Raw genomic sequence first — 72,089 nt, 5'->3', positions numbered from 1 at the left:
TGCTATGGCTCAAAACACTAGAGTGCTTGCCTTGAGCAAAAATACTCAGGGACAATGCCCAAGCCCAGAGTTCAAGCCACATCACCAAAAAAATTAATAAATAAAAATTGTAAAAAGCATGAGAAATGCTACAAAAGCAATTAAAGTAGAAAACAAGATAGTTGTGAGGTTGAAGTTAATGCTTACCAAGCATAGAAGTGGATAAATCTAACAGATCTTTTGCTCTTTCCTCTAACTAGAATAGGTCACAGTAAAATGTCTGTTGGGGAGAAGATGTGGGGCTACAATTTAAAGGCATCTTGCAAAACTACAGCAGGGGGATTCATCACATTTATATTATGTTTCTAGATTTTTTTTGCTATGATTTTTAGACTTGTTTTCCTTGTCCTTATAATGGTATTCCTATTCTTTTGTTTTGTTTTGTTTTGCCAGTCTTGGGGCTTAAACTCAGGGCCTGAACACTGTCCCTGAGCTTCTGTTGCTCAAGGCTAACACTCTACCACTTGTGCCACAGCACCACTTCCATCTTTTTCTGTTTATGTGGTGCTGAGGAATCAAACGCAGGGCTTCAAGCATGCTAGGCAAGCACTCTACCACTAAGCCACATTCCCAGGCCCATGGTGTTCTTATTCTTAATCCCCTTTCAGAGTGAAAGTTCCAGGTAAATACATTTTATATGGGTAATACTACTACTAATAATACCAATAGCAATACTAACAGAAGTCTCTAAGTAGTGATTAAAACGATAGTATCAGATATACAAACAGATACGCAAGCACCAACTATAGCAAGGATAAAGACAAATGAGAGGGAAAGACAAAACAATAATAAAGAAAATTAAATATTGATTTTTAGAATAATCAATTTTCAAGTTTTAGTTTCAGGCCTTAATGTATTGCTATTCTTGTTCAGATTAAAGAGAAAGGATTGCTTGCTGTCGTCATTCTAGTGTGTTCTTCCTTACCACACTAATGGTACTAAGGGTACTTTCTTACCATACTAATGGTCCAGGGGAAAGTGAGAGACAATTAATGGTCTAAGGAAAGAAAAGTAAGTTTATTTTTATCACAAAACTACATAGTTTTGTAAGAGCAACATTTAATCCTGGATTTGAGATGAGGCAGTAAAGGAAATAGAGATTTCTACCCCCCTGCTCCCTGGTTCTGCTCATCCCAGACCTGACCACACATGCCCTTGTGGGAAGAAAGTACCTTGGGAAGAAGACAAGATAGGAAGAAAGGGGGATGAAAAGGGGATGTGCAGCGTAAGTCAGCATGTGGAAGGCGGTTACTCTGAGCTGTTCCGTGTTTCTTTCATTTTCCATCTACCCTGAGCTCTATCTAAAGAGACATTTTGAATTTCTCGGTCCAGGAGAAGTCATCACTTCTGAAACTTTTCACCTTAAAAGGGGTTTAACAATAAGAATGCCAGTATAAGGGAAGGATAACAAAATCTAAAAAATATAGCAAACAAATATCTAGAAACATAACAAAGACATGAGGTGACACTGAGTTTTCTGCCTAAAAACATTGTTAATACTTCCTTATTCAATGGGGCTATTTTCTACAGAGATAATCTATTTCCATTTTAGCATACCTCAGGGTTGTGCTGGTTCAGCTCCCCTTATAAAGAGCTATAGCTGAGAAGAGCGAGAGTGAGCAAGCGAGTGAGCGAGAGAGAGCACCCAAAAGCAGAAAAGACAGAGCTTACTTCATTGATATGTAATGTATGCCTAACAAGAACAATCACTTGGATTTCTACCAATCGAAATGTATAGCTATAAAAATACTATTAAAATCAGGTAATAAACAGTCCCTTTATGCCCAGATTTTTCTCATGCCCATTTTCAGTCACTTTCTTCTATTTCCCCCTGTTGAAATCCTGAGTCTTTCATAGGTTCATCTTTGTCGAATTCCTATAGTCTCTAATCAAACACAAAGTGGCTTTTTCATCCAGCTTCTTTCACTAAGGAAAATTCTTTTGACTTCCATGTACACCATTGCATGGATCCCTACTTCATTCCTTATGATTGCTGTGTGCTATTCTAGTCTATGAATATACCACCACTTGTTTATCCATACAACAAGTCAATGGGTATTTGAGTTGTTTGCAGTTCCTAGCTATTATGAATAAAGATGTCTTTATATGGGTTCATATTTTTAACAAAATATAGTTTTATTACTGTGTGTTGTATTGTGTCACTTTTTTCTACTGTAAGTAAAGGTTTTTGTTCACAATATATTATAGGAGGTGTTGGTGTATATCAATGTTTTTCTTTTTTATGTGAACCTTATATCTTATTGTCTTGCTGAATCCTTTTATAGAGTTAATTTTTATCATTAATGTCCTAGGTTATTGTTAGGTTTTCTGCACATTTGGATTATTTGTTTCTCACTTTCATATGATTTGCCTCAGTTTTCTAGTCTCTTGCCAGTCACTAACATTTCCAGAGACTGGAAATGGAGGGAGTGAGCCTTCTGCCTTGCTCCTGGACTACAGAAGTGTCTAGGATTTCCACTTATTAAGATGCTGCCTTAAAGGCTGCAGTAGTATAGTGGGGATAGGTTATTGGGGGTGGAGGTAGCACATACTTTAACATATATGAAGCCCTAAGTTCAATCCCCACTACACCCACAAAAACACATAAACCTTGTAAACATAAGAACAATGAACACACACTGATTACAGGTTATGTAGGAAAAGGTAGTATTTCAGCCTTTAAATTCCTTTGAGGCTGAATGTGGTGGTTCATGCTTGTAATTCCAGCTACTTGGGAGGCAGAGGTAGGAGCATTGCAGTCAGAGGCCAATCAGGATGAAAGTAGGAGACCTTATCTGAGGAACAACAAAAAAAATGGACTTGGGGCTGAGGTAGGACATAGCTCAAGCAATAGAAAATAGACTTAACTAGTGTGAGGAGCTGAATTCAATCCCCCAGGACTGTTGCTATACCTGAAAACAACAACAACAACAACAACAACAAAAACCCTTTGCTTTGAAATGAAAGCTTTTCTCCCCCACCATTTCTGTTTATTTCTTACTTATTGTCTCTTTTGCTTAAGTAAGTTTGAGAGATGGTGTTTTTTTTTTTTCTCAAATTTTTATTATCAAACTGACGTACAGAGAGGTTACAGTATCATACGTTGGGCATTGGATACATTTCTTGTACTGTTTGTTGCCTTGTCCCTCATGAGAGATGGTGTTTTGATCATGCTTTGTTTGTGACATTTGGTTTCTTACACATTGTCAGCAAGTTTGTCAGAACCAGAATCCCCAGTGATCTTAAGTCACTAACCAAGTCTATAGGAAAGCTTTCTACAGACATAGATGCACAGATATGCAGATGTACATGCATACACTCCTGTGCACATAAGTATATGTATGCAGACAGAACAAGTGTTTGTAATTCCAGTCCCTCCTCTTTGCTCTGTGCCTTGAAGAATTCCTGGAGTTTTCATCATACATGGTAATGAGAGGGCCTTCATGCTATTTGGTGGCTTGCTTGCTAGTTAGTGACTTCTCTGGAGCAAGAGTTTGAGCCCCCAGGGGCAAAAGACGGAACCTTCTTGCCTACATCCTTTGCCCAATAGAACACAGGATAAGCATTTTGTGTGTCCTGAAATTGCTCTGTGATTTTATTCACTGCAATGGAAACCTTGGCATTGAATATTACCTTTCTCTAAAACCATGTCAAGATCTTTTGGTTTCCCTCTTTCTAACCACATACAGCACAAACCATCAACCTACCTTCTTTTTATTCTGCCAAGGGCAACTCTCTAGGACACTCCAAATAGCTAAGAGAAAACCTGAGACTATTTTACAATAAATTGCCCCCTGTCCTCCTCCACACATCAGTACATCCTCATTTGATAAATATGGCTTCTTTCCCATGGTTAACCTACAAAGAGACTAGAGTAAGATTCAGTTCTCCCCTCCAGTTATCCAGTCTGAGGTGAAAACCTAATATCTTGTAGTGTTCATCTTGGTCATTTCCCATTGCCTGACCCTTTGGGGCACATGGGGAGAGAGAAGCTTCTTTTCAGAAAGGCTATTATTTCTCAAAAATTTTGTTGAGTTATTTCAAGATGGATCTCACTATGTTGCCCGAACTGATCTCAAAACTCCCTGAGCTCAAGCGATCTTCTTGAGTGGCAGGGACTTTCAGCATGTACCACTCAGCCTATAAGACACTTGAAAAAGAGAATATTCCTTCTGGTCTTTTTCTCTTGCTATCCTGCCAGCCAGCAGCAACAGGGCCTCATCTCCACTTGGCAGAAATAGTCTGTGAGGTCATCCTTTCAGTACTGGCTTATTCCTTCAGCATTTACGCTCTCTGGCGGTGACGCAATGTTTACAAAGCCCAGTAGCAAGTGAAGATCACTGTGTCAGAGAACGAAACGCTTGTCCGTAGCAAGCTCAGTGTGAACATGTCTTTGAGAATAGAGATGGTGGGGGTACCTGTCGGGAGTGGGAGTGGAGGGAGACTGTCCAACTCTTGGCAGGACATCTAGTCCTGACAGGAGGAGAATGACCCTCATGTACATTCTAGCCCAGCCTGTTGCTTAGAGGAGAAAATGGAACTGTTTTGTTCACAGGCCAGGGTGAGTAATTTCCCCAGGCAGCCAATACATATGTGTAAGGCAAGCGCAATGACATCCGTGCAAACGGTAATGTTACTCCTCAGAGCCACAGGGAAACCTGTACAATGAAAATGAATCTTTTTCCTAGAGCAGGAGAAAGCAAAATGAGAGGTTGGTTTGCTTGTTTTCTCTCTCTTCCTTTCTGTTTCTTTCCCTCCCTCCCTCTCTTTCTCCCTCCCTTTCTCCCTTCCTTTGTCCCTTCCTTTTTTTTTGTTAGTTGTGGGGCTTGAACTCAGGGCCTGTGTGCTGTTGCTGAGCTCTTACTCAAGGCTAACACTCTACCACTTTGAGCAACAGCACCACTTCCAGTTTTCTAGTGGTTAATTGGAGAAAAGAGTCTCAGGGATTTTCCTGCTTGGGCTGGCTTCAAACCACAATCTTCAGATCTCAGCCTCCTGAGGAGCTAGCATTACAGGCGTGAGCCAATGGAGCCCAGCTACAACTTGCTTTCTGATGCGGAGTTTAAGGCACCTGGGAAGGATAGTCATAAACAGTTGCGTGGAGTCCTTCAACTCCCAGATGATGGTTGTCAGCAAAATATTGTCATTGTTTCTAAGTACAGTGAGATCATAAGTTTCATTCTTCCTAGAACTTGTGTGCTCATATATGAGACAGCACTCTTTATTTTGTCTAGGATCATTAAAGTTTCTTTTTTTGTCTCTCACTGACTGGAGGGAGAAATAACTCAGAGCCTTATCAATTTCAAATCAGTTGAGTCTGATTATTGACACTGTCTCTATAGTGGCAATTTATTTAATGAATTCTTGGCGCTTAGATGCCTCTGCATCTGTTTCCTGGGAGGTCGTAAATGATGGAATCTCATGACAGAAGGGGCAAACCTGGAGTCCTCTCACTTCTTTAGTTTCTAGAGAACTTAGTTGTTATTTGCTCTCTTGTCATGTAAGTACAAATATTGGTAGCTTAATTGTCTTCCTAGAGGGTATTTCCAGAGGCTGAGCATTTTTCCTGAAGTGGACCAGAAAACAAACAAAGCAAGAGTGACAGTGTGAACATCCAGTCAAATGGCAGTCCAATAAAATTTAGCTTTTTTTGTTTTTAATGATAATTGAACTGGAAAGGTCAGGATGCCACATGGATAAAAACAATGCTAGCCTGTGGATCAGAGACTAGAAATAGACTAGGAGCCCCCAGGCATCATGGGTTTCATTCACAGGAAACCAATGATCTTGCCAAATCCATCATCTCCTACATATGGAAGTAAGAACTTAAAAATAGAAGTAAATTGTCATTTAGATTGCGAATTGCAGATTCTAGACTCACAACCTCTCTCCAAACACTTCACATTTGTGTTTAACTAGATGAGGGAGGGGAGGACATGCAAAACTACATTCTGATGACTCCAAAGTCAATGACTTATACTAACAAAATGAAATGGGTTATCTAAAGAAATCATTCTTTTACTGGAATCCTTAAGTGGATAAAATGTGAACAATTCTGATGTGTTTCAGTTGGACTAGTCTGTATTTAATGACTTCCTGATGTCTGGACCAAATGATGCATCTCAATAAATTCTCCATCAGCTCTATAGTTACACTAACATGCCAGCCACACACGCAGACATGCCTACTCAATCCTTCCTTGCTCTTCTCTGCTTTATGTTTGTTCTGATGAAAGCATTCCTGAGAAATGAAAGAAAAGCTTCAGTGAATTACTGGATTAGTTTACATATTTGCTGAAATAAAGCTTAGCAGGGGCTTAAAAAGTGAAGGGAATAAAATGACGGTAGCCCCTGAATACTCTTCAGAAAGAACACAAAGTAATACATTAATGAAGACATTAGAGGTGAATATGTTTAGGTACTTTTAGGCTCCTATCAAGGTAGGTAGCATCTAAATCTTCAAAAGCCTGACCAGAGCCATCTGGGTTGATGTGAGCTAGTGGGATATTTATCACATAGTTGATGACTTGTAAACACAGCTTGTCATGCCATGTGTTCAGCAATTATTGGCAATTATATTTGCGAACCATCTCACAATTAAAGATGGAGTCTTGCCTGAATTGCCATTTGTAAGCAGTAGTTGCTTTCTCCCTCCGTTGGCATGATCACATTCCCTGGAGAAGACCAAATGCTTTCAGGAGCCAGTAGATAAACAATCTGTGTATAACCCAACTGAATTACAGAAGAGTGATGTCTCTAACTCTGGGACAATTCCAAGCTGTTCTTTCTGGGTAAAGACAAAGGAACCATATCTGCAGATGCCTATATCCAAGTGCACAAATGGGGACAATTTTGATGTAGAAACAACCATCTATTCCTGTAGAACATAAGGAGGCTGGAAGCAACAAGCAAGCCTTAACAAAGCTCTGTCAGGATCTGAGCCCTAAGCTGAGTGTTTCACATATAGTGACTTATTTAATCCTCTTACACAGTCTATAAGGGAAATAGTATTATCTTCATTTGAAAGGATCTTGAAGCTCCAAAAAAAGGTAAATAATATATTCACATTCCCTACTCTAAGTGGCTAGAACTTGTATCCATACCTTGGATTGTAGATTCTATGTTTATTCCTTTTCAATATATTTCTTCCTGTGATGAGAGGCAATCAAAGAAAATTTAAACATGAAAAAATGATGAGCATTGGTGGCTCATAACTGTAATCCTAATTACTCAGGAGGCTGAGATCTGAGGATTATGAGTCATAGTCAACGTGGGCAGAAAAGTTCACGAGACCCAATGTCCAATTAACCAGAAAAACCTGGAAGTGGAGCTGTGACTCTAGTGGTAGAATGCCAGACTGAGCAGAAGAGCCAAATGAGACCTTGAGACCCAGTACCAGCACACACACACACACATACACACACACACACACACACACACACACACACACACAAAGATGGGACTATAACCTCAATAGTAGTGAGAGTAAAATGATTCTGGAACAATCAAAAGTAGTTCATATATAGAGAAAAGAAATATAATGTGGGTTGAAGACAACATGTCAAGAATAGTGAATTAAGTTCTTATGTCCTATATACATACACATTCTTCATCTAGATGGATGATGCCTCTTGGGGTCAGGATCTACAAATTATGAGTGACTACTTTTTTTTAACCTCTCCTACTACAAATGTTCAACTGTGTTTCTATAGGTCCATTAGTTCTACCTCTGGGAATACTGTACTGAGAGTGAGAAAGATGTCTTTCTTAACTTGAAAATGTGATTTTAGAAATGGCTGGTAGGGCCATACCACTCCTAGGCATCTATCCTGAACAACAGGTCTCAGGATATCAAAAAGACATCTCCACATCCATGTTTATCACTGCACAATTCATAATAGCCAAAATATGGAAACAACCCAGATGCCCCTCTACAGATGAATGGATCCAAAAAATGTGGTACCTATACACAATGGAATACTACATAGTGATTAGAAATGATTAAATATTGTTATTCGCAGGGAAATGGTCAGAACTTGAACAAATAACGTTGAGCGAGACAAGCCTAGAACACAGAGAACAAAGGGGCATGGTCTCCTTGATATATAACTGTTAAGGTGGCGGGGGAGGGGACAGTAGAGACCAGGTCTGTGAAACAAAAAACTTCTTGTCAAATGGTATTTCCACAGGTTTGGGTCAGCGACCTTACATTATGTATCTAAAACCAAACAACTACTAAACATAAAAAGGTCTAGAATAGACCTATCAGTGGATCACAATAGCTCAACAGCTATACGATCATATAAGAGAAGGATAAGCAAAAACAACTCCAGGAGAAGGACACAGAAAGACTCTATTGTTGACGTTACATTTAAAGTTCTAGGTGAATTTCCTTTGGCATATGCCACGTGGTTACTGTATATGATTTTGGTACACTGGGTATTGTATATATGCCTACCTGATCTAGGGAAGGGAAAGAAAAATGAGAGTGTAAGATATCACAAGATATGTGCCTTATTATGTAACTGTACCTCTTTTGCACAACACCTTGTCAACAAAATTTAATTAATAAAATAAAAAAAGAAATGGCTGGTAGGTATGAACAGGCTTTGACTGAAAAGTGGCTGGTCAGGACAAACCTTGGTTTGAGGCCTGCTTTCAGGTGTTTGCTAGATATGCTCTATTATGCTTTATTTTGCTTGTTACTTCAGAGAGAAGTACAAAACTGGGAAGCAGTGTGATTAACACATCAAATTTCTTGTAGGTCTTGTCAATCTTGAGACAAGTACACCAAGCATAAATGCAGACAACTAACTTTAGTAATTAAACTATGAACCCATTCCTGGCCCTAAGCAGGGCCAGAATTGGATTCCAGTTAGGAATAGGAATCCAGTTTCTACTAATGTAAAGAATCTTCAGACCGCTTGAGTGAAAAGTTTCTTGTCAATGACAGGTCATAATGTGGATGTTTGGGTAGAGAACAGGAGAGATCAGGAAACATACCTTATTGTACCTGATACCAGCAGCTTGGCTTTTTTCACTCGACATCTGCTATTCCCATGAACCAGATTGAAATAATACAGAGTACATGCACACAAACATACACATACATACACACAGTCAAAATGTGTGCCGAAGTCAGTTGAAAACTATTGTTGTCATAAGTTACTATATTAATACTTTATGACCTTGATATGCAATTCCAGATCAGTGAAATTTACCTATACATGTAGACATACAAATATGCTCTTGCTTTTTATAGTTACTATATTAGTTCTTCCATATAGTTGTAAAGGCTGGTAATCCAAAATGATGAATAACTATTAAAATAACTAAAAATCATGAACTACTATTTTGAATAGAGGGGTCATTGTGTGTGTGTGTGTGTGTGTGTGTGTGTGTGTGTGTGTGATGAGCACGTGCACATGCACTCATGAGTCTTCTGTTTTCTCACATGGTTGGAAATCCTCCTTTGTCAGAGTTTTAATCCCATTGGTGACAGCTCATCCTATGACTCGATCAATTCCACATGCCCTAGTTCCTAATACTGCATCTTGGAAACTAGGATTTTAATAAATGAATTGGTTGGACTAGGATAAAAGCATTCAAATCACTGCAATTACTAATAATTGAAATCCAGAAATAACTTACTGTCTGAAATATTAGATCAATGTTTACAACCAACATATCTTAAAGTCCTTATAAATGGGCTGGGAATATGGCCTAGTGGCAAGAGTGCTTGCCTCGTATACATGAAGCCCTAGGTTCGATTCCCAAGCACCACATATATAGAAAACGGCCTGAAGTAGCGCTGTGGCTCAAGTGGCAGAGTACTAGCCTTGAGCAAAAAGAGGCCAGGGGCAGTGCTCAGGCCCTGAGTCCAAAGCCCAGAACTGGCAAAAAAAAAGAAAAAAAGAAAGAAAATCCTTATAAATGTGTATAGGTGGTTATCTTTGATCTAGAAAATAGCTAGTCTTTTACAAATGAAAGATGCAACTGGAGGAATGTAAAGGCATGGTTGACAAAGAATCTGTCACTGAATGGTAAAGGTCTTTTTTTTTTTTTTGGCCAGTCCTGGGCCTTGGACTCAGGGCCTGAGCACTGTCCCTGGCTTCTTCCCGCTCAAGGCTAGCACTCTGCCACTTGAGCCACAGCGCCGCTTCTGGCCGTTTTCTGTATATGTGGTGCTGGGGAATCGAACCTAGGGCCTCGTGTATCCGAGGCAGGCACTCTTGCCACTAGGCTATATCCCCAGCCCCTGGTAAAGGTCTTTTTTATTTTTATTTTTTGTCAGTTATGGGGTTTGAACTGAGGACCTGAGTGCTGTCCCTGAGCCTCTTTGTGCTCAAGACTAGCACTCTACCACTTGAGCCACAGAGCTACTTCCAGATTTTGACTAGTTAATTGGAGATAAGAATCTCAGGGACTTTTCTGCCCAGGCTGGCTTCAAACTATGATCCTCAGATCTTAACCTCCAGAATAGCTAGGATTACAGCCATGTGCTACTCGCACCCAGTGGTAGAGGTGTGGTAGAGGTCTTATATTTTCTTTCATTCTCTCCCTGAATTGAATCAAGATACCATTGCTGACTTGGCTATGTGATGTTGATGACTGCTTAGCTGTTCCACACTGCCAGAAATACACCTATAAAATATTTCATCACACTATTCTTTTCTGTCTTTGATATAGAATGAAAAAATGATGTCATATCTGTTGTTTCTGACTCTTGGGTTTGACTCACAAAAGAAATAATGAAGTCCATAGTTTTGGATAAGGTTCATGCTCGGAATATACCTTTTGTTTTTCCACTGTCTTTCTAAAAAAATCCTGTGTAATTTTCAGTTGATAAGACAGCTTTGTGGATACCAGCTAACCCTTCTAACTCTTGAGGCTAAATTCTGGCAATCTGCAGAGTTGTTTGATACCAAGCGTTTTTGTTCCAAAGCAGCAGACTTGACATGTCAACTTTGACTGACCTTTGTCCCTGATTCCAGCCCCCAGACCTGCTGTTCTGCGAATCACATTCAACCTTCATTAACAAGGACTTGAAAATCGCATCCTCAGCAGTCAGACAGTTCCTGGGCCTGGAACATGAGGTCCAGTCTCCAGAGCAGTACCCCAGAGTGAAGAATGGATTCCACACTTCTCCTATCAACCAGGCTGGAGGAGAGCAAGCAGGCTGTGCAGAAACAAGCATCAGTGGGCCTGGGAGCTTGTCCAAAAAGTTATTAGGTGGCTAGCTCCTCCTCCTCCTCCTCTTCCTCCTCCTCCTCCTCCTCCTCCTCCTCCTCCTCCTCCTCCTCCTCCTCCTCCTCCTCCTCCTCCTCCTCCTCCTCTTCCTCCTCCTCCTCCTCCTCCTCCTCCTCTCCCTCCTCCCCCTCCTCCCCCTCCTCCCCCTCCTCCTCCCCCTTCTTTCTTTGCCTTAGGAAGAGACTCAAAGCCCCTGTAGGACAGAAGAGTAAACACAGGAAGAGAAGCTTATGTCTAGTTAGTGTGGAGATGTAGAGAAGCTATTGAACTGAGGGTTACTAACAATTTTCTTTAAATTTGTTTTAAAGGAATTTTAAGCAGAAAAATTTGGGTACTTGCCATTGTTATTCTTTGAAGTATGGCATTTCTTATTGTTATCATCACTAGCTTATTTTTATAGCCTAACTCATTTTAAAAAATCTTCAAGTGAAAAATAGAACTGAAAACTCCAGTAAGAGAATGCCGGAGGGAGAAGCTGGACAAGACAAGAGCCTGTAGACATCCATCTAGGGTTTCATGGCTCTGTGAACCCACAGAAGGGAGGGAGGCAGGAAGGGAGGAAGGAGGAAAGGGAAGGAGGGAGGGAGGGAGGGAAAGGACATGGAGGGAGGGAGGGAAAGGACATGGAGGGAGGCAGGGAAAAACACCTAAGTTCAGACAGAGATGGTTTCAGTGTGAGTTGCTGAGTTACACTAAAACCATTATTCTCAGAGGTCAACAGGTCATTTCTGATTCTTTCTAGATTTAGGATCTTTCCAGAGCCAAGTTTTTCAAACTGATTTTTGAGTGTCCAAGTCCATGTTTGTGTTCTGGAGCCCTCTGTAGACTGTGAGTTTCCCAGATGAGAGCATGCTGCTTACACCTCCATGGGAGCCCCTCACCACCTTAGGACTTTGTGCCACTCTCCAACCATGGCAGAAGGTAAGGAAAGGCAGGTCTTCTTCCTACATGGCTTCGCAATCACCACATTTCATCTTTGACACTTCAGGATGGTAGAATTGATACTCGGAAAAGGCCAAACCATGAAAAGCCAAGATCCTGCCCAGATGCTGTGGCTCAGCATCATGGATGGTCCTAACTGTTCACCCAATAAACGAAAGCTACAGCAACACCCTCTCCTTAAGCACCACCAAGTATCTGAGATGACAAGGAGGAGGATTATGTGAACCTAAATCTTAAAGCTTCTGTTCCTGGTATGGATAGAGTAGATGTCAGCCACACAATACCTGAGGAGGGCGAGAAAGGTACAAGCAACCCAGAGCATATCTAGTGCTTCACTCTGTCCTTGAGCTTCACTGATGATTATGTAAGGGAATCTTGCTAAGTTTCTGAAGAAATCTACGGAAAATACCAGCAATGACCTACCTACTCAGGACTCAGATTGGCTAAGAAACTTGGAATCACCTTGTTCACTCATGTCCCTCTTTTTGTTGTTGTTGTTGTTTTCACTTTATTTTTTTGCTCTTATTTATTGTCAGAGTGATGTACAAAGAGGTTACAGTTTCATATGTTAGGCATTGTATACATTTCTTGTACTATTTGTTAACGAACTGCAGTAGTCTACTAGAGCTTCTCTAACTACCTTTGTTCTTTGGCTGAACAGTGATTGTCTTCTAGCTCTCATTAGCAAATATTCCTCCTCTCTGCAGGCCTCTAGTACACCCCCCTTCTTTATAAGGTGACTCATATTAGATTAGTATTTTTTATTTAAAATTGATTATCTCTGTAAAAATACTATTTCTAATGAGGTGACATTTTGAGGTACTGAAGATTCCAATTCTAATGGATTACAATATAACTCATGTCCCTCTTTAGAGGACACCCTGGAGGCCCATAGGTAGACTGTGGCATGCTCAAGGTCACATAGTACTTGGTGGCTAGCCACCAGGACACTCTCATTTGGGGAGAATGCTGAAGGATTCTTAGGACTTCTCTTGAAAACAAGATTCATAATGGAACTGCAGCTCCTAAATATCATTTGCTAGATAATCACAGAACAGTCATTGTCCTAAGCATGTATATTATCTAAAGGCATTCCTGAGATTAACCATACACACACACTCTCCGCCCGCCCCCCCCCCCCCCCATGGTGATATACACATTAAGAGCCTGTTTTCAATCTTGGATATGTTAGGAGTGGTTGGAGATGACAGATTGAGAAGCCAATTTGAGGAAGTGTTAAAGAGGTTCATTCTGTTCTTCACTTTTACTTGTTCTATTATTCTGTATTCAGATATACAGTGCTAGAGTACATTTTGTACCTGCCACTGTGAAAGGTATTGAAACACATGAAAGATTATCCCTAATAACATGTACATATGTTCTCTATGTCTGAGACTTTGATGAGGTAACAGCCAGCACCAAACCCAATGTCCATGAAAGCAGGCACAGATCAGAGTATGATGAAACACTAGGACTAGGTAATCAGAGCTCAAAGTAAGTGAGATTCCTAGTGACTGAAGAGGGAAGAGGAGGTCAGGTGCTGAGCAAGAAAGCTCAGGGACAGTGGCTAGGCTGAGTTCAAGCCGAGACCAAACACAAAAAAACGAAGAGGGTACAGAAGGAGTCCTGGGAGGGATGAAAATGTCAGACTGGGAAGTTTCTACCTTCACAGAGGATGAGACAGAAATGACTTCTGTTCTTACATAGCCATAAGATTTGGAAGATGGCAAAATTGAAAGGTCAGATAGCTATTGCTCTTTTCTTCAGGCAAACAATGTTGGGACTCCCAGGCAGGACAGGAGATCTTTGTAAGGAGATCTTGCTGTCCTATCTCTCTTCCCCAGTGGGAAGAATCAAGCTATTTGCATTGAGAGTAGTGTCCTGCCTCTCATTACCTTAGGCCAAGCAGCAATTAATGCAGAACTGTCACATACAGCACTCCATTCCTCAGAGAATGATGGAAGAAAGTAATTCTCTACTTGTAATGGCACTGGGGTTAAAAACTTCATGAAGATTTATGGAAAGTGTAAAAATTCTGCTACAACTATTAAATGACAAAATCCAAAACTTGAGAATGAGTGGCAGGGGAGAATGGTGAAATTATAAATCTGCCAAATGTTTGAGTCAACATCATATTGGAAAGCAAATTGAAAACATCTGACTGAAAAAAAGCACTGTTGCAAACTTGACCTGACAAGCTCTGGGTTAAGGTGGTAGAGTATGAAATACTGAGAATCACTGAATTTGGTAGTTCTATCTTTATGCCAAAATTCTCCCCGCCCAGAAAGGACTGCAGTTGAAAAAGAATTTTAGTAGACTATATGGGTTAGTGAAATAAGAGTTACATATAAACTAAATTAAAAATAAAAATTAAATTAAATGTAAAAGCTGTATATAATCATTTGGATAATGCTATTTTTTTTTTTTTTTTTTTGCCAGTCCTGGGCTTTGGACTCAGGGCCTGAGCACTGTCCCTGGCTTGTTTTTGCTCAAGGCTAGCATTCTGCCACTTGAGCCACAGCGCCCCTTCTGGCCATTTTCTGTATATGTGGTGCTGGGGAATTGAACCTAGGACCTCCTGTATATGAGGCGAGCACTCTTGCCACCAGGCCATATCCCCAGCCCTGGATAATGCTTTTTAAAAGCACAGAACTGCTTATACACTTCTAAATACACAGTCATTTAAGTTACTATAATATATATTCATGTATGTTTTGCCCCACAGATTTTCCATCTTGCTAAAATTTCTCCATTTGGAAGTAGTAGTCAAAGGTGTCAGTGAAAGCTGGCTTGGGAACATGAACATTATTTTCGGAGGACAGGGAGTTTATCCACGTGAGGCTTGGGGAGTTAGGAGCAGTTAACACTCTTCTACTCTGCTTTCTTTTAGTTGTCTCGGGTCACTAGTTCCACAGTGTTTAGTGTTTATAGCTTCTTTCTTTTCCTTCCTTCCTTACTTCCCTCCTTCCCTCCCTCCTTCCCTTCTTCCTTCCTTCCCTAATTTTCCCCATTCAAAAATTTCTCCAAAGCAGAGACCTGACCAACCCATTTTTTCTCCAACAATTTATGGACAGTGCTTCACTTGAAACCAAGAGAGATGACAAAACTGTGCATAGGAGTTATGTTCATGATAGTCCTTTCACTCTACGTGTGACTTTCCCAGTGGGGTATTTTCTAAAACGCTAAACCACATACTGCCTCGTGTCCTCCTCCACCTCTGCTCATCCTGTTCATTGTCACAGGAAAACTTGTACTACGATCTTTGAGAATTCCACTCACACTTTAAAGTCAGATCACACATGTTTCCATTAGGAAGTCTTCCTGGAAACCACCAGCTGTAATTTCTCCCTTTTCTACTTTACTTGTTCTCTATATTAGTGTCTATCTAGCTGCCACCTAGGTATTTTGTAAGGGAAAAATTATTCTTCTTATTCAGCATTGCAAACCCAGGGCTTTGTGTAAAGTATAGGCAAAAAGAACTGCTGAATGAATGTGTAACATTTCCACCTTCCTTAAGCACAGGATCAGTGAAATCACAGAAAAATAATGTAAATATGGTGTCTTGGTGAATAGGCAAACATAAATTCTCTAACCATCTATCTTTTAGAAACTTGTTTTATATGATGCCCACAAAATTCTAGTCTCTAAGTAACTGAAATTTTATGTAAGATCTAAGTTCAAAAGAAACACATATTGTCTTTGGGAGAAAACTGCGCAATTCTGCACTAAATTGCCATTATACACAGGGTCACGGTGTGCTACTGTTCATTTATTTCAATGGTGCCACAATGCTATAGAAGTGCTCCATTCCGGAACTTATCAAATGATATTAAACCAGAATCTGCTTCTGAATTTATTTATTATGTATTTAGAATGGATACATGTACTCAAGAATATTACCAAACAATAGCTTTTGCAAGAAAATACCAGACAGAGACTTGGGTTGGGAGGGGAGTCTCGGCCTAAAGTGAGGCAACAGTGTGCCACATTCAGCAGTTATATTTCAGGGAGGGGGTTGGCAAAATCATCTTCTTTGTATTATCTATTTTTCATTAATCAGCATAGATGAACAACATTTCCAAGCTGTAAGTATGACAGGCAATATTAGCACTCTCAAGCCAGAGGTCGATCCCTTCTAGACATTCAAGGAGAAGCAAGATTGCCAGAACATGACCCACTTAGTCCTAATTCTCTTTTCCTTTTCCTCCTTCATGCAGATCCTGTTACTCCTTACTTCCAAGTGTCAATCCGAGAAGCACTCTTACCTTTGAAGGGATATTTGTACTTACAAGCTAACTACTAAATTTTTAACTTTATAATATTTTTATAAAAACAATATTCTCCTGAAGGATTCTGGATTTTAGGTACCCTGTAAAATGGCCTGGCAAAGAAAAGACACCTTTGTAATCCACAAGGCAATGTCAGAATGACACCGTCAGTTGTCTAGAGTTGATATACTAAGTGGGAGAGTTATGGTAGGGATCTTATGTTTCCCCAAAGCCCATAGGCTCATGGCCTCATTCCCAGCCTGTTGTGCTACTGGAAGGTGGTAGATACTTTGAAAGGAAGTGCAGAAAGCAGGGAGCTAGGTCATTTAGAAGGTGGGGAATGCCTTTTAGGGAATATTGGGACTATGACAACAAAAATAATTCCTCCTCCTTCTCCTTCTCTTCCCTCCTCCTTCACTTCTCCTTTGCTTCTCCAGCTTCTTCCTTTCTTATCTATCTTTCCCCCCTCTTTCTCCTCCCTCTCTCCCTTTCCTTCCTTTTCTCCCCCTTCCTTCTCCTTTCCTCTCTCTCCCTCTCTCCTTTTCTTTCCCTCCTTCCTTCCCTGCCTCTCTCTCTCTGTTCAGCCACCACAAAGTAAACAGCCTGCATTACCACATGATCCCCAATGACATTCTACCTCACTCAAAGAAACATGACAATTGACCATGAACTAAAACCCAGAAGCCAAAATAAACCTTTTCCTCCTTCACCTCCTAAATTGATGTTCTCTGATATTTTTCTCACCATGATTGACCACCAACTGGCACAGGGGTTTATTTAGTTCATCTTTCCAGAGTAGCACACATTTTGAAACAGACCCTGAGGTTAAGAAAAGCCACTTCCCGGGGCTTGTCGGAAGAGTGCTGCTTATAGTAACCACATTGTGTAAGGGCATGCAGAATGGAGGCGAGGTGGGAATAATGGTCTAGCTTGCCACTGCTGGAATGTTGCCTAGGGCTGTGTCATCCTAGGGTTCTAGGCTTGTTCTGCCTGCTTCACTCAAATAGATTCTCTGAGGGGCCAGCAAAGCTACAGCTCTTATGCAGGTTTTCCTCCCAGTTTGGGCAGACCTGCTAAGTTGCTTCAATCAATTGCCACCTAAACTGGTTCAGCTTTAAAAAAAAAAAAAAAAAAAAAAAAGCATTCCAATTAGCATGCAAAAAGCATAGTGTACAAATTCCAAATAGATCAATTAACTAGCTGCACGATGAAGAAATAATTTACCATGAGTCTCATTATTTTTTGTCATTCATAAGTAAGGAAAAATCCTTTTTTCCATAAAAGATGACTTTTCTGTTAAAACATGAAATGGTATGATTACAATATTGCATTCCAAAGATACTTTGGGGGCTTATGCATTTTTCTTCCCCCAAAAGTACCTTCAAGAGTTTCTCTAATTACTTTCTTATTTATTATCAAAGATTAAATGCTAATACTTTTTTTTTTTGGTCAGCTGTGGGGCTTGGATTTGGCCTGGGCACTGTCCCTAAGCTCTGCAGCTCAAAGCTAGTGCCCTCCCAGTTGAGCCACAGTGCCACTTCCAGTTTTCTGAGTGGTTAATTAGAGATAAAAGTCTCACAGACTTTTTTGCCCAGGCTGGCTTTGAACCTCAGTCCTCAGATCTCAGCCTCCTGAGTAGCTAGGATTACAGGCATGAGCCAGGCAATGCTAATACATTTTGAGAATGAAAAATGAGAATAAAACCTCTGCTTTAATGCTCTGCCTTTAATGGGTCATTTGTTCTATTATTTCAATAGTTTATTCCAGAATGGTTACATATAAAAATAGTATATAAAATATTTTTTTATTAATGCCCTTATTTTCAATTCTCTATGGTAAATGGAGAATAAGGCCCCCTCTCTACATTCCCAATCTTTCCTATAAATGTGCTCACAGATTGATTGTCAGAGACCTATTTGCACCTGGAGTGTGATCATTCATCCCCTTTGCTAGTTTTTGTTGTTGTTGTTGTTTGTTTTTTGCCAGTCCTGGGGCTTGAACTCAGGGCCTGGACACTGTCCCTGAGCTTCTGTTGCTCAAGGCTAGCACTCTACCACTTGAACCACAGCGCCACTTCCGGCTTTTCCTTTTTATGTGGTACCCAGGGCTTCATGCATGATAGGCAAGCACTCTACCACTAAGCCACATTCCCAGCCCCCTTTGCTATTAACAAAATAAATAGTTCCTCAATCCCAGCAGGAAAAAAAAAACACCCTAGGTAACTAGATGATTCAAGGTAGAATCTAACTCTTTTTGCTCTGCAATGAAACCTTTTTTCTCTCTGGTGACTGACTTTCTCTGTTACTTTGTCAGATTTCCTAACTAAAAAGGGAGTTTTCTTACCCTTAAAGCATTTGACTGCTTGACTGCCATGTAATATGTAGAAGAATGAAGATACACTGTCCTTCCTTTTCTAAAGGTATAATGGTAACAAGATCTTCAGGCTCTGCAGATGCTATCAAACGACATATAAATGATGTGTATCCCCAAACACCTTGTATACAAGGCTTATCCCCAATGCATCCCTATAAGGCATCTTTCAAATTAGGCACAGGATGAGATGAACAACAATGAATAATAATGAAATAGAGCACTCTGTGACAATACAGTGTAATACAAGTTATGTGAATGCGAGTTCTTTCTTGAAACAATCAAGACATTTTTTAATATTGTCAGACCACAGTCGATTATGGGTAACTGAAAATGAAAAATCAAAAAACCAAAAAGAAGGGACTACTGTCTTAATCTTCTGTCCATTTGGTTTGCTGCAGTGTTTTCTGCATAAATTGGAAAAATCCTTTTCTTTAGATTGCACTTTAGTGGAAATTTTAAGCACATGACAGTTTTAATGTTAAAGGACTCCAGTCTGTTATTTAACAGATTCATTGGAAACATCTCCCATTGCTTCTATGTTTGGAAAGTTCCTACATCTTGAGTGTTCATATGACTTATTTATTTTTATTATTTTCTAATGCTTTAAGTATTATTACTATCATCTAGTTTTTATTATCTTCTAATTTTGATTCAGTTTTCTCTAGCTTTAAGTTATTTTATATGTCTAAGGAGGAAGTCTAGTGCTGTATCATCAATGGAGCATACAAAACTCACATTTCTCCATTGAATAGTGGTACTTTCAGCGCATATCAAGTTCATCTACACAAGAATCAGTCTTCTGAGATGACATTCCTTCTTCCTCTTTTGAAATTCCACAGCATCATGTTTTTGTTGCTGTTGTTGTTGTTGGTTGGTTGGGATTTGGGGGTTTTTGTTTTGTTTGTATTTCTTGAATTTTGTCTTGTTCCTTGTATGAGACTGTAACCTTTTCCCACAGTATGGGCAATATGAACCTTTGGAATTCCTTTATCTTCATCCTGATAATCAGATTTTAACTCACAGTAAAATCTGCTCTACCTATCAGTGGGTTCTGTAGCCACAGATTCAACTAGTAGGGATGAAAAATATTAGGAGGAAAAGAACTACATCTATATCAAACATGTATAGACGTTTTAATTTTATTATTCCCTAAGTAAGGCAGTATAAAAACTATTTGCATAGAATTTACATTATATTAAGTATTATAAATTATCTATAGATGACTTAAGCTGTACAAGGAAATGCATATAGGTCAAATATAGAAATTATCCCCTTTTATATAGGGGACTTAGACATCTACTGGTGCTATTATTTGAGTGGGGTCTTAGAACCAGTTCCTTACAGATATCAAGAGACCATTGCATGGTTTTCTTCAGGTGGATTGCTTTTTGTGTGTGTGCTGGTCCTGGGGCTTGAACTCAAGGCCTGGGTGCTGTCCCTTCGCTTCTTTTGCTCACAGGAAGCACTCTACCACTTGAGCCACTGCTCCAGCTCTCTTTTGTACGTGTATTGGATTAATTAGAGATAAGAGTCTCAAAGATGTTTCTGCCCAGGATGGCTTCAAACTGTGATCCTTATCAGCCTCCTGAGTAGATAGGGGCTTGAGCCACAAGTAACCAGCTCTACCAGTGGATTTTAACTGTGTATGCTAACATACATGGCAAGAGGCAGGGAACGACAGATACAGTTGAAATGATTTCACTAAAAGCAGATTCAGAGTTTTAATTCAGATCCCAAACTGATCTACAGAATAGCCTCTGGTGGTGACTGTGGAAGTACTAGCTTCTGAAGAGGGCTGCTCTGACCAGGTTGTCCTGAATGGGTCCCATGAGAACCCATGGCCCTGTGCCCTTCCACCCCTCCTGATTACACTTAACTCAATTGCCTTAACTCAGCCTTCCCATTTGAGAATTTTTGCATCTATGTTCATCAGGGAAATCGGTCTGTAGTCCTCTTTCCGTGATGAGTCCCTGCCTGGTTTTGGAATGAGGGTTATACTGGCTTCATAGAATGTGTCTGGTAGTGAACGTTCTTTTTCAATTTCATTGAAAAGTTTGACGAATATTGGTGTGGGTTCTGTTTTGAAGGCCTTGTAGAATTCTGCTGTGAATCCATCTGGACCTGGGCTTTTCTTGGATGGGAGATCATGTATCACCGTTTCTATTTCAATACTGGATATGGGTCTGTTTAGAAGGTTTAAGTCTTCATGGTTGAGTTTGGGGATATGAATTTTTTCTAGGAAATTATCCATCTCTTCCAAGTTCCCGAATTTGTTGGCATAAAGGTTTGCACAATAGTCCCTTATTGTGTTCTGAAGTTTGGTTGTTTCTGTGGTGATGTTACCAGTTTCATCTCTTATCTTGTTTATTTGAGTGTGCTGCCTTCGTTTTTTGGTCAGGTTTGCCAGGGGTCTGTCTATCTTGTTGATTTTTTCAAAGAACCAACTCTTTGTTTGGTTGATTCTTTATATGTTTTTTTTTTCATCTCTAATTGATTTAATTCTGATTTGATTTTAATTATTTGCTTCTGTCTATTGACTTGGTGTTTGGCTTGTTGTTCTCTTTCAAGGAAATTAAGGTGCTTCCTTAAATTACTGAGTTGCTGTTTCTCCAGTTTGTTGGTGTATGCACTCAGAGATATAAATTTTCCTCTGAGTACTGCCTTTGCTGTGTCCCAAAGGAGCTGGTACTTAGTGTCCTCATCTTGGTTGAATTCCATAACAGTTGAATTTCCATTTTAATTTCTTCAATGACCCACTGATGGTTCAGCAGTGTGTTCTTTAGTCTCCATGAATTGCAGGATTTTCTGTGGTGGCTGTTTGAGTTGAGCTCTAATTTTATTTCATTGTGGTCTGAGAGAATGCAGGGAATGGTTTTGATACTTCTGAATTTGTACAGATTTTCTTTGTGCCCCAGCCTTCCCATTTGAATCTGAGTGGTAGTCACAGGTAGGGACTGAGAATCATGAGGAAGCTCAATGCAACCCTCAATGTCCTCAAAATCACAGTAACTGCTTTACAAAACAGAAATACCACACTAAGTATAGCCAGATGGAGATAGTTTCATTTCAGATCCATTCAATTTCATATTGGAGCAACAGAAGTACAATGAGAAGCTTGCAGCCCCAGCCTTGGGATGACAGTCAGGACATCATTCCTTATGCAGCTTTCATGAGCCATTAGCTATTGAGTCTTAGTGGAGCATATTCTCTGTAGAAGCTGATATGACCATGTATTATCTCAGGCGGGCTTTTTTTTTTTTCACCCTTTCTGGCTAAAAGTGTCTTGAACTCTTAATATTGGAATCAAGTTCCTTCAGCTTTTATCAACATCGGTATAGGATGAAGCTTCACAGCCTCATTTTCCTGCTTAAGAAATCTGGTAGATCTTCTAAGTACCAAAGAAGATAATCCCCAACAGGGCAGCTCAGGTAATGCTGCGCTTCTTCTCAGTTTCAGAGACAAGTGCACACTGATGTCCTGCTCACTAAGGTCACAGAGAGTGAGCCTGGGTTAAATAAGTGTAGTGCACTCTAGGTGCCGTTTTCTCTTAGAGGATGGAATATTATCAGATTACCTTGAAAAGGCTTGCAAAGAATACACTGGAGTTTGAAGAAAGTGCCATGATTTAAGAGAGTTAAGATACTGGTCGGTCTGTGTTTGAAACAAACTCTACCATGTCGAGAGATAGATGATTTGTTTGTTTGTTTGTTTTTGCCAGTCCTGGGGCTTGGACTCAGAGCCTGAGCACTGTCCCTGGCTTCTTTTTGCTCAAGGCTAGCACTCTGCCACTTGAGCCACAGCACCACTTCTGTCCATTTTCTGTATATGTGGTGCTGGGGAATCGAACCCAGGGCCTCATGTATATGAGGCAGACACTCTTGCCACTAGGCCATATCCCCAGCCCCGAGATAGATAATTTGGAAAGAATTATTTACTCTCTTCAAGCACTGGTCTCTACCTCTGACAGAGCAATGGCTACCATATTGGGCCATTATAAAGATTAGTCATACATGTTTGAGGCTCTCAATATGATGTAAGTATTATTAGAACTAGAGTAAGCAGGGTTTATTTAGAGGTTCTTGGATGCTATGGGCAGAGATCAGTGAGGATCAGTGTCAAGTTCTTCTCTGAGTGTTCCCTGGGGAATGGCCAGAGTGAGGACAGGACATAGGACTATATAGGCCATTCAGTTGTTTCAATGGTGGCATCTTCCTGGTATTAGGAAGAATTAATACTGTATTTGATGATATGAAACAGAAACTAAGTGATAGCTATGCTGAGGCCTGGCCAGGCTTATGATGCCCCAGTTCATCCCATTTGGCTCCGTCCATCTCAGGGATCTTCTCCATAGGTGTGATGTTGGTGGTCAAAGGTGGTTGCATGGTGACCATGAGAAGACACAAGATGTGGTCCCAGATGGTCCAACTTTAGTCTTCTTCTCCCATGAGCTTGTCTCAGAGAGAAGCAAAGGAGTCCATAACAGCTCTCCACCTAGAGCCCTAGAACCTCCTGGTAGGGAAGTAGGGAGCCATGTGTGTGACCTCTTCTCCTTATTAATAGAAACTTTAGTCATGTCATCTGAGAGGAAAAATAAAAGTGCTGCCCAAAGAGGGTGTGTATTTTAAGATGACACAGTTTATATTTAGTAGTTGGGATTATGTCCCTTGGGAGACATGAAAGAGAAGGAAGCGAGATTAGAGCTGACATCTGGCTAGGGACAAATGTCATCTCCCAAAGTGGCCATGTTCATCACAGGCTCACCCAAGAGTTCAGGAAGGCTCAGAGGAAGGCAGGATATGCGGAGCTGGCCCAGCACCAGATCTTGCTCCCACTCCAAGTGCTGAGGGATCATCCCACAGCTGGGGCTGCACGGGTGTGGTGGAGGGAGGGAGGAGAGCCAGCTGATGACCCAGACTGCCACGAAGACTGCATGGACACTCACCAAGGGATGACTGGATAATGCATGTCAGAGGCTTAAGGCTTAGCATATTTCACCTCTGAGATAAAGATTAGTATTCACCAAGGTGAACTATGACTGACATCATTGGTTGAAGAACCAGAGGGCCAATGCCTTACACTGGCAGGCAATTATCTCCTGTCTTAGGTAATCTGCAAATTAAAATTTTATTACTGCTTCCCCTAAGTTGAGTACTCACTCACATGCTTCTGGTTGACCCAGGGTTACCACCTGGTACAATACTCTTTCACCATTGCTATGTTTGGAATACTCCTTATGGAGCCTATATACACTAATAAGATGCTGCTGAGTTGAATTCTAACCATATCCAGCAGTTAAATGCAGCCTCCAGCTAACCTTCTGCAGTTTCTTCTAAGCAGAGTGAAGGCTAAGCTTAGGCTTCGCATATTTCACCTCTGAGATAAAGATTAGTATTCAGCAAGGTGAGCTATAACTGACATCATTGGTGCAATTATCTCATGTCTTGGGTAATTTGAAAATTAAAATTTTATAACTGCTTCCCCTAAGTTGAGTACTTACCACCAAAACAACAAAGCTCACCCACCTAGTTTTGAGCTGCTTTCCATTTATCATCTCATTTTATATCTGTAATAGCTATATAAAATTTGTTGAATAAATTCTTGCACTTTCATTCATGTAATTACTATCATTGATGAAATTTTGAGAAATCTAGGAAAGTTGCACTGAATTTTTGTTTTAAATTCCTATGCCCAGCGGAACACTACTGTTCATATTTTAACAAATCAGTTTCCATGATATAGCTATGCAAATTTTTAGTAGTTAAGATGACATGCCTAAAATGTCAAACACTACTTGTAGAGTTAACTATTATTTCTGAAATATTTATTATGCAAATAGTTTTTCTATGCAAAACTCTATGCAAATATAATTTTAAATCTGTACAGTATTTCATTGAGGGAAGTGCCATAATATGCTTAATAAATTCTCAGTTTGGGGAATTTACTGGTTCCCAGTAGTTTGTAACAGTATTTCAACAAATTTATCTGCACATAAGTCATAGTCTGGGGGAGAGCATGAGGAGTTTGCTTTTACAAACAAGAAAGCACAACATAAACATTTGGTCATCTCTTCTAAGAAACCTGTGAAAGTTGAATAGCCATTAAAGCACAACTTTTCTTTATGTCTGAGGCTAAGAAGAGGAAGGGAATACCACCATCAGAGAATTATAACCCTCAGTTTGTATACCTGTAACTAGCCACCAGCTTAGAAGGTCTAAGGACTAGATTGACACCCAGAAAACTATTTAGACTAGTGGTTACAAATCTGAATGGCACAGCAGATTAAAACTACATCATACTAGGTCTAGGACCAAGCCCTGAAAAATCCCCAATCAAATAAATAGAAAGGACAAAAAAAAGCAAAATATCCTTCTACTTCGAAAGTAGCCTTGTTAGAATTGTTTCGGTGTTATTTGACAACTTCCTTATAAAATTGCCAATTTTGGAGAGACAGTTGCTAAGTCCCATTCATCATCATCACCACCACCATTATCATTATCATTTGCATTATTTTGCCACGTCCCTAGGATAATCAATATAGCAAAGCCCATGTCAAAAGAACAGGTGGTCCAGTGGCCATCCAGGTCAGGGCTATGCCTCTGGTAAGTCTTCTCCCCAAAGGAACGGCTAGTTTATAGATAGAACATACCATCATGTAAATGCAGGTATAGGCATATAGTATTGTAGGACCCAACCCCACAAAGAAGGGAACTGCTGACTATTCTCCTGAGCCCTCTGGCTGCCCATTTCATGCCAGAGATGTGGGAAGGATGCTGGTCCATTAACTCCGCTTATATAGAAGAAACTGCAGAAGGTTAGCTAAAGCTGCAATTAACCACTGGATATGGTTAGAATTCAACTCAGCAACATCTTATTAGTGCATATAGGCTTCATACAGACTATTCCAAATGTGGCAATGGTGAAAGAGTATTGCACCAGATGGAAACCCTGGTACCACCAGAAGCATGTCATTTGTTAAGAGCTGTATGAGGGTCAGTGTTATACTCCAAGAGCCAGTCACTCTTTCACGATGACATTAGTTTTCTGCACTTAGGTTCTAATAATTTCCAGATGTGTTCTGTGTGCAGCCCAGATGATAAAGCCTTCAGATGCTGCTGTCTTAACAGCCCACATGCGACTGACTCACCCAGTTGGATTTTCTTTCTAATCTCACGATTTGTCCAAAACACAAAAACAAAAACAAAAACAACTCCCCAAACAAACAGGTCAAGTGAGCTTCTGAAGTCCTGCAGACAGTTGGTAAATAGATGATTCAGGGAGCGGATTCCAGTTCATTCTCAATTTTCCCCTTTAGCTAGGCAATTGAGACAGAATGACTGCCTAGTCTTTGGAGTAGCCATGAAGAGACCTCTTGCACAATGCTGAGTGCTCAATGCCTACAAAGGCAAAATATTTCCAGGCAAGGAGAAGTAGGTTATATTGTCTAGAAATGCCCTTTTATGGCATTTGAAATCACACAACACCAATGGCATTATGTTAACAATGGAGTCAGTGTCGACAGAAGGCCCAGTTCAGTAGTAAAAGACACCTTTCTCTCTTTCTCCTTTTTAAAAAAGAAAATGCCTATGATGTCACGTCCCCCAAAAAACAGAGCTGGAGAAAAAAGGAGAATGGAAAGGTGTGAGGTACTGGAGTTCAAGGCCCTTTGGTGGGGGGTGGGGTACAGAATCTTTGGGACACATAGTCACTACTCTTCTGCCTGTCCCTCTAAATAACCATCACATTAGCTTCCCAGCACTTATTCAAACCCTCATAAAACTCCTTTTGCCTCTGGTTTGTGTGGCAGATTTTCACTTAAAATCAACAGTGGTAGCAGGTTAGAGTCCTGGGCTGCCTGTTGTAATGAGATGTGTTTCCTCTGCTTCTTCTTCAAGCCACTACATTTGAAATTGTTGGGAATTCGTGTCTAGCCCATCCCATGTTCAGGTCCAGGATACAGGGCTTTTATTGTGTGATTAGGAGCCTGGTATTTTGTGTTTCTAATTCTTGGCCAGAGAAAAGAGAATTCACAAGACGGTCACCTTTCTTTTTTTCCTTCTTTTTCTTCATAATCATCTCATCCCTAGTTTCATTTTAATCACTCCTAATGCTTTACCTGCCTGTATTTTCCCCCCAAGAACTTCGTCTTTACAGCTCTGCTTTTCTTTCACCCCTGTATCATCATGCAATGGGATCAAAACTGGTATACCTACAAGAAAAAGCTCATCATTATTGGTGAAATAGACACTATAATCATGAGAAACACACACACACACACACACACTCATGTACACACCTACAGTACAGTCTATACACAGTTGTATACTTATAAAAAAGAGTAATGTCTTACAGCAACAGAATTCTACTCTTGCTTTCACAAAATACATTTGAGGAGCCCCATACCTATGTGTATGAATATTTTATACCCATAATACAAGTTGGATTCGAGGGTGCCAACCTGTCCCCACTGACCTGAGACTCACTCTCTAACCGACCAAGGCCCCATCATTGAATCAGGTCCTGATCAGCCAGATGGTAGGTCATCAGTGAAAACTGATGAGAGGTCTGTGAGTGGTTTGACTTACCTGAGTCACAGGAGGCACTTCATTTTTTAAAAAAATACAGAGCTGCTCATGGTAGAATCTTGTGAGGTATTCATGAAGACAGATGTTGCTTAGATAAGGCAGATACTAAAAGTGCCTATTCAAAACTACATTCCTTGATTGCCTTACATGTGTACTATGTAAGCCAACCTGGTGCTTCTCTGTTATTATTCTTATGATTCACTATTAATTGTAGTCATATAGGTGGGAATACAATATCAAGTTCTCATTTCCTTATGCCTACTTCTTCAACAGAACAAGAATAAAAATAGTATTTAATCTGTAGAACTTGTCTTGACCACTAGGCAAATTAAAATGTAAGTCAAAGAACAGTGATTAGCAGTTTATAAGTCATAAGGTATTCGCTATTTTATCATTGAAAATAATAAGACATGATTTGTGACTTGCTATTACAAATGTGAAGTAAGGAGGCATAAAGAAACATCACAAACACATGCTTTTGACCCATTTTGTGGAAGGGGAGTGGTTTATTTAGGGCTAAGGGGCTATTTATCAATTGTCAGCACAGTGAGGACAGAGTCCCTCACTCAAACAAACTAAGTTAAGATTCCTCCACATTGCAGAGATTTGAAAAGGTTTCAAGAACTGGGGTTGGTTAACTTGGAATAAAGAAGACTAAAGCGAAGATATGTCCTTTGTCTTCAAATATTTACAGGCTGACATGGGGAAGGATAAAAAAACAGCCAAGCAGACAGACAGATAAATACATAGATAGACAGAGAATATACATATATGTATATATATTATATATACATATATATATATATATATATATATATATATATAGAGAGAGAGAGAGAGAGAGAGAGAGAATATGTATGTATGTGTTCGGGTCCAGAGGACAGAAGCATGGTTGGTTGGGTAGAAATTATAGGTAGATGGAAATCCAACAAAAAGAACTTTCTACTCCTCAGAATTGTATTTTTAAAAAGTGAGCAGTTCATAAAGCATCTCTGTCAATGGATGAGCTATATAATTTGAAGCTTTGTTTCTTCATCTGCAAAGCAAGGATACTAATATCTATTTATTTAATTATTCTTGCAATGTTGGGTATCAACTCCCAATTCTTATGCATGCTAGGCAAACACTGAACTAACACAGCTATACCTCCTGTCCAGTAATATTTACTTTTGAGGGATACCATGAAGATTGAATGAATTAATACATGCTCACAGCCTTTGGAACGGCACTGGAACATAGCTGCTATTCAGTATTTCTTAGCTATTAAGCCAATACTCTGTAAAGATTGAGAGGGAGCAGTGTTACTGTTCCTTACAAGAAAAATATGAAAATACAATCATCAAGAAACTTTGTACACTCTTAGGTCTTATGATTATTATGATGACTGGAATTACCTAAACTGTCACTACAACATTCTACCCTGTGTGTTCCTCAGCAGGAGCACTGTTCAGGAGCTGCAATTTTTACTGGAATACGTTGTACCAAATATATTTATTTGAGTCCTCCAAAATGCTCTGACAAACAGAGGGAATTCAATAAATTCATGGCAACTATATATCTGCTGTGGTATCTTCCTGTAGAAACTGTACCAACTGATTGCTCCACAAATTCCACACCGAGAGTCACTTTAAATTTGTTTCAAACTCAACAGTGCCTGCAATTCAACCTGATTAAGTACAACGCAGGTTTAATTGGAACTTAGCTGCCAATTAAGAGCAAAAAATCCATAGAATCGACTGCTCTTTAAATATAGTTTAGCTCAGCCAAATAATAGTTCTTTTATGGCGATGCCATACTGAGCAGACATTAGATTGTGGTTCAAATAGCAGAACAAACAAATAGTGTGTGGGCCTGTGCATATGTACTGTGATTATGCTATATGAGTAACAAGTAATATTTGAGGGCATTAGTCATTACTGGATTTGCACATTTCCTAAGCAGTCAATTCAGAAGCCAGGGTAAACAAGCCCCTGGATGCCCTTTTCTCTTGCGCGTGTTCATGCAGAAGGGCAACTTGGGGGTGATTCAGTCTCTGCACCTTTAAGCTGTTCATTTACATATATTTTCTGTAAAGAGAATTTGCTGTTGTTTGTGGAGGTTGAAGTTGAGTGTGGCTCCTAGAAATAGCTAGTAGAAAATGAAACAACTTCCCAAATATCAGATACCATTATGATACAGTTTGTATTTTCCTAGCCTAGGCAAGGACATAAATACCTTCTTTGGATATGGCCATGTAACGCCTCTGATAGACTCAAGGGCTATATAAAGGGAAAAGAGAGTTTTCTTTTCCCCCGATTGCTTTTGGAGAATTCTTTTCAAATATTTTTCTGAGACATAGTCAGGTAACATAGACATAGATAGATGTATAGCTGAGGAGAATCTCTTTAGAGGAAAAGTCAGTGAAGGATGATCTAGAATGGCAAATTACATTGGTGAAGAGTAATAAGTTAGGTTCTTAGTGAAATAATTCAAGCATAAGATGAAGAAAATTTCATGATAACAATAAAAAAATGGTTGTGGGAGAAAGATCACATTTCAGATACAGACCTGAAGCATCAATGGCAAGATTTACTGGTTGACTGGTTGTATGGAATGAAGAAGAAATCAATGCTACGATTAATCATAATGTTTGAAGGATGGAAGGAATTATGATGCCATTAACTGAAATTTGGGGATCCAAAAGAAAAATAGGACTGGAAAATGATGTCTTTGTCAGGGGGCTGCTGCGTTTGAGGTTTCTGGGCAGCTCTTTAAGTACAGTATGGTTCAGCAAACTCATAAGCAGATAGAGACATTGGGGAAATAGAGTCTGGTACTTTAGCAATGTGCCACAGCTGGAATATAGATTTGGAAGTCATCTGAACACAATGTCACAATGTTTTCACTGGTTCTCAATGTTCATGAATATTTTCTACCATTCTCTATAAACATATTTTACTTCTGGATGTAAGCTATCTACAAAAGTGACATCATTTTGTCTTTCATCTTCTCCATGTTTCATGAATTAAAGCCCAGGAAACATATTCTATACTGGGTAGAACAATCATCTCCCCAAATGTTCGTGTCCTAATTACCGGAATTTTTTTTTTTAAAGTTTTCTTATGTGCAGTTGTGTTTGGTAGGAGAATTGCGAGAGAAGGAAGTCATACTGGATTGTGTGGGTTGACTGAATCTAAGGATATGTCTCATGGAAGCAGAGAGTCTTGGCTTTGGCCACAGGCATGTGACCCCAGAAAAGCATTCAAAGAGGCAGCACTTCTGGCTTTGAAGATGGAGGGAAGGAACACACAAGTCAGCAAAACAGGTGGTCTGTAGGAGCTGGAGAAGACAACGAAATAGATTTCCCAAGAGAGCTTTGAGAAAGGACAAGAACCCTACAGACCCCTTAATTTTAGTCAGTGAGTAGTTTTACTGTTAGGTTTCCAACTCACAACAGAAAGATAATTAATGCTGTTGCTTTTGTTCTTGCCAGTCCTGGGGCTTGAACTTAGAGCCTGGGCACTGTCCTTGTCTTCTTTTTGCTCATGGCTAGCACTTGAGCAACAGCACCACTCCCAGCCTTTTCTGTGTATGTGGTGCAGAGGGATTGAACCCAGGATTTCATGCATGCTAGGCAAGCACTCCACCACTAAGCCACATTCCCAGCCCTTGTTTTTTATTTTTGTTTGCTTGCTTTTTTTGTTGGTTGTTGTACTTTGAACTTAGGTCCTAGATACTGTCTCTGATTTTTTTTTCCGCTCAAGTCTAGCATTCTACCACTTTGAGCCACAGAACCACTTCCACTTTTCTGGTGGTTAATTAGAGATAAGAATCTAATGGACTTTCTTGCTTACTCTGGATTTGAACCATGATCCTCAGATCTTAGCCTCGAGTGGATAAGATTATGGGCATGAGCATTGGCACCCAGCAACGGATTTAAACCACCAAATATGTACTGAAAGTGACAGACGTAATTGAAAAATAAATAAGTGAAGAGAAGGGTAGAAGAATACATAATATTCAATGTATATATGTAAATGTGGAACTAGGAAAATTGAGGGGATGGGTAGGATTGGGAAAGATGGGAGAGAATGATGATGAAAGAGGTGACATTGTTTGAAATGAATTGTACTCATAAACTGACATGTTGAACTATCTTCATTCAACTACTTGAATTAAAACTAAAAGTTTTAAACCTTGATATCAAGGAGAAATAGTGTTTTACTATAATATAAATATTTATTATGCCCTTACCATTGAATATGTCTCCTACCCAAACTTGCTCTCCTTTGATACAGAGTCTAAGATGATGATACTATCTAATTTAATGAATATGTTATAAGAATGAAACAAGAAACCCAATGTAAAAAGCATCTCACGTACAATAATAGTAATCTATTAACTGATGATGGTAGAGTTTTCTAGTTCTGGTTACTGGGTATAATCAGCTAAGTTCCTTTATCTCAAGGACTGACTATGTTTCCATCAGAGAACAGTAAAGACTTCAGATCCCATACATCTGTGAGCCCACCTCCTGCAGTCTTACTTCATGGGGAGTGAATATTGCTTCATTCAACCAGAAACCTTGAAGTTAATCTCAGTTCTTCTTTTCTCCTTTTTTTTTTTTTGGCCAGTCCTGGGCCTTGGACTCAGGGCCTGAGCACTGTCCCTGGCTTCTTCCCACTCAATGCTAGCACTCTGCCACCTGAGCCACAGCGCCCCTTCTGGCCATTTTCCATATATGTGGTGCTGGGGAATGGAACCGAGAGCTTCATGTGTAGGAGGCAAGCACTCTTGCCACTAGGCCATATTCCCAGCCCCTCTTCTTTTCTCCTTTATGTTCTGATTCCAGTTACTGTCTGCCCTGTTGCTTCTGTTTTCATTTTTCTTATCTACCCTCTTTCCTCCAAACCCACTGCTGCCTTCTTGATTCAGGATTTGACCACTTTTCATTTGCTTGTGTGAATAATAGTCAAGGCAATGGTTTGGTAGTCTTTCTCCCTTCAGTTATCTTCCACCCTACAGCCAAAGTGGAATTTCCAAAGAAAAGTACAAATAAACTCTCCTCTTTTAAAATACTTCTGATGTCTAATCCATAAAGGCATAATCTAGCCTTTGTCCTTATCCTTTAGTCTTCTCTATCAACTCTTGCTAGATGGCAGGTTGCTTTAACTTTTGTCTCTCCTCTGCATTGAATGCCCTTTATTGTCTTTTCTCTTGGAAAAACATAAATTATCTTTTGAAGATTCCACTCCAATACTACCTTCTACTGTACAGCCCTCAGTGATTGTCTGTTCTAAATAGGATTGCCCACTCTATTCTTTGCACATGCCACTTGAATCTCCTATACATTGCTAGAGTAGAATTTGCAATTTTAACTTCATATTTAATAGTTTTTATCTACTTCTTAGCCTTTAAGACTACTGTTAGGTCCTCTCCCTGAGGGCTACATGCAGATGCCCCCACCTCATTAAGTCTCCACCCAGTTACCTGGGTAACCTGCAGACCTGGAGGCAGTTACCTCCCCTTTCCCTGAGGTCACATCCTAATCCACCTGGCCATACCCCTTGTCCCTGCCCTAAATAAAGCAGGGCTGGGTGGGGGTCGCGCTCTCTCTCTCTTTTCTCACCGGCCATGGATCATCTTGGCCACAGGCCAGCAGTTCAGTAATAAACGTTCTCTCCTACCTGAATACCGCGTGGCGTTCTCCTTTACCGGCTACCTACTTTAAAAACCTAACAACTACCTCATTTTTAAGACTCCAATAAAGTATCTGTCACAAGGTTTACATCATTCATCAGGAAGAAGGAGGCAAAATGGTGGGATGGGGGATCATGTGCAAAGAGGAGTACAGAAAAGAGAAGATATATGTGCCAGCAGCACTTGCAATAACAGTAGAAGAAAGTGGAAGGTTTTATTAGAAGGAGAATTCAGGTGTGTGGGAATGCAATCTAGGCTGTTTTTATACCAGAGACGTGGAAAGAAGCATGGGTTAGTTAGAGAAAGGGGAGAAAGAGAGACACAGAGACAGAGAGAACAGAGATTAAAAGAAAAAGAAGAGAGAAAGGGAAAGAGAGAAAGGGAAGGAAAGAGAAGGAAAAGGAAGAAAAGAACAAGAGGGGAGGGGGAAGGAAGGGGAGGAGAGAAGAGAATTAAAATTTGGTGCAATGAGGAGACCTGGAGAAAAGAACCAACAGCCCCCTCAACAAGTGGGCTAATGACCTAAAAAGAGACTTCTCTGAAGAGGAAATGAGAAGTGCCAAGAGACACATGAAGAAGTCCACTACATAACTGGCCATAAAAGAAATGCAAATCAAAACAACACTGAGATTCTACCTCACCCTAGTAAGGATGTCCATTGTCAGGAAAACTAACAACAAAAAATGCTGGAGGGGATGTAGCCAAAAGGGAACCCTACTACATTGTTGATGGGAATGTAAACTTGTTTAGCCACTCTGGAAAGTGCTATGGAGGTTCCTCAGAAGGCTAAACATAGAGCTCCCCTACGACCCAGCAGCCCCACTCTTGGGCATCTACCCAAAAGATTACAAGCAAGAACACACTAAAGCCACCAGCACAACAATGTTCATCGCAGCACAATTTGTCATTGCTAAAATATGGAACCAACCCAGATGCTCCTCAGTTGACGAGTAGATCAGGAAAATGTGGCACATATACACAATGGAATTTTATGCCTCTATCAGAAAGAATGGCATTTTCCCATTTTTAAGGAAATGGAAGGACTTGGGAAAAATTATACTAAGCAAAGTGAGCCAGACACCAAGAAACATGGACTCTATGGTTTCCCTTATAGGGAATAATTAGTACAGGTTTAGGCTAGTCATAGCAGAAGATAACAATAGCCCAATAGCTATGCCCTTATGAACACGTAAGATGATGCTAAGTGAAATGAACTCCATGTTATGGAAACGAGTGTTATATCACGGTTGCAATTATTTTCAACATGCTATGTGAAACCATAGCTTTTGTTGTTGATGATCCTCTTGTATCCCCTGCCTGTGGTTGCCCCTGTGCTATCACTGTATCTCATCTGAGTACCCTGGATACTGCATATACTTGTATTAGAACTAGGGAACGGAAAGGGAATCTCAAAATCGAGAGACAAAGGATAAAAAGACAAACGACTCCAAAAGCAACACTTGCAAAACCATTTGATGTAAACTAACTGAACAACTGAAGGGGGGAGTGGGAAAGGGGGAGGGGGTGGGGAGGGAATGAGAGAGGAGAACAAGAAATGTGCCCACTGCCTTATGTATGAAACTAACCTCTCTGTACATCATTTTGACAATAAATAAATTATTATTCATTAAAAAATGGTGCAATGAGTCCAACTTTTCCAGGTCCTAACTAGTGGCCATAGGAAGTTTGTGTGAAAACAGTGATGTAAACTCAGATTCCAGTATTTTACTGTAGTCTTTCTGCTATAGTAACACATGAGATTTGCAAGCTATCCAAAGGTAATTTAAACCAGAAAAACCAATGCATTATTGTTTGGTGAGTCACCAGGCTCCCCATTACGATGAGTTTGTCACACATCTGGTCAGTGTTTAGACCCCATGGTGCTATATTGGATTTTCTATAGTTTTGAGATAACAGTTTCATAATGAATATGGAAGAACTGGGGACTTATTTGTTCCTGGAAAATCAACCAAGTTGCAGTATTAGAGGCATATAGACAGTAATGCTTTCTGCTTCATTTATTGACCAAGAGTACCCCTATTTCAGGTCACAGCCTTGGGGTACACCCATAAAGCTTAATACTGAGAGACAGGCCTGCCACTGTAGCTTACTGTCTAGACACAAACTGTGGCTAGGTTGTAATTGTCTGTTCAAAAGATGGCTCATTCCATTTCCTCTCTGCCCCAAGCATCCAATCAACAGAACTTGAAGGTTCTGACTCCTGGTGAGTTTTCCAGTACCCATCTGCATGGGGTACCTCTTCCTCCTCAGAGTAAAAAACTGCTGAAGAGTGACATTAAAGAAAAGCCACCCTGGCCTTAGGAATTGAAGTGCTTGTGTGTTGTGATGGAAACATCTCATAATTCTGAAACAAACCCCTGACAAACCATCTTGAGCTTGACCAGGATGACCTATTGCAAGCACAAATAGCTTGGCATACAGAACATAAAACTGGCCACTGCTGTCCTCTGGGCCACAAAAGAAGAGTCAAGCTTTCACCACTGGCCGTGCCCAAAGGCCAAAGCCACAGGAAGGCAAAGAGAGACAAAGGGAGATCCCCTCTCCCTCCCACTCCTACCACCTTCTCATTGCCTCTGCCCCTCCCAGCAATTCCAGCTCCAATTTTAGTGTGCTAGCTGGTTTTTCTGAGCAAGTTACCATATTCTTTAGCAAGGGAAAAGGTTATCAACCTACTGTATTATTGCAGGGAATGAATAGTTTATGTTCTTCAGATAAGCCTAACTAGACCAGTCCCTGGAACACGGTGGGGTTTAATAAATGCATGCCAATTTTCTCCTTTTCTTTAATGTGCAGCTCTGCCAAGCAGTGTGGGTCTTGGAGCCGAACAGCCCAGGTTAAGATCCCCTGTGACCTTAGGCACATTGCTTAAATGTTCTCTTCACCTCAGTTTTCTCATCTGTAAAATCAGGATATACTTCATACCCATTCCAATAGTGTACTGCAAGAATTAAATAAATTATTACATATGCAACATGCTCACAGCAGTGGTGAGTATATGCAATAACAAGCATAATAATAATAGCATTAGCCTTTCTTATTATCATTATCCTCCTTATCTAGGTATGAGTCATTTTATGTCATTTCATAGCACCAACAGAACATTGCTACACAGATGATGAGCTCTCAGTGACCTCTATGTAATATGAATGAACAAATTTGAGTGGATGGATGGATGGATGCATGTATGGATGAAGTAACTTTTCTTTATGTCATAATGCATTTTATAAACTTATCGTTCACACAAGAACTATTCAGAGAGTCTTCTGTATGTCACACATTCCTTGAGCTGAATAGCTCAGGACAGCTCCCAGGCCAGAGTTCAAGCCACATGACTGACAAAAACAATTCAAGTTGGACACCAGTAGCTTACAAACCCTAGCTACGCAGAACACTGAGATCTGAAGACTGCAGTTTGAAGCCAGCCAGGGAAGGTTGGTCTAATAGACTCTTATCTCTAATCAGCTGCCAAAAAAAAGCTGGGGGCTGGGGATATAGCCTAGTGGCAAGAGTGCCTGCCTCGGATACACGAGGCCCTAGGTTCAATTCCCCAGCACCACATATACAGAAAACAGCCAGAAGCGGCGCTGTGGCTCAAGTGGCAGAGTGCTAGCCTTGAGCAGGAAGAAGCCAGGGACAGTGCTCAGGCCCTGAGTCCAAGGCCCAGGACTGGCCAAAAAAAAAAAAAAAAGCTGGAAAGTGGGGACGCTGTGGTTCAAGTTGTAGAGCACTAGCATTGAGCACAAAGAGGCACAAGGACACTGCCCAGGCCCTGAGTTCAAGCCCTATGACTGGCAAAAACAAAAACAAAACCAAAAAGAACTTCAGTTCTTCCATCTGTCACTGGACAATGTACTGAAACCTGCTTGGCTTCAGTTTCTCTTTTGTATAATGGAAGATCAGCTTAAACTTCCTCCGTAAGAACCATTCTTGTCTGTATTGCAGACCCTGATGTGGAGATTCATCCATGTCCTGCATGCTGTCTTTATCATTGTCAATTAACTTGCTGCACATATTTAAGAGTTGGGACATTTTCGAATGAAACAAAACCCGACTTTTCTTGCTTCTTTTAAGAAGTTGAAAGGCCAGGCAGCAATGTTTGGTTGGAGTCAACAATTCCTCTGGGAGTGGGAGATCAATTTTTCAATAAGGTCCTCTCCCTACTTTCTCCCATTCGTGTCCTGTGCCTGGCCTGCTTTGATTGCTACTGTCCTGCCTGGCCTCTGCTGGCACATAGGTTGCCATGCCTCTATAAGGATGGAACTTGTGAAGGGAAATATTATTGCGAAAAATCAGGATATTTCCCTTTCGAGCTAATGTTCACTGAACATTGTGTTTCTGTTAGGGAAACAGAGAGGGTGTTTCCTCCAGATACCTTTCTCCTATCAGCTTCCCATGAGATTTGGAGGTGCAGGGATGCTAAAATGAAGACATGGTTGCATATATCTAACTCTGTCTATATATGTATCCTAACAACCCTCGTCATCTCAGTTTCAGCACCAAATCATGGCAGAAGACCAGATGACGAGATGAGAAAGAAAATTCCACCCTGAGAAGCTAGGAGCTAAGAAGGGGGCTGGGGGTGGGGGGCTATGAGCTGGGCCTCATGAAGAATGGCAATTTGGCAGACCTCTTTATTTCCTTCCTTCCTGGGGCTAGCATGAGTCTTATTTATAACTCAGTTCTCAGAGCCCCTTCATGTTAAATCAGTGACAGAGAAGCCTGCAGGGCTGAGAGTGGGAAGCAGCTTTCTTGACATCTGGACCAGAATGCTGTGTGGCACAAGGAAATGAGCCTGAGCCCTGTGGGTGGAAGGCAGGAAATCTGGAGCCCTCATTCTGGCTTTTGATCTATCACTGATGACTTGTGTGTCCCCTTGTGTAAGCCATATAGCCCAACTTACATTGTGTTCACTCGCTTACTTGAGAGGGAGCTAATTGTGAGCATCTTTCAGAACAACTGATATGTATATAAATGCACATAAGGGAAAGTTGTGTTCCTCTTATTAGACATGAAGTCTTCCATGAGGATCTATGTTGAGTGGATGAAACTCAGGGTCCAGGCCCATAAGGCAATGTGGTGTGCATCAGGGTTCCTCACTAAACACATGTCCAGGTGTTGGTGCTGGCAGTGACCAGGTGGTACAACAGGGCACGAGAATAGAGTAAGTAGTCAATGGTGAGCTGAAGCTGACTTTGTAGGGCAAGCTTTACCCAGCACACAGGACCATTGCTTAGAAGGTTGTTTGTCACATTAAAAAGGTCTATCAGAAAAAGGCATATCAGTGAAGATACCCACCCAATGGGAGGAAGGGCATTCGTTTCTCAACTGTACCTGTTAAAAGGTTCAGTTTATAGTATAAAAGTGATGCAGTTTCTTTGTAGGATGTCTCCAATCACTGGTGATTCCAGGGTGGTGCTATTGGGAGGAGGTGGGCCCTTTAAGAGGTGGGGCCTTGTGGGAGGTCCTTAGGTCATTGAGGGCCTACCTTGAAGGGGATAGTGGGGACACTGACCCTTTTCTTTCTCACTTTTATTTACTGGCTTATGATATAAGATTGCTTCATCATGTTCTGGCACTATGCTTCATCTGCAGCCCAAAGCAATGTGACCATCTGATCACTGACTAAAACCTCTATCACTATAAGCCACTATGAGTTGATTCTCTCAGATATTTTGTTATAGAAACAAAAAAAAGAAAGAAATTCATTTTCTGAGTCCTACAAAGATATTAAAAGGATAAAGGAGTAAAGGATAAAAGTAGGAAAGATAAAGTAATGGTGTTTATCTTTGACAAGGGAAGAAGAAAGATAGCTTGAGACTTTCTTTAAACTTGCTTTCTGTCAAACGGAGGAGGGATTTGACTTACTACAAACGTGCGTTTAAGATTAGTAGCAATGTGTAGGAATGTAGCTTAGTGGTAGAGTGCTTGCCTAGGATATATGAAGCCCTGGGTTCGATGCCTCAGCACCACATAAACAGAAAAAGCTGGAAGTGTTGCTGTGGCTCAAGTGGTAGAGTGCTAGCCTTGAGTAAAAAGCAGCCAGGGACAGAGCTCAGGCCTTGAGTTCAAGCCCCAGAACTGGCAAAAAAAAAAAAAAGTTTAGTAGCAGATAAACTCAGAAACACAAACAGCGCATTTCTCTCACACATGGAAGCTAGATCTAAAATATACCCGGGCATGATAAATTATATAGAACTCTAGACAATCACACACAGCGAGACCAAAGGAGGATATTCTTAGAAGAGGAACACAACAGCACAAAATCTATATGCCTCTGATCATATAAAATAATAGTTATCGAAATTAACTCCAGGAAATGAAGAACAAGGGTTTTTTCTTGGTTGTTGTTTTTGTTTTTTATCTTTTTCTCTTATTTGCTCATTTATTTTTCTTTGGGAGGGCAAGGGGGACAGAGAAATAGAGGGACACAGGGTGAACAAATGTAACAGTAGTACTCACTGGACAGACACTATGTTAATAATGCACTGTACAACTTGTGAGAGGGGATGAGAGCAAAAAACTGTGAGAGAACCAGGGAAGGAGTGATATTGTCCAAAAAGAAATGTACTCATTATCTGACTGTAATTCAGGTAATGTAATTGTAACCCCTCTGTGCATCACCTTTACACTAATAATACCTTAAAAAAGATTAGTGGCAGACATTACAAAAGTACTAAATTTTCTTATTGTTCATTTTTTCTGACTCATCTGAAACAGCAGTGAAGAATGCAATCGTGAGGCCAGGCATGGTGGTTCACACCTGTTTAACCAACTAGCTTCTTGGGAGGCAGAGATGTGAACTTCAGAGGTGAAGGTCAGTTTGGGCAAAAGTTAGTGAGAAATTGTCTCAAAAAAAAATGCTAGTCATGGTGGCCCATGCCTATAATTCCAGCCATGGGAGAGGTGATGGTAGAAGGATTACTGTCCAAAGTTAGACTGGACAGAAGCATGAGACTCTATCTGAAAACCAATCTAAATAAAAAGGTATTCGAGTGCTCACTTAGCAAACATGAGGCCAGGAGTCCACATCTCAGTATCACAAAGGGAGAGAAAGGCAAGCTCAAATATGAGTATTTACATTAAAACTTAACTTTGGCATTACCTATCTGTGTGAACTTAGGCCATTTGCTTAAACCTCTTTTGAGTCTCTTATTTGCAATTATTGTTCTGTAAAAGGAAGGATAAAAATAATACCACAAAAGGCTATTTTGAGAATTAAATGAGTCAAGGCAGGAAAGGTTATTAATGTAGGGTTTGGTATATACTAAGCACTCAGCAATGATTAGCTGTGGTAAGAGTTCAATGAACTCATACTGAACTCTTACTGTGTTGGATTCTGCACTAGGAATTGGGGTTACAAAAATAATTAGGGCGCAGTAATTCCTCAAGGACTTTTCAATCTATTACTGAATGGATAGCTACAAGAATAGCCCTGCGATTAAAAAAAACAAAACAAAACTATGAATATGAAGAGGATTCAATTCTCTGTCAGAGGCTGTCCTCAAGCAAAGGCTGTTTGGGTAGTTCTAGAAAAAGGGCATTAGGAACTAGAAAACTCCTTGGATTGGATGATCCCTGATTCTATTATTTCCTTCTGGAGACCATGTTGAATATCTGTCTTAACCCATAGCTAGCTAATTGGGTGGGGGAGGAAAAAGAGCTTCAACCCTTGGTTCAAGTGCAAAGTCAAAGCCAAACCATCCAGCAGTCACTAAGTCTCATCCTGCACTTTGTTCCCTGTGTCTCAAGGCAGCGGCCTTCCTGTCAAACAGGGCACAGTCATAACTCCTTTCACCCTAGTGAGTACACAAAGGGTCTGCAAGAGCCTCTAAATGGTCTTGACCTTGTCAATGGCATTTCATACCTGTCACTCATTGAGGTTTTGTTTACTCTAAAATTATAGGGAGGGTGACATTGTGCTTGGAACATTTGATGAATATATTCCCTGAACCTTCACTGAATAGAAACTCTGGTAGCAAAAAAGCAGAATTTAGGAATATGACTTGATTATGGGTCACTGCCTGGCTTGTAGTTTTGCCCCTTGTCTCTGAATCATCCTTAGAAGCTATGACCATTGGCATACCACTAACTTTGGACCCACAAGAAAACTCCATGAAATAGATACTGTGTATCCCATCCACCTTGGAAATGTCTTTAATATATAACCCATGTGGAATCTCAGATTGTGAAGGAAAGAATAGTCCTTACTTATTTTGTTATTTGTCCAGGTATTTACAAATACATGAATTAGAAAAATAAATGCATGAAGCATTTTAAATAATTAATACTTCGAAATAAAGTTAATTATTATTGGTTTGTTTTTGTATTATTGGCTACAAAAGAATATATATACCCATATGAATATATATATTGAGACTTGTACATATATGTTGAGACTTGTACAAACATATATATACACATATATTTGTGTTTATATAGAGAGAATTGTAGAAATCTTCTTAACAAAGCCATAATCCTATAATCCACACATACTCAATTGAATAGTTCAGCGTTTGTTCCAATGCTATCATTTTTTTTTCTTTTTTGCCAGTCCTGGGGCTTGGACTCAGGTCCTGAACACTGTCCCTGGCTTCTTTTTAACTCAAGGCTAGCACTCTACCATTTGAGCCACAGTGCCACTTCTGGCTTTTTCTGTTATGTGGTGCTAAGGAATCGAACCAGGGCTTCATGTATACAAGGCAAGCAATCTACCACTAGGCCATATTCCCAGCCACAATGCTATCATTTTGAATGTTGGATTTGACCACTGGACTAGAGAAAATATATCTTTTCTAAATGAGGACTCATATCATGTCATCCCATGAAACTTATCCCATCCTCCTCATAGTAATAACTAACAATTATCAGTCACTGTTATAAACCAGGTAAAACCATTACTCACATTTTCTTATTAAACACAATTTGGTGATCACAAATGGTAAAATAACTATCATTATAGCCATACTACAAAGAAAGAAACTGAAGCACATTAAAGCTAAGTATCTTGGCCAATACAAGATTGCTAGTAAATTGTAAATCCAGGACTCCAAACAGAGTCTTTCATACTCATACTCATAAGCCCATCACCTGCTTTGTTTTTTGTCCCCATTCCATACTATGCACAAATGAAGCTTCCCATAAATAACTGAGTAATTGTCTCTCTGGTAGTTTCATTGCAAGAAACCCTACTGTGGCATAGTGCACTGGTTCATTGAGGAAATTTCAGTGAGAAAGAGATGCCCTGGTAATTCTGTCCCTTTGAAATCTAAGATTTAGATCGAAGAGGTATAAGTTGGAAAAGGTAAAAAAAATGTTTTTCAAATTAAAATAAATGCACCATGCAGTATGATTTTGAAAGGCTGAGACCCAAATGTAATTATGTTGGGATGTATTTGGGAGTGGGGTGGAGCGAGGTTGTAGAGATGGGTTATTTACAGAATATTCTCCTTACATGAATGTGGATTCTATTATCTGTTCTCCCTTTTACAGAGAAACAAAATAAAATACTAAAATGGAACTACAGACTGTTCTATTTTGCTTTGCACTTTAAGGGCAAATTGTCTGCATGCTTTGAATAAATTTCTGTCAGAGCCTAGGAAATATGGCCAAGTTTATAACACTCTCAGACCATAACTATATCAACCTATCTCCTGATTATGCCAAATGAACAACAATAAAATATTCCCTTCCTTCTTTATAGTTAGATTTGTTGAGTTGGCCAGCTATCTGGTCTTATAAGCAATACTTTAAAAATTCACTTGAAGCCTCTTTTAAAGAGACTTCGCCACTTCAAGATGAAGGTTGGGTGTGGATGGGGCAGGAAGGTTCTAAAGTATTGTCCTGGACTTCAGGTTTTCAGTTTCTGATGCTGGTGTCTGTCTCATCCTGAAAGATCATGGGGTTCTCTGGATTACAGCCCCCTTGGGGCAGCAGTTGCATTGCACACAGTATTCTAATTCCCTAGAGTGAGTAGCATCCTGTGGACTCCCCATAGAAAAGGAAATTAAGGAAACACAAGAAGGAAATTAGCTTAGGTTAAATGCTTACCAGGTCAAAGTCAAAAGAAAAAAGAAGGAAATTGAAGAGAAGGAAAGTAAAGAAATATAATGGGACCACCAGCCTTCAAATGTAGCAAACCTAGAGTACTTGAAGATGAATCTTAAATCAAGGACTTCTGAAAGTCATGTACACTTACATATTCTTAGCATCACATGGTAGCTGAAACTAGATCTTGCAGTTCTAGTGTTTGAGGAAGCTCCAGCAACTGTCTTATTGGCTATAAGATACATTAGAAGAAAGTCTTCATAGAAAAATGCAGGAGAGCTTGGAGATCTTTTTTTAAATTTGTAATATTCAGGTTTTTCTATTAAAAAGCAAAGATCTCTAATGCATAGACAACTATTGCCAAAGGAGTAATCTTAATTGAAGGTCTGAAGTTGGCAAATACGGAAAATTTGATTATTCATTAATTCATTGTCCTTTGAAGGTGGGCCTGCTCACCCAGCTAGTGTCCTAACCCTCTAAAGGAATGACACCATTCTCTTCTAGAGTGTGCTTCCTCCTCAGTGCGGCTCATTGGAGCCATTTTCACAGAAGTTAAAGGGTATTGTCTTCAAGAAGACCACTTCCTTCCTAAGCAAGAAAGGATAAGATTCCACCTCTTGGAATACACTCTACTCTAGAAGACTTTCCTAACCTACACAAAGGAGAATTCCTTTCAGAATCCTCTTTACAAGTTGTATTCTTGGAGTCTGATGGCATTTATTTTCGGCACCATACCACAAAAGCCACTAATAACTGCATCAACCAAGACAATACAAAAGATGAATTGTCTTCTGAGGATAAAGTTGGGAGAGAATCTTAAATCAACAAAAATAGTGCAGAAGTTACTCTTTCTGCACGCTATCCTGCTACATTAATAAGACTCATTCTCTACCTAATAGGGACAATTAGCCTAGGAAGTGAACTACTATCTGTGTATTATGGTTCTCTAGAGAAATAGAAACCATAAGATAGGTAGTTATATAATACATATATACATATGACATATAAATATGTGAGGGGTTGGGGGTTTACACATTTTCCCTTTGCTATCCAGAGGAATTGATACTTGTAGTCATTCCACAGTTTTAAGAATAAGCATGTAACTTATGGGTCAAAAGCTGTATCCTCTTTAAATGACAATTAAAGACACTTTAAAGTTTTGTTATTATTTCAGCTAAAACCTTTTGGAGAAACCAGCCCAAATCACCAAATGACTTTGACTTATTCTTTTCTTTGCTTGCTGTAATACTAAATTTTCTGTCCCGTTATGTCCTGTCATGGCAGTTATGCCCACCAGTTTTGGTAGATGTGACATATGGCCTAGAATGACCAAAAATGAGAATCAGGGAGCAATGACAACTTGTCCTGAGCCTACTTTCCTTGATGGAAATGAATCCAGGGCAGATGATGTGAGGCCCCATCTTGAGGCCAAACTTGATGGTCCCACACTACAGTCATCCTGAGCTAACTGAGCAGGCACTCTAAGCTTCTTGGTCAAGAATTGGTGAGGAGTACTGGACCCTTCAATCAGCTAACAGAGTCATGGTAACAGAGTGGAGAAGACTGGGTAGGTCAGGCAAACACACACACACACACACACACATGCATACACACATGAGAAAAAGAGAGAGAGAGAGATTCATGTGATCTGCAAGCTGATGATTCAGGCAAGCTGTCTGTATAATCCAGTCTGCGCCCAATGGCCTAAAAAGCAGGGAAGCCAATGATGTAAATCTCCATCCTTGAGGGCAGGAGAAGAGCACATGAGATGTGTTGGCTCTAACAGTGATTCTGAGAGAAAGGGACAAATCCCTCCTTCCTTTGCCTCTTGTTCTATTTACTCAGTGGACTGGATGATACACAACCAGACTGGGGAAAGCAATGTACATCACTAAGTCTTCCCACCCAGTCAAAGTAATCTCATCTAGAAACAATCTCACAGATGCACCAAGAAACAGTGCTCAATCTGGGCCTTCTAGGGCCTACTTCAAATTAACCATCACACTATAGTAGAAGGTAAAGTAGTTCAGTGTCATGAAAATTCTATATATGTACAAAGCAGCATGGGGGACAGAAGGGCTGGAGACTGTTGTCTCCAGCTGCCAAGTTGAGCCTGTAAGAGAAGCTGGTTTTGACGAGAGAGACCTTCCACTGTTGTTATCCAGACTGACCCAAGAACCCACAGCTCAAATCACAACATCAGGAGTATAATTACCTCTAGTCAAACCCTAAGGTTTACTTTCCACAAACACAAGGACTCAGAAATTCTTAATGGTGCAGGAGCACAGAATTATGCTGGTTAGTTGGGTTTTACTTTCATTGGGGCCATGATGAAAGAAAGACATTGTACTGACTATGGAGGGATTTCTGTTTAAGGAGCTTCTATCCTTACTTGATATTTGTATTAATAGATATCAGCAGGGTTGCTGTCCTTTGGAGATTGTAAAATTTGCATGAATAAGCATTCTGAGAGAGTAGAAAAGACATCCACTGTGGGGTTAGAGAAACCTGTGTCCCTGCTGGTTTGGCATTGAGAAGATTACCCCAGTGAGCCCCAGGTTCTCACAGGAAACAGAACATGATTTTGACCTCCAAGGGGCTTATGAGACATAGAAATAATATCTGTCATATTGTGGGAACTCAACAAGTCATGGTTTTTCCTTTAAGGTAACACAGGTGCTAAGTGGGGTAGCTCCTGCCTGAAATCCTAGCCTCTCCTATAGGTAGATAGATACCTGGAAGACTGTTGTTCCAGGCCATTCTGAGCACATAGTTATGAATCTTCCTCCAAGGACTGCATGGGTGCTACAGAACTGTCAACTCAGCTATGGCTTGAAGCAAAATAGGAGGATCAGGGTCCAAGGTGACCTGGGCCAAACATTAGACTTTTTCTCACAGATAACTAGAGCAAAATAGGCTGCGGCATAGGTCAAGTAGTTAGGTGGGTCAGGTATGTCTGTCTAGCAAATATGAACCCCAAAGGCAAACCCTAGAGTTGTTTTGTTGGGGTGGTGGTAGTTATGGATAAAGTCAAAGTTTAACAAATAAACAGCAGGAAGTGGGTACTTGAAAGGGATGGGGTAGGGTCAAGAGGAAAGGAGTAGGTGAATGAAAAGGAGAAGATGGGGAGAATGCAGTCATGAATTCAATGCATATTCTACAACCTTAATAAAAGCACGAGAAGGGAGGGTTGGAAGGGATCAGTGGGAATGTAGAACAAGGTGATGACATTGATTAAGATGCATTGTACTCATAAACTGCTTTGTTAAGTGACTCATTTGTACAACTACTTAAAGATATATTCTTTTTAATCTTTCATTAAAAAAAAAGGAGAAAGAGTGGTAACAGGTCATTTTTCATCAGGGACCAGAATACTGGGCTACGAGATCTCCAGGAAATTCTTCCAGGTCCAACATTGTACTCACTGATGGTATTAATCCTGCTGTTTTTTGGAACAGTCCAAATTCTTGCAGGCACTGTGGGTAATAGTGAGGGTCAACAGCAAAGATGTTTCCTTTAATTTCTACTTCCTTTCATTTCAGTGGGCAGCAGCCCACAGTCCCATTAGTGATCCTATTTTCTCTGTTAGCTGTGTGTGTCTCCCTGGACATTGCTTCCACTCCCACCCCTTTCCACCCTATTATTTGAGTCTTATTTCCACAGAGCAATTATTCACTTAAGTAGGTGGCACAGGGCCAATTTGATTAATTCATATATGCCAATGTTCTAATTAGTGTTAATATGGGAGCTGCCCAGGTGAGTGACTATCAGGTAGAAGTTCATTAGTAACTGAACATCCCAGATAGCACAGAGTCAAGCTCAGTGTCAGAGAACATCTGCCCTTTGGGAGGTCTCCCCTATAGGCCAGTGAAGAGGTGATCACAGGGTATTTGGGGACACATGGTCCTTCTCACATAAGGAAATTTGGGGTGCTTTCTGAACAACTTGGAAAATATCCTGTAGCTTTCCAGGGTTAGCATTGCCGGCAATGGGGAGGCAGTGCTGTGTGTTACACCATAGTGAGGCCACAAAGAGAGGACCGGAATCTGCTGCATTCTGGGATCATTTTTTTGCTTCTAGAGATTCTGATTTTTGAAATGATCAAGTTCAGAGACACTTCAGAAACCATCTCTCAGCATTCATCATTTCACTTGTTCTCATGCTGAGACTCAGAGAAGTGACATGACTGACTAGTCTCAGAACTTGTTAGAATGGAACAAAATCAGGAACCATGTCTGTCCCTTTCCCATTTCAGCATCTTATCTACTCACAAGGATGCTGGGAATGGTGGCTCACATCTGTAATCCTAGATCCTTGGGAGAGACAGTTCAAGGCCAGCCTGGGAAAAATGCTAGCAAAACTCTCAAAGAGTAAGGTATGGTAGTGCATGCCTATCATCTTAGCTATGTGAGAGACATCAGTAGGAAAATCATGATGTAAGGCTGGTCTCGGCAAAAACAAACAAACAAAATACCATGTGGTCCTATCTGAAAAAGAATTAAAGCAAAAGAAGTTGGAGATATGAATCAAGTAGCAGAATGTTTACCAAGACCTGGGTTCAAATTCCAGTACCACCCAAACCAAACTTATTAATTCAACGTGTGTGTGTGTGTGTGCGTGCAAATACACGTGTATATAAACTTTTATATACCTTACCTGTTCTAAAAGAAGGGGCCCTGGGCAGCATAAGATCAGAAGACTTAATCTATAAACCATATTCTAGTACAGGAATCTGGTTACTCAATTAACTTCCTGTACTGACTATCAGATGATAAATGTTACAGGTAAGCAAATAGATAGATCTCTCCATGAGAAGCACAGCCCCACATTGCCATAGGTCACTAACATGTTGTTCAGAATAGATGGCAGAGTCTTACCCATAAAAATCCTGGGAAATTTGGTTGGAAACAGAAATAAGGATTCTAAAGTCAAAATTCATGGTTACATATGAGTTATCCAAAGTCATAACTCTTCTTGGATTCTGAAGCTACTGGGATAACATTGGCCTTTACCACAAACACCAGAAAACAGGCTTCCTGTTGGAAATGGCAGCCCTAGGCTGCTATATCACAAAACACTGGGATGAACAATGTATGCCCCTGTTATGACCTGCTGATGGTACAGCATTGCAGGGCTTGGGCCTGAGCCTCAGAACAGACTAAGAAAAATAATACTGCATTGGAGGGAGAGAAGAGAAGGAGAGAGACCAATTAGTCCATTCCAGACAAGGTCTAATGAGTGAATAGGACACATGTCAGTCTGGGATGTAGTGGAGAGATGGAAGCTGAGAGGGAGGGAGGGGAAGAAAGAGAAGGAGGAGGAAGAGGAGGAGGAGGAGGAGGAGGAGGAGAAGGAGGAGGAGGAGGAGGAGGAGGAGGAGGAGGAGGAGGAGGAGGAGGAGGAGGAGGAGGAGGAGGAGGAGGAGGAGGAAGAAGAGGAGGAGGAGGAGGAGGAGGAGGAGGAAGAGAAAGAGGAGAAGGAGAAGGAGAAGGGTGAGGGATGGAGGGGAAGAAAGAGGAGGAGGAAGAGGAAGAAAAGGAAGAGGAAGGCAAAGAGGAAGAGGAGGAGGAAGAGGAGGTAGAAGAGGAAGAGAAGGAGGAAGAGGAAGAGGAGGAGAGGGAGAAGAGAGGGGAAGGGAGGGGAGAGAAAGAGGGAAAGAGATAAGAAAGAAGGGAAGAAACAGTATATGAAAATATCAGAGATTTAAATACACAATGAAGACTCAGATTAAGGTCAAGGTGAATGGACATTCTAATGCCCATAGCCGGTATCTTCATCTCTCCCATTGTAACATGAGGGCCTGAAATACAGTTCTCTTGGCGTGAGACAACACACAGCATGGTCCCAGTGCCAAGGGAAGGAGTTCTGGCCACCTGACTCAGATCCTGACTGTGGCTTTCAGCTTTGGCATTGCATCCTCCTGCACTTTCAAGATCTGACATTTTCCCTCTCTACCCTGAGTGGCCCAGCTGCTGGCATGTCAGTGTCAGCCATAGGAGCTGTGATGAAAGCAAGAAATTGGATAGAGTAGGGCCTCAGTAGCTAGCTACTCAGGAGGCAGAGATCTGAGGATCGTGATTCAAAGTCAGCCTGGGCAAGAATGTCTATGAGACTCTTATCTCCAATTAATCACAGATAAAGCCAGAAGTGGTGCTGTGGTTCAAGTGGTGGAGCACTATCCTTGAGAAAAAAGAACCCAAGGACAGTTCCCAGGCACAAATTCTGAGCCCCAGGACTGGCAAAACACAATAAAAGAAAGAAACTGTTTGGAAAAGGACAAGAGTGAGGATGTGTGTGCAGGGCAGTAAGGAGGGATTTCCAGGCAGCTTTTCCAGAAACTTCTTCTCTAAGCTCTATGTTATCTTGTCAAATGTAGTTTGTCTGTTCAGTGGGCCATATATCTTCTTTCTGCAGGATCATTTGTTAAATCTATGAGAACCCCACCCCCCAACAAGACAGACCTCGAAGGCCCCTCAGGGTGTGTGAGAGCTATGGACAATCTCACTCAGGACCGTGGGTCTGGCACAGGCACAAGCTAGCTCCATTCCAGTGCCATGTGACACCCACAGGGTTACTCACTTGGTTACCTTCCAGCAGGGGCAGCTGGGGACACTTCCCTAGAGTGACTACAGTGTTTATCACTGCGATGACTCAGCCAAGCTTCTCTCTGCCAGTAAAGGAAAGCTGAGGCTGGGGCTGTAGGTGGGAGGTGCCCACCTGACCATCTATGGGGAGGGAGAAGACAGAGACTTCCCTTCACCTGGGAAGCATAAAGGATGGGGTGACTAAAGTGCAGGTCAGTGGCTGAGAAATTCATAGTGGTGTAGGAGTTTGTCCCAGAGGCTTGAGTGACAGGTAGGATTTTGTTGCCAGAGCCCCAAGGAAGATCCTCTTCAGCCACCAAAATTATGACATTTTCACTTCAGATTTCCGCACATCTCTCTCACTGGTTTGGATCTCATCTTTAGTGTATCTTTGGCATTTTCTGGGGTTTGTTGATTCCTTCACCCTGACTACAGGAATGACATAGCACTGTCTTAGGATAGGTTCTGGATGGTTTTCCTGGTCAAGGATGAATCTATTTCCTTTGGGTGAACAGGTTAATCTCTCCAGACTATAAAGATAGAACCTATTGCTATTTCTATTTCTGTCGTGAGTAAGTGCTGCTCTCATTTCTCCAGCAGAATCATCTGCTCCTCCAAGCACTCACTTCCTCTTATAGTTCTAATTCTCTGTGGCATTTGCACTGTGATAAACACATGGTGGGTACTTACCACTTGTTGCTTGGTTCTCCTCCGAATGAAACCCCGAGGGGAGAGGAAGGAGTTTCAACAGCTTTATCAGTCAGTTACCACATGCCAGGTTTGAATCCACTTAGAAAGAGCTTTGGGTAGCAAAGTGAAAAATGTTCTTTTTTCAAATGTATTTTACTTCACACATTTTATTCCATTTCACAAACAACACCTGTGGTTTAATTGCTTCATTTCCATCTGTTGAATTTCTTGTTAACTCTGAGGTATCTGGGGTTCCTAGAGATTTACAGTAAACACAACTGTTGTTTGGATGGTGCTTAATCACACAAAAAGCGACTTTACGGGTATTTCAACTTAATGCATCCCTCCCTGAAGCAACCCCAAGTACACCTCTCACATGGGTCTCTGACTTTGGGATGCATAAGTAACTCAGGGCACAGATGTGCTTCTGAAACCCATCTTGTATTCATTTGCTGTGTGGTCTGTATTCCTCACCCTCCTGCAGGATTTTCTACCACAGGTGTTTCTTCCTCCAAATACCCATTTATCTCTTGTCCTGTCCTCACATCTGCTTCTCAGAGGATCCACTCTCCCTAGCCTGGCCATGATGGCCTCTTCTGTGGGCTTCCAGAACCTCCTAGAATACTTTCTATCAAATGACTCAGCATACTGCATGACCCTGTCTCCCTATCAAAACAGTCTGCAGTCATCATCAGGTAAAGAGTGCTGAACATTGATTAGCATCACCAGGGACGTGAGCTGGTGGCTGGAGAGTCTTGGGGCTTTACAGACTTGTGGGATGTGAATGGCTGGGCCATGAAGGGTGAGGAGAATCCAGGTAACACATGATGGTTGGTATTTTATATGGAGAGATCATCATGGGACAATGATGGTCTTCTACAGGCCGATGAATGTATGGTTATGGCTGCAAGAGAGCATGAGTAGACATCTAATACGTGGTGAGTGGGTTGGACTTCATGATGTATGGTTCTTAATTTTGGAATCAGTCTCCTTTTATACAGTGTGGACAAAGAAATCTCCCCCATGGTGTGATTATTTTCCTTGTTGGGTATCCTCTAAAAACCAACCCAACTCACATTGTCCAGGATAGTAATTGTTGTCTACATTTTAATTTAAAGAGTTGAAGTAAAATTCATGATTTAGTTCCTGGGTGAGGGTCACACTAGACACATTCTAAGAACTCAATGGCCACTCATGGCAGCTGCCACCGTCTTTTTCTTTCTCTACTTCTTGGAGTTGGTTGAAAGAAGTCTCCTTCATGGGCAGAGCCTTTGTCCAATAGTGCTGAGGCAAAAGAAATCGCAAAGAATCCAGGATCTGCCTAGAGGGGTGAGTTGTGCCTTTAACCCCAGCTACTTGAGAGGCAGAGAAAGTAACACAGTGGTTGGAGACTTGTCCTCAGCAAAAGCAAAGCCCTACCTGATAAATCAACTAACATGAGAAAAAAGGCTACAGCCAAAGCTCAAATGGAAGAGCACTTGCCTGGCACTCATCCTGAATTCTTTTCTTTTTGTTAGTCATGGGGCTTGAAATCGTACTTTCCCTGAGCTCTTTTGCTTGCGCAAGGCTACCACTCTACCACTTTGAGTCACAGCACCACTTCCAGTTTCTTGGTGGTGAATTGGAGAGAAGAGTCTCACCGACTTTCTTGCCTAGGCTGGCTTTGAACTGCAGTCCTCTGATCTCAGCCTCCTGAGCAGCGAGGATCACAAGCATGAACCACCAGCACCCAGCCACTTGTCCTGAACTCTAAATTGAGAGATTTAAATTTGACTCCAGCACTGCTATTTAGGTGTTGCAGAGTTTGGGAAAATGATTCTTCTTCCCTGTGCCTAATTTTCGCCTTTATAAAATGGAGACAATGATGTCATTTTCATCGAATTCACAGTGCTATGAAAACATACACTTTAAAAAAATTGGGTCAACAGTTTCTGAGTACATATTTTCTCTCTTTTCCTTCCTTTTTTATATAAAGATGATCTTTAAAAAATTGGTTTCTATACAAATAGCCCCCAACTTGTGCTGGTTTGGTTTATATTTCCTTTACTTTAAGATAGTACACATTCAATAGAAACTATACTTGGAATTTGAATGTATGATCTGTCCGTGGGCTAGTCTAAGATGTTCAATACTCTGTCAGAATGCTGTGCAGCCACAAGAACACTGAACCAGCTAGGTGGTCATGTGGAGAAAACACCCCTATGCTACATGAGCTGTGCTGCTTAGTTACAACGTTGGGCAGGTAAGAACTATTAAATGCATTCTCCACTTAGTTTACTTTCAGCTTAAAGTGGGTTTATCAGGAGAGAGCCCCCCGCTAAAATAGATGAGTATCCATAATAGTAAGATTATACGTGATTCTTGTGAGTTTTTATAGTAATAAAGACTTAGAAACAACTGTTTTCAGAAAAATGGAAGTATGTACTTGCAAAGGAGCTCTGCAAGTGAATCTGATTTTTAGAAGAATGGTCCACAACCTTAGTTGTGAGTTCTAATTTCCTGAGCAACTTAGAAATTTAATGTCCTGCCTACACTCTAGACCAACTAAATCAGGATCTCCACATCAGCACTTATAAGAATCCTCCCATGATTCAATGTGTGGCTACAGGTGCAAGCTACTGTTATAGAAGGAGAGCCCATCAAGCAAGAAAGAGTATACACATGAAGAAAAGACACTGAGTTGTTAGAAGTTATGCCCATGTTGTTTAAGAAAAATGATTTTCACAAATGACTAGCCCATGCTAGCTTTCAGCTATGGTGAAGGCCAAGATAAAGCTGTTTTGTAATGAATTCTAAATGCATAGGAATTGGCTTAATTTTTCATTTATTTGTGGGGTAGACGTGGGTAGGATTTTCTGATAATAGTGGATCATGTTTTACCCTTGGTTTTAGGGGATGATCTACATACTTATAAAGTATGGCATAAGAAAATATGTAAAGTGCAAATTTAAAGTTTCTCTAAACTCCCAGTCTACTCCTAAGAAGGAATCCATGATATTATAAATGCAATACTCATGCTTATACTCTTTGTAAACAAAGATATACAGAGAGAGACACACACATAAAAAGGGAAGAGGAGAGGGAAGAGGGACCCGGAGGAGAGGAAGAAGGAAAGTAAAATGAAAGGGAGGGGAGGGGCTTTGGACTTTTCCTAAGTATTTATTTGGACATCCACATCAAGGCACCAGATTTGTCTCACTTTGTAATAGATGGAATAGCATTTCATAGTTTTAGAATGTAATGAATTATTTAGATATTGCCCATTTGAGATGTGAATTCCTCTGCCATCCCACTGTACTTCAAATAATACTGTAATAAACTCATTTATAGGTTTGTCTTTGACTTAAATGCAAATATACAAGAAAGGTTCCTAGAAAGTTAAAGAGTTGGCACTGCTTTTTTTTTTTTAACAAAAGGACTACAAAAAGGCTGTAGCAATTTGTATTTGCTTCTACCCTTGTATCAAAAGTCTCACACCAAAAAATAGACAATCAAGCCCTGAGGAACTGGTACCATCCAGAGAATGTTACTGTATGTCTTACCATTTACTGAACATAATGTTTGGGAGCATAGAACCTAATGTTTAGGCCAAATGTCCATCTTCCAGGGTAATGGCAATGTAGGTAATGAATTAGAGGGAATTTTCTCTCCAAGGTGCTATTATTCTGCAAGATAATTGAACACGAGAGCAGATATACCACTTGATATTTTATTGAGCCACCGTCATAGAGAGTGATTTGTGAAGATCTTTCTTCACTCTGTGTGCAAAGTCTTTATTCTATTTTCTTTCTCATCTATAACTTTTTTTTTTACCATTGATTTGGGATGTTGTGAAATGAGGTCTTTCTCATTTCCTTTGAAGAGACACATGTCTAATGCATGGGTGGGAGTCATTTCTTCTCCCTTTGGCTTTTGCTTAAAAACAAAGAAAATTTGACTTTTGCACCTTTTTATTTCCTATGAAGCCTCCCCAACTCAAGACTACTACCTGGCCACACTTCATTTTATTTTATATTTTTGCCAGTCCTGGTCCTTGAACTCAGGGCCTGAGCACTGTCCCTGGCTTCCCTTTGCTCAAGGCCAGCACTTAGCCACTTGAGCCACAAAGCCACTTCTGGCCATTTTCTATATACGTGGTGCTGAGGAATCAAACCTGGGGTTTCATGTATAGGAGGCAAGCACTCTTGCCACTAGGACATATTCCCAGCCCCCTGGCCACTTTAAATCTTATCAAGTCTGGTCTTTTGTTGAGCCTTACCTGACTCCTCTGTCTTTATACATTTAATTCCTGCCTCTAAGAAATTAAGGATTGCTTCTTTGCTTTCTTCTTCCTACCATTCCCAGTTGGAGCCCACTGAAGTTGGCCAGGTTGTTATTTATCTCAAGTTGGTCATCCTTGCCAAGTTTGTTAAATGAGTATTTCTTCATACTGAATCTCTTTGTGGGTTGGTCATAATAAGATAAGTAAATAATTACCCATGGAATATGTGGCTCCTATACTATGAATCCCTAAATATTCCACAAACTCTCTCATATGTTTGACTTTATGATGGGGGTCACATGACTAATTCACGTTCATTAGCATGAGAGTAAGGGGAGTACTGGGTGACATTTCCCGTCTGGGGCAAAGGGTTAATGAAGAGAATTCTGAGCTAGCAAAGTCACAAGATGGAAGCAGCCCACGTTTATCATCACTCTTTCAAGGTAACCACCAAAGGAAGTTGACTGATCTGAATAAGACCATTGTGAAAGGGAGAAAAAAGACTTTGGGAGTTGAAGGGCTGTGTTGCCACAGTAAATCTTAGCCTAGCCTGACGAATGCAGCATGTGGATTTTACAAGCTGAAGATGTTTGTAGGAGGCAGCTTTTGAAACAGGATGATGTCTTTTAATCATGAGGCCTCCGAACAAGTCAAGATTGGTGCCATTGATTTTATAACTTCGAATTACTTTCTGAAAGACTATAACTAGGACTACTTTATTGATGGAATTTACAGGGCACTGGAAGTGTTAGCATTGGCTTCTGGAATTATGGGTGACAGTAGCATGACAGCACAGACCCAAATTTCTTCTAAGCTATTTCTGATCACTCTACCTAAATTCAGTTGTCCATCTGCAAACACTAGTGTCCTCTAGGATTAGTACTCTAGGAATAAGACTGACCTATTTAGAAATGGGACAGACTTCGCATCTTTAATGGTAACTCCACAGAAGAATATTTGTGTTGAAGTAACATGGTGGTAAAAAGGTTAATGTGGAATTTGAAATTTATTTCTAGCCAGACATCATGAGCCCCAGGGAAAAGATTGCAGCTGCCCTGTGGCCTAGATAATGCAATATGAGTGTGAACAAGGACGTCATGGAACATTTTGTTCTGCTCCCTTGAGACCAATTAAAATCTGTAGGCATCTCTCCTGTTTACCAGGTTGACTGACTAATTGAAGCAGAATTGTGATCTTTTCATCAGTTTTTTTTCTGATCCCTGACTGGCTTCCTTGCCAGCAGGAAGAAAGTTTGATGATCATAAGGCTGCAAGTATAAGAGGCCCAGTGAACAGGTCTATACCCACTTATCAATCAAATGAACAATAGTGTTCATTGAGCAAGATACCCAACAGAATGGAGCAAGGTAGGGGATATGGTAACATCCTACACTTTGGTCTCAGTGTATCCAGATATAGAGAAGCTAAATAGCAAGCAACTCCATGATGCCTAATGGACAAGAAACCTGACATTTGGCAGTCCCACTGTGAGTATGGATCAGCTCCCAGCACTGCCTTCTTCATTAACCATTCCTCTTCCTGGTGTTGAAGGACCAAATGCCAGTCAAAGTTCACCAAGATCATGATCATCCTATCAGATTTAGCAGATACTTGCTCTTAGACATCAAATAGCCTCCTGAACTTTACAGAGTTCCCCACACAGCCTCAAAGTATATCCAAGTTGGCTACACATTTTAGAGTATATGATGGCTTGGCCTGTTGAGATCTCTACCTTAGTAACTTCAGTGGAGTTATGTCCATATTATCTTTACTGCCTCAGAACATAGGCTCTTGAAGCAACATTTCTTCTAGTGGTGAAGGAGCAATGGCTAACTCAGTATGAGGGAGAAACAACCACAAGTCTGACATAAACATTATAGCCTCAGGCCATGTTTCTGAGGTTTCTAAAAGGAGTTTTCCAATTGGGCTTTGGTTGGGGAACACTGTTTGGCTTCAAAGCTATCACTCATCACACTGGCAGGAAATGTATATACTGAATAGCTGTGCCCTACCCTCATACACACACTCAGATTCATAAATTAAAATCCTAATCCCCAACGAGGTGGCCTTAGGAAGTAGAACCTGTATGAAGTGATTAGGGTTTGAGTCCAGCCCAAGCAAAAGGTTCATTGATCTCAATCAATACAAAGCTAAGTGTGGTGGTGGGGGGTATAAATGGGAGGGTTGTGGTCCAGCCTAGTCAAAGAGTTAAGACTTTATTTGAAATAATAGCCCAAGTAAAAAGGGCTGGGGATAAGGCACAAGTTGTAGAATGCATGCTTGGGAATTAAAAGGCCCTGGCTTCAAATTCCAGTATTGATTCAATGTTCTCTCTCTCTCTCTCTCTCTCTCTCTCTCTTTCTCTCTCTCTCTCTTTCTCTCTCTCTCTCTCGCACACATACACACACACATACACACCCCACAAGTTGAACAGACAGTGTAACAGAGGTACATAAATGGCAAAGTGCATGAAAAAATGCACATTAAATCTACAATGAGATACCAGTAACATTCTCATTAAGGAGACTAAATTCTTAGTGCAGATATGCAGGAACGGTAACACTTGTTGTTTGCTGGTGGAAATGGAAAATGGTAGCACCACTTTGGGAAAGATTTTGATTTTCACAAAGTTAAATCTGCATGTGCCATATGGTATACAGGTTTACTTCTAGATATTTATCCAAGAGGAATGAAAACATATGTCTACAACACATAAAAGTACATAGTAGTTTTATTTATCAAAACTAAAACTCTAAAGACTCCAAATATGTACCAACTGATGGATATTTATACAAACTGGTATATCTGTACAATGGACTACTTTTTAGTCATAAAAAGGTAAAAAAATTGATAAACATTAACATGAATAGATTTTGAAAGAACGAATGTGAATGAGAGGAGACAAAAAGATTAAATGCTACATGATTCTACTTATAAGAAATTATGCAAAATAAACAAAGCCCACAGAGACTGATGAGAAGTATTTCAGTGGTAGCCAGAAACACAGGAAATTGCACTGATCACAACAAAGTACAACAGATCTCTTTGGAGTGATGGACACGTTTTGTGCCATAATTTCCAAGGTGCTAACTCAATTGTATTACAGCTGTCAAATTTCATTGAATTATATGACAAATTTGGTGAACTGCATCTAAATGATGTCTCAAAGGTGATTTGGTATACACGTTCTTACACATTCATGCATATGGATGCTTGTATTAGTTAAAATGAGAATAATCAGTGTAGGAAAGATTATAGACCACATATAAATTTATTCTGGGCTTCACTATTAAAAGGAGACAAAAAAGGATAGAAGTCAACTCTGCAATTGAAGAGGAGAAGAGGGAGAAAATGCAGATTCTCATTTATATCCTACAAAATTAAGAGTGAGGGTAGGGAGGAGAGGGATGGGTGAGTTGTTGAAAGGGGTGACACTGTATTCATAAAATGCTTTGTTTAAATGACAACTCCTCTGTACAAATATAAATAGTAATAAAAAGAAAAAATAAAGATAGAATCATTACCATATTTTATTTAAATATATCTCATTTTGGAGTGATTTCTATTTTTGCTGCAATATTTGATGTTGCAATAAATATATTTATGCTTGTGCACGCGCACGCACGCACACATGCACACACGCACACACAAAGCCTATGGGTTCCCCTATCTTCCTGTGGCCCCATGTTCTTCCTGCTGCCTCTCTGAGATAGAAAAAGTGAAAAACACATTCTGTCTTAGGAGCATCAGATTCTTTCAAAATAAATCCTGTATAAATGTACACTGTTATTACTAATTGGTTAGATCTTTAGATGGGCCTAAACCTGTACCCTTGTGCAAGCACTGATGGCAACTCAGTTTATCAAAATATGTTGCTTATTGAGAAATCAAGCAGCCAATCTTCAGGGCTCTGGGCTGGGAGGGAGTCATTTTGGCTAATGCTGTCTGTTGCTTCTACTGAAGCAAAAGCCCATGGGCATACTGAAAATTATGATGCAAGGAACTGGCATTACAGGGTGGAAGGTTAAGGAGAAGAGTCTCTTTACTTTGCATTTATAGATTCAAATGACTGTCAAGCATGTACCTTATTCCCAATACTGTGAAAAGTACAGTGAAAATGCTAAGGCATATACACTCATATATAAGATGCTATGCCTTTGAAGTCTGTACATTTATACCTATATGAAAGAGGAATATAGAAAATATGTAATAAGTCCCCAACTCAAGATATTAGAGGGAAAAAAGGACATGAAATGCAAAATACCCTGGAGGAAAACAGAGAGAGAAATTTGTAAAGACCAGAGCTGAAATCAAAGAGCTAGAAAGAATGTAGGAAACAGCAAAAGGAACGAATAATGCAAAATCTGGATCATAGAAGTTGCAGCACATAAAAAAATAGAGAATTCATAGAAACAGAATACGAAATTAATATTGAGAAATAGTTATAGAAACAAGGAAATAAAGATATCAGCAAGACCTTCACATAAATAAATTTGAAGTAAACTTGAAATCCATTACAGAAATTGAACCTAGAATTGGTTTTTAGAAAAGTACATAAAAGGATGTCTATTACTTTCAATACAAAAACCCTGGATAAAATATCAGCAACAATAAGAAGTTAGTGGCAGAGTAACTTCACCGTGTATCCTCCTAACTGGCCAGTGAGAGCACCATCACAGACAGGATGGGATGCATGAATCCCAAATGGCTTGCAAGCTATTGAATGACTTGTTCTTCACACAAAGACATAACTCCTGTCACATGAACATCCCTGTGCTCAGCTTCAGGGCAACATGAATTTCATTACACAATATTTGTGGAAGACCTAGATGCCAGGCATTACATAGTCTAAGAACACAGTATTTAACATCAATATCCTCCATTCCCACCCCTGCTTTTGAGGGACTTTTAATGGGGCAATTTAGACAATAAACCCCAATTAAGAACCATGAACTATTTAAACAGATTCACACACTATTAATTCCTCAAACTTCTAGCCTCTCTAGAGCTCCAGGTTCTAGGACTGCATTTCTGCCTGGTTCTTGGGTTTATAGTATATACCCCCTATCCCACTCACCCCCAAACACAGCCTGTCCTGTTTCACTCACCAGAGTACTTGTCTACTCCTCAGAGCTGGAACCTGATCCTAAAGTTCCAACACATCTTAGAGTTCCCTTTGTATGCACTCCATGAGTTGTTCTGGGACTTATGCTCTATTGCCCTTCCCCTTCCCCCAGCAGATCCGTTCTGGCCCAGGAGTGGAAGTGGCACCATCATGCCCTCAATGCCTGCTCACATTTTGGCCACAGATCATCACTCCATCTTTGGTTTGGTCCTACATCTTACCAATCTCTTGGTCTTTGTAATGGCAGCATTTCCAATGCAAGGATTCATGAGAGGAAATTGATAACCCAAGGGAAAGACCCAACAATCCCAAGCCAAAAGCAATGATGCCATTTTTCAAGTTTATGACACATCTTGGGCTATCCTCTTCATCAGTTCTTTTCACTTAGCTTCAGTCTCTTTAAGTAAGAATCCACCCTCAATTATTTTCTTTTCCTGTATCCCCCCTAACATCCATCTCTTTGCTCACATTTGTGCCCTAAGCCCCTAGTCACCCCTCTTAGCTCACTCTGAACTTGTTCATTCTCTGCAGACTTGCTCTTTCCTGCCTCTATCCAGCACATCACACACAATAGGGAGGAATCTTTGCCAAGCACCTCCACGTACAAGGAAGATAACAGAGCACAAAGGAGCCACATGAAAATCCTCACATTTTAAGTGTGCATTGGAGATAGAGAAAGATAAAAATTCTGAGTTATTAGGCCCTGTGGTCGTTCTACTAGTGCACACTGCCTATGACTTACAGAAATTTATCAGTGATGTAATCTTCCTTTAAAACTCTCAAGCAAAAATTCTGAAGCCTCTTCTTTTCCTCTGACCAGTTCTCTCTGTCTCTATCATCTAGCTCCTTTTATATGTACAGACACACACACACACACACACACACACACACACACACACACACACAGAGAGAGAGAGAGAGAGAGAGAGAGAGAGAGAGAGAGAGAGAAAATCCCTTGACTTGGTTTAGGATGGGGAGGGCTAAGAGCATGAAGTTTATGCATCATAACTTTGCAGATCTTGTTGATGGTGCAGTAGAGATGGGCAGGTTCTTGTTCGTTGCCAAGGAGATAGTTGACTTCCTGTGTCTCTTTCCAAACCCAGGATGTGAGCATTAATTTAGATAATGTCTACAAGGGCCACTGAGCTATTGAAGGTCAGTGCTACATTGCACTGCATTACTTTAACAGGGAATTAAGCAATAGCTTATGCCTTTAAGGCCAAGTCTTGGCCTCTAGTCAAACAGGAGGCAATTGGAAATCGAAAATTACCCTGATGTCTTCTTTCCTCTAAGGATCCACACAAATGTCAAATGAGTATGTGACTAGTTTCCACAGCAGTGTACGTGTTGAAATGGTGAAAACTGCTGCATCTAAAGGAAATTACAAGCATCAAAGAATGGGCTGCAGTGAACTGTCCTGAGCCCAACTAAATTATTAATACTGTATTTTCAGGAACAATTCATCTTTGGAACAAAAGTAATTATATCAAGCTCTCCTGCAACACCTGGGGGGAAATAATCAAAACAAATGAATGAGACCCATCTAGAATAAAATAATGCCCTGCAAAAGGACAGCTTCATAAAATGCATGTGTTCAATTGATAGGGGAAGAAATTATTTTGCTCTCCCAAATTACCTTTGTATCTAAACATCGTATTTTCAAATAGGATTGTGTTCACAGTCCAGCATTACCCAGAAAGGCAGAATGTTTTGAATGTACAACAATATGTCATACAGATTCCTTTTATTAAAATCTCATTTCACTGAGATAGCTCCTTTGAGACGGATATGCAGAATAATACTAGGAAATCGGTGAACCAACACATAATTATATCACGCATATTAAATATTCCTGCTTACGCATTCGCCATGCGTTTTGCTGCACTTAATGAGTCCAGAGAACAAGGACGTCAGTAGCTTGGTACTCTGAGATGTTTGGTTCTGTTGTTTTCCCCCCTGCCTGCTTTCTCCTTGTCTGGTTTTTAGTTCAAGTAAGAAGAGAAGCTAATCAATGTCTGTCCACACTTGCTTTCTACAATACTGCTGCTTCAGAAATGCCGCATTTGGTTTCTTTCATCAGCAGAGCACTGTATGCTCAATTGTGGAAAACAGTCCACTCCGACACTAGCACCAAGTTTGATCTTCACCTTAGCCCTTACCAACCCAGCACCAGTCTGGAAGCCTCTTAATCTAGACACAGCTCCTCTCGGACCCACTTGATCACACTGGAAAGGGCAAGCTAGCACCAAACCCCCAAACTAGATGGACAGATAGAGGAAAAATGTGCAAATACAATCATAATATGCAATGCATGTTTGTGAAAGTAGAACCAGGCAATGGGTGTGGTTGGGAAAGAGAACAGTGGAAGGGAAAGGGTGACATTGAACTAGAAGCATTATGTTCATAAACTGTTATGATAAGTTGAAAACCCTTTGTACAACTACTTAACGATAATGTTTTAATGATATAAAGAGATAACTACAAAAGTCTTTTAAAAATTTTTGTTTTACAATTAAAGGAAAAACAGTTGTTCCTTATGATAGTACTACTGTGTAGTTTATTTCAAAGATGGTGGCTGTGAAGATAAGTTAATGATGATAAGATGAGTGTCATCCAAAAATGTTGATACTGAATTCTTGTTGCTGATTGGACCTTGGTGTTTGTCAGCTTTCCATTATCTGAGGTAATTAGCTTTTAAGAAGAAAAAAAAGGCTATCTTGACTCACAATTTTGGAGGCTTTCACCTGTGATAAATTAGCTCCATGGCTTTGGGGCCTGTAGTGACGCAGCACCTCATGGTAAGAGATTATGGGAGGAGTATGTATGAAACCACTCAACTCACCAGAAAGAAGACTTCCCACTAGATCCCAACCCTAAACACTTCTACAACTTCCCAATGATACCTCTCTAGAGATTTCAGCCTTTAGTATATGGACTGTACAGGGCAGTCAAGATCCAAACTGTAGTAATCTTCACTCTCTCATTCATATAACTGCATTAAGTTAGCTGTAGTAAGTTACCTTATACTGTGTGTTCTGTGCCAGGAACTATTGAAAGTTTAATTGAGACTCAGAAAGAGTTTCTACCCAGAAAAATATGGTAGTTAACAAAGGAAGGAATATACATAGATAGCTCTAATACCACAGTTGAGAACATTGATAATAGTATAATGAAGTCTTGTAAGAATTCAAAAGAAGGAGACATCCTCACAGCTTGATGACCCAAGACTTCTTGATGAAAATGGTCGTTGATCTGGATCTTGATGCTTTAGTAGAAATGCACATATGGAAGTTACTAAAAGGAAGAAAAGAGAGTTTTAGAAATAGCATATGCAAAGGCCAAGTTTAGAGGAACATATGGCATCAGGAAGAATAATCAGAGGTTAGGGAAGAAAAGGAAACTGTAGTAAAGTAATAAGAGAACCAGTGTTAGGAGATTTCCAAGTGCATGACAAGGGCATTCATTCCTCTGAGGTCAAATCAAACAAAAGCCTAGAGGCCATTCCTTGTTAGAAATTGTTTTGCTTCCTACTCATGAGGTGCTGCATACCATACTTAATGGTAGCATAGTCTCCTGTCTGCAGGACTGCTTCTCTGTTCCCCTGGGGTTTCTGTTCTCCATCCCTTCTACTTACAGATGAATGCAAGCCTGAGAATTAATACCCTGGTGAGCTGGCTTCTCCTCACTTACCCATCTCAGTGCTGGGCATCCCACATCTAAATTCTCAAAGTGGAAATCTATTGGCCAAGACTGAATTGGATTCATGTTTCTGGTTCTATCATCTGCAATTGGTGAGGACAAAGTCCCAGGGCCAACTATGTAGGCCTCGGGTCTATCACTTACTGTACTGTGGGAATGGTAAGTTCAAGAGAAAAGCTATATCATCATGCATTTACCCAATTTCTAAGTCACAAATGCCTTCAAACATTTGAAAAGATAAGGTGCACTTCAGAAATTATCCTAGAAATAGTAAGAAATTTGAATGTTTTTAGCCTTCATAGAGAAGCAACCAGAGTTACACTAGGGGGCTGGGAATATGGTCTAGTGGCAAGATTGCTTGCCTCATATACATGAAGCCCTGGGTTTGATTCCTCAGCACCACATATATAGAAAACAGCCAGAAGTGGCGCTGTGGCTCAAGTGGCAGAGTGCTAGCCTTGAACAAAAAGAAGCCAGGGACAGTGTTCAGGCCCAGAGTCCAAGCCCCAGGACTGACAAAACAAAACAAAAACAGAGTTACACTAGGGAGAAAGCTATCTCAGTGCTGCCAAATGGAGGCAGTTCACATCTTGAATTTGACATGACCTGTCTAAGATTCATAAGGACTATAATTTTCCTCATGTCTTTCCATTTCAGTATCCCCCCTACTTGTATTAAGTTGAAAACAAAGATGCTTTGTTCTAACCTTATTCATTCACCTCATTTGCAGTATGCTGAACATACTTTATGCATCCTCGTGCATAAATTTATCAAAGTTACTAGTGGAATATATTCTCAGCCAGAAAAGGACAGTGTTTGATTTTTTATATATAGGCTGATGCAAGAGAAAGGGGAATTTTACCAGGAAATGCCTAGAAAAAGAGGATACAAAGGCTGAAAATAGCTGTTTTTTTAAAATCTTTTTAGAGTTAGTTGCCTTTTCTTTATAAGGCTGTTATAAACGCTCTAATTTCATAGTGTCAGATCATTGTAATGAGCCAGTGTTTGCTGTAAATTTCTTTCTGTGGGCAAGACATGCAGATTCAAAATTCCACCACCGTTTTCAACCTACCATCCTTTGAAGGTGTCCTAGTAGTTAATTGATTAATATTCACTAAGTATGTGGGTGTGTATATGTTTTATACTTACACTACATGTCTTACACATGTATCATGGCAGAGATTTAAACCTATCTCTCCATGAAAGTATGTGCCCAGTTGATAAAGCAATTAATCCACTTCTCTAAGAGCCCCAAACTTAAAAGAATTTGGTTTTCATGATTCTTATAGTATTTTAGATATGTTTTCTCTAAATTCTTATTTATAATCTTCAATGTATCAACTTCTAAAATGTTCTATTTATATACCATAGGCATGAGTTTCTGCTTCTCATAAAAAAGGGAAGTCTGAGGTTTAGGGAAAATATTAATGCTGTCAAGTGAATAGCTGAGGTTTTCTACTAGTAGAGATAATATGAATACTTTTGCTACTTGAGGCTCATCTGCATTCTGTAGTCCTTGGATACAATCACAATGCATTTAAACCAGGGGAGTTTGTTGTAGGTCAAATGTAAATCTAATGCCAGGCACTGGTGGCTCATGCCTGTATACCTAGCTACTCAGGAGGCTGAAATCTGAGGATCACAGTTTGAAACCACCTTGGGAGGAAAGTCCCACAGAGACCCTTACCTCCAATTAGCTACTCAAAAACCAGAAGTGGAACTTTGGCTCAAAGTGGTAGAACAGTAGCCTTGAGCAAAAGAACTCAGGGACAGTACCCGGGCCCTGAGTGCAAGCCCCACAATCAACAGCAACAAAACCTAAATGGACCCAACAGAAGCAGTTGTAACTGAGAGGAGCTGATTTTTACAGCTAGTCATAGGCTATGACGTAGAGTCTATTGGGGGAGGGAAGGCATCCTACTTTGTTACTAAGACAGTGACTCTTCAAATAGTTATATATCCACAGTCACAGCTGCGTTATCCACTGGAGCCAAAAGAAAGAAGCAACACAAGTGTCCATTGACAGATGAATGGACCCACAAAATGTGCCATATCCCTACAGTGGACAAAGTCCAGCTTTAGAAAGGGCAGGTTGTTGCAGGTTGACACATGCTACAACATGGATGGACTTTAAGGACATTCTCCTAAGTGAACTAAATCAGACTCAGAGCAACAAATATGTATGATTATACCTACATAAGATATGTAGAGTAGTCAAATTCATAGACAGGAAACATACAAATGCTGGGTTCTTAAGGAAAGAAGACAACCAGGAGTTATGTTTATAAGGTAAAAAATGACCCTCTTACTAGATGAAGAAGAATGCTGGATAGAGATCGTGGTGATGGTCCCATGAAAATGTTCATATACTTATGGCACTGTGGTGTGCACAAAAAAATGAGAAATCTTTACAGGACTCTCGACATTCATACACAGTGAGACCAAAGGGGAATACTCTTAGGAGAGGAACACAAAGGTGTAATGCCTTTGTGCCTCTGATCATATAAATTAATATTCACCAAAATGAACTCCAGGAAATGGAAACAAGAGGATTTTAATTTTTGTTGCTGATTTGTTCTCTTTTCTTTTTATCTTGTTTGTTCATTTATCTGTCTTTGGAAAGGGAAGGGGGGAACACAGATGGAGGGACAAAGGGCCAACAAGTGCATCTATGGTAACTCATTAGACACTGTGTTTATTTGTTTTGTTTTAGTTGCCAGTCCTGGGGCTTGGACTCAGGGCCTGAGCACTGTCCCTGGCTTCTTTTTGCTCAAGGCTAGCACTCTGCCACTTGAGCCACAGAGCCACTTCTGGCCGTTTTCTATATATGTGGTGCTGAGGAATCCAACCCAGAGCTTCATGTATATGAGGCGAGCACTTTACCACTAGGCCGTATTCCCAGCCCGACACTGTGTTGAAAATAAACTATACAACTTGTGGATGGGGACAGGAAAGAAAAACTGAGAGCCAGGGAAGGAGTGACATTTTTTCACAAAGAAATGTACTCTATCTGACTATGTAACTGTAACGCTTCTGAACATCACCTTCATAATAACAATTTAAATTTTTTAATGAGAAATCTTTTGTGATGTACATTTTTTCACAATTTCAAATAGATTTGATATATTTAGAATTAATTTTGTAAAACTAGATGATCAGTCTACTGAGGACAGGGAAAATGTCTGTTTATTCACTGTTAGATTCCTGGGCCCAGTACATAGTAATCACTCTATATTTCTTTTTTTTTTTTCAAGTTTTTATTATCAAACTGATGTACAGAGAGGTTACAGTTTCATACGTTAGGCGTTGGATACATTTCTTGTACTGTTTGTTACCTTGTCCCTCGTACCACCCTCCCTCCCCTCCCTTTCCGTTCCTCCCCCCCCCACCCCTGGAGGTGTTCAGTTCACTTACACCAAACAGTTTTGCAAGTATTGCTTTTGTAGTTGTTTGTCTTTTTTACCCTGTGTCTCTCAAATTTGGCATTCCCTTTGAATTTCCTACTTCCAATACCAGTAAACACGGTTTCCAATATACTCAGATAAGATTACAGAGATAGTGTAGGTACAACCACAGGAAGGTGATACAAGAACATCATCAATAATAGAAGCTACAGATACACATAGGACGTTGAAAGTAGTTACAACTGTGATATAACAATTGTTTCCATAACATGGAGTTCATTTCACTTAGCATCATCTTATGTGTTCATAAGGGTATAGCTATTGGGTCTTGTGATGCTCTGCTATGACTGCCTAAACCTGTACTAATTATTCCCAATAAGGGAGACCATAGAGTCCATGTTTCTTTGGGTCTGGCTCACTTCACTTAGTATAATTTTTTCCAAGTCCTTCCATTTCCTTACAAATGAAACAATGTCATTCTTTCTGATAGAGGCATAAAATTCCATTGTGTATATGTACCACATTTTCCTGATCCATTCGTCTACTGAGGGGCATCTGGGTTGGTTCCAGATTCTCGCTATGACAAATTGTGCTGCGATGAACATTGTTGTGCTGGTGGCATTACTGTGATTTTGTTTGTGGTCTTTTGGATAGATACCCAAAAGTGGGGCTGCTGGGTCATAGGGGAGTTCTATATTGAGCCTTCTGAGGAATCTCCATACTGCTTGCCAGAGTGGCTGAACCAGTTTACATTCCCACCAACAATGAAGTAGGGTTCCCTTTTGGCCACATCCCCTCCAACAATTGTTATTATTAGTTTTCTTGATATATGACATTCTTGCTGGGGTGAGATGGAATTTCAATGTTGTTTTTCAATGTTGCATTTCCTTTATGGCCAGTGATGTAGAGCATTTTTTCATATATCTCTTGGCATTCTCATTTCCTCATCAGAGAAGTTTTTTTTAAGTCTTTAGCCCACTTGATGAGGGGGCTATTGGTTCTTTGCGGTTTTGTTTTGGAGGAAGGTAATTTTTTTAGTTCTGCATATATTTTAGATATGAGGCCTTTGTCCGTTGAATGGCCAGTAAAGATCTTCTCCCAGTCTGTGGGCTTTCTGTTTATCTTGCGAGCTATGTCCTTTGCCCTGCAGAAGCTCTGCAGTTTGATGCAGTCCCATTTGTCCAACCTTTCTTTGATCTGTAGCCTTTCTGGGTCTTTATTAAGGAAGTTCCGTCCTGCGCCAAGGAGCCCAATTGTTTCTCCTACTCCTTCCTTTAGTGTTTTCAGGGTGTCTGTTTTGATTTCAAGGTTTTTTTGTTTTTTTTTTTTTTGGCCAGTCCTGGGCCTTGGACTCAGGGCCTGAGCACTGTCCCTGGCTTCTTTTTGCTCAAGGCTAGCACTCTGCCACTGAGCCACAGCGCCACCTCTGGCCATTTTCTATATATGTGGTGCTGGGGAATTGAACCCAGGGCCTCATGTATACGGGGCAAGCACTCTTGCCACTAGGCCATATCCCCAGCCCTGATTTCAAGGTCTTTAATCCATTTGGAATTGATTTTGGTGCAGGGTGATATATAAGGATCTAGTTTTAGTTTGTTGCATGTGTTGAGCCAGTTTTGCCAGCACCACTTGTTAAAGAGGCTTTCTTCCATACTATTGTTTTAGCTCCTTTATCAAAGATTAAGTAGGCATAGTTCTGTGGGTTCAATTCTGGGTCTTCAATTCTGTTCCATTGGTCTTCAGGCCTGTTCCGGTGCCAATACCAAGCTGTTTTTATTACTATAGCTTTATAATACAGCTTGAAGTTGGGTATTGTAATTCCTCCAGCACTGTTCTTTCTGCTTAGGAGTGTTTTTGCTATTCTAGGTCTTTTATTGTTCCATATGAATTTCTGGATTGCTTCCTCTATTTCATTAAAGAATGGTGTTGAGATATTAATGGGTATTGCATTGAATTTGTAGATAGCCTTTGGCAATATTACCATTTTGATTATATTTATCCTCCCAATCCAGGAGCATGGGAGGTTTTTCCATTTTCTTAGTTCTGACTTAATTTCATTTTTCAAGCTTTTAAAGTTCTCATCAAAGAGGTCTTTCACTTCTTTGGTTAAGGTTATTCCTAGGTATTTTATGTTTTTGGGGGCTATTGCAAAAGGAGTTGCTTTCCTGATTTCAGCCACGGTCTTCGGGTTGTTAGCATAGAGAAAGGCCATTGATTTTTGAAGGTTTATTTTATATCCTGCAACTTTGCCAAAGTTTTGGATCAGCTCTAGTAGCTTGGGGGTAGAGCCTATGGGATTCTTTAGGTATAAGATCATGTCATCTGCGAAGAGAGAAAGTTTAACTTCATCTTTTCCTATTTGGATCCCCTTTATATTTTCTTCTTGCCTAATTGCTCTGGCTAGGAATTCTAGTACTGTGTTGAAGAGCAGGGGAGAGAGTGGACATCCCTGCCTTGTTCCTGATTTTAAAGGGAATGGCTTTAGTTTTTCACCATTTAGAGTTATGTTTGCTGTTGGTTTGTCATAAACTGCCTTGATTATATTCAGGAATGTTCCCTGGAATCCCAGTTTTTCCAGGGCTTTTAGCATAAATGGGTGCTGGATTTTATCGAACGCTTTTTCCGCATCCAGAGATAAAACCATGTGGTTCTTTACCTTGCTCCGGTTGATGTGGTGGATTACATTAATTGACTTGCGTATATTAAACCAACTTTGCATCCCTGGGATGAATCCAGTTTGATCGTGGTGTATGATTTTTTTGATGACCTGTTGAAGTCGACTGGCCAGAATTTTGTTGAGAATTTTTGCATCTATGTTCATCAGGGAGATTGGTCTGTAGTCCTCTTTTCGTGATGAGTCTCTGCCTGGTTTTGGGATGAGGGTTATACTGGCTTCATAAAATGAGTCTGGTAGTGAATGTTCTCTTTCAATTTCATTGAAAAGTTTGAGAAATACTGGAGTAAGTTCTGTTTTGAAGGCCTTGTAGAATTCTGCAGTGAATCCGTCTAGACCTGGGCTTTTCTTGGATGGGATATCATGTATTGCCGTTTCTATTTCAATACTGGATATGGGTCTGTTTAGAAGGTTTAAATCTTCATGGTTGAGTTTGGGGGTATCAATTTTTTCTAGGAAATCATCCATTTCTTCCAAGTTCTCTAATTTGTTGGCATAAAGGTTTGCAAAATAGTCCCTTATTATTTTCTGAATTTCGGTTATTTCTGTGGTGATGTTACCTGTTTCATCTCTTATCTTGTTTATTTGTCACTCTATATTTCTTTAAAAAAATAAGGGACTGAATGGACAAGGCCATGTCACTACAAATTACCAGGGACATAAAATATGTGTCAAATTTCACACACACACACACACACACACACACACACACACACATACACACACTCCTTAAAATCACCTTAACCCCAGACAGGACAATGTCTACTGCTCTGTGTCATCCCCATTATTCAGGTTCTAATCTCTTCAACATCTTCCTCCACAAATGACAACATATCCTTGGCGCCACACACCTTGCTAGGCAATCTTCTAGGAAATATTAGCCCCATGTGTCATTAGGAAATAGGTAATCTCATTACATTGATATCATAATGTCCACACATTTGTCAAAAGCGGGTTCCTTGAGTCTGAAAAAGTCTTAACAGTTGGAATGGAAAGTAGCTGCTTTGAAAGAACTTCAATGACACCAGTAGAGTTCTCCTCAACAGTGAGTAGTGCACAACTTGTGGTAAGTTCTTCTGTGGCAACCATCAGCTCTGTAAGAAACTGCTTCTACCCACCATGGCCTTATCAGAAAAAGCCACACATACTTTGCATCGTAGGTTACTCTAGCTACACAGAGAGCTAAAATAAAAAAGTATTTATGCTTCCTATTTTCTGACCTCTTAAAAACCTAGAATGTAAAAAAGGAATGACCATAACTCTAAACCACTCATACACCATAATTCATATTACATTTATGACCATATTACATTTATGACCAATCAGGGCACTTCTTTATTTAGTTTGAAATATTCTTATTCAGATTAGTTACACTTCTCAAGTTTACCACCAAATTTACTAAACAGTTGGTACCCAAATTGTATATTCCAATAGATCCCTCCAGAATAGAAGAATGGTTTTCCCTAAAACATTGAAAGTTTTCTATTTTAATTTGATATAAGATAGATAGTTTCATAGTTCTTATCTGTCACACTCACCGTAATCTATGGATTTGATTTTGAACCAGGCCTGTTGGTATGGCCCTTTGCATATGAAAGGCCTCTCTCTCTCTCTCTCTCTCTCTCTCTCTCTTTCTCTTTCTCTCTCTCTCTCTCCATACACATACACACACACACACACACACAGATTTATGTGATAAACATTTGTACCCCAACTGAAGATGCTATTTTGAAAGGTTGTGAAAAGTTAAGGAGGTGAATTGTAGTTGGAGGAAGTAGGTCCCACAGAGTACACCTGGTCTTGTTGACTTCCTTCCTCTACTTCCTGTCCACTGAAGACAAGAAGCTCCTCTGTGACATATTGCTACAATCATGATATTCTGTGTACGCTTGTGGGGCCTAGCAATCATGGTCTGAAATCTCTGGAACCCTAAACTAAAATGAATCCTTCCTCCCTTCAGGTAGCATTTGGTTTACTTAAGTTTTTTTTTTTAATTATTTTTATTTTTATTATCATCTTAAAGTAGTTGTACAAATGAGTTGCCACTTAGCAAAGCAGTTTATGAAGGCAGCATCTTTTTCTTTATTCTTGATAGAAAAATATTCTTTAATGTACAATTTAACTTTAATACAAGTTTCTCATGACTGTTCTTTTCTTACTAGGCCAAGACTGGCAGCCTCAGAGAACCATAAGCTGCCGTATTAACCATTACGAGGGTTTGGTAGGTATGTGTCAAAGTCAAAGATTAAGTGCTGTGACAATTCTTGCAAATTGTCAGAGGAACTAATAAATTGTTTCAAAAATGATTGTGAAGAAAGAAACTGTTTCTTTCTACCTACGAAGGATAATAACTCTGAGACTCCAACAACTTTTTAAATGAAATGAACTTTTCAGTCATATATGCCATACTGTGCAGTTATCACCTGTGACAAAAGCTGAATGTCTAACACTCCTAT

The sequence above is a fragment of the Perognathus longimembris genome, chromosome 11, assembly GCF_023159225.1.
Source record: "Perognathus longimembris pacificus isolate PPM17 chromosome 11, ASM2315922v1, whole genome shotgun sequence".
NCBI classification, from domain to species: Eukaryota; Metazoa; Chordata; class Mammalia; order Rodentia; family Heteromyidae; genus Perognathus; species Perognathus longimembris.
Note: the sequence above shows the minus strand (reverse complement) of the source record.